Source organism: Zingiber officinale, chromosome 4B (genome assembly GCF_018446385.1).
Source record: "Zingiber officinale cultivar Zhangliang chromosome 4B, Zo_v1.1, whole genome shotgun sequence".
Lineage (NCBI taxonomy): Eukaryota > Viridiplantae > Streptophyta > Magnoliopsida > Zingiberales > Zingiberaceae > Zingiber > Zingiber officinale.
The window spans coordinates 2135104-2202428 of NC_055993.1; the positions used below are offsets into that span (position 1 = coordinate 2135104).

The 67325-nt window shown below is 42.8% G+C and overlaps 8 protein-coding genes across 11 annotated transcripts in view; 3 read left to right on the plus strand and 5 right to left on the minus strand.

The window, feature by feature from the left end:
• Positions 1–17472, minus strand: part of LOC121977240 — a 19497-nt gene extending 2025 nt beyond the window's left edge. The window contains exon 1 of the mRNA XM_042529829.1: positions 17392–17472. Coding sequence (XP_042385763.1) covers positions 17392–17472 — 81 coding nt within the window. The remainder of the gene's footprint in view (positions 1–17391) is intronic.
• Positions 17473–18819: 1347 nt separating this feature from the next.
• LOC121977241 lies at positions 18820–21556 on the plus strand. Its single transcript, XM_042529831.1, has 5 exons — positions 18820–20231; positions 20311–20588; positions 20671–20789; positions 20924–21227; positions 21339–21556. The coding sequence occupies exons 1-5, from the start codon at positions 18820–18822 to the stop codon at positions 21554–21556; spliced, it is 2331 nt and encodes a 776-aa protein (XP_042385765.1).
• Positions 21557–35633: 14077 nt separating this feature from the next.
• On the plus strand, positions 35634–37416 carry LOC121974379 (premnaspirodiene oxygenase-like). Its single transcript, XM_042525408.1, has 2 exons — positions 35634–36582; positions 36651–37416. Exons 1-2 carry the CDS (start codon positions 35686–35688, stop codon positions 37269–37271), a joined length of 1518 nt encoding a protein of 505 aa, XP_042381342.1. The 5' UTR covers positions 35634–35685; the 3' UTR covers positions 37272–37416.
• On the minus strand, positions 37408–41286 carry LOC121974380 (ribosome maturation protein SBDS-like). Its single transcript, XM_042525409.1, has 5 exons — positions 41110–41286; positions 40586–40715; positions 39026–39226; positions 38500–38667; positions 37408–38050 (listed from the first exon to the last, which is right to left on the minus strand). The coding sequence occupies exons 1-5, from the start codon at positions 41241–41243 to the stop codon at positions 37616–37618; spliced, it is 1068 nt and encodes a 355-aa protein (XP_042381343.1). The 5' UTR covers positions 41244–41286; the 3' UTR covers positions 37408–37615.
• Positions 41287–43118: 1832 nt separating this feature from the next.
• Positions 43119–44694, minus strand: LOC121974381 (U-box domain-containing protein 26-like). 2 transcript variants are annotated; one of them, XM_042525410.1, is made up of 2 exons: positions 44560–44694; positions 43119–44494 (listed from the first exon to the last, which is right to left on the minus strand). In XM_042525410.1, the coding sequence occupies exon 2, from the start codon at positions 44475–44477 to the stop codon at positions 43290–43292; it is 1188 nt and encodes a 395-aa protein (XP_042381344.1). In that variant the 5' UTR covers positions 44478–44494; positions 44560–44694; the 3' UTR covers positions 43119–43289. The 2 variants fall into 2 exon arrangements, with proteins under 2 accessions (XP_042381344.1, XP_042381345.1); XM_042525411.1 differs by having other exon boundaries at positions 43119–44488; positions 44560–44678.
• A 1382-nt stretch (positions 44695–46076) lies between these two features.
• Positions 46077–47570, plus strand: LOC121974382 (protein DMP3-like). The gene is made up of 2 exons (XM_042525412.1): positions 46077–46594; positions 46783–47570. Exons 1-2 carry the CDS (start codon positions 46359–46361, stop codon positions 47468–47470), a joined length of 924 nt encoding a protein of 307 aa, XP_042381346.1. The 5' UTR covers positions 46077–46358; the 3' UTR covers positions 47471–47570.
• LOC121974383 (MADS-box transcription factor 2-like) lies at positions 46714–49849 on the minus strand. 2 transcript variants are annotated; one of them, XR_006109996.1, is made up of 7 exons: positions 49473–49847; positions 49282–49348; positions 48981–49042; positions 48779–48878; positions 48517–48687; positions 47972–48128; positions 46714–47515 (listed from the first exon to the last, which is right to left on the minus strand). XR_006109996.1 is itself a non-coding variant. In XM_042525413.1 (7 exons), exons 1-7 carry the CDS (start codon positions 49658–49660, stop codon positions 47994–47996), a joined length of 627 nt encoding a protein of 208 aa, XP_042381347.1. In that variant the 5' UTR covers positions 49661–49849; the 3' UTR covers positions 47804–47993. The 2 variants fall into 2 exon arrangements, 1 of the variants encoding a protein (XP_042381347.1); XM_042525413.1 differs by lacking the exon at positions 46714–47515 and having other exon boundaries at positions 47804–48128; positions 48517–48561; positions 48658–48687; positions 49473–49849.
• Positions 49850–57115: 7266 nt separating this feature from the next.
• LOC121974384 (NAC domain-containing protein 48-like) lies at positions 57116–58528 on the minus strand. 2 transcript variants are annotated; one of them, XM_042525416.1, is made up of 3 exons: positions 58276–58528; positions 57920–58201; positions 57116–57833 (listed from the first exon to the last, which is right to left on the minus strand). In XM_042525416.1, the coding sequence occupies exons 1-3, from the start codon at positions 58436–58438 to the stop codon at positions 57436–57438; spliced, it is 843 nt and encodes a 280-aa protein (XP_042381350.1). In that variant the 5' UTR covers positions 58439–58528; the 3' UTR covers positions 57116–57435. The 2 variants fall into 2 exon arrangements, with proteins under 2 accessions (XP_042381350.1, XP_042381349.1); XM_042525415.1 differs by having other exon boundaries at positions 57927–58201; positions 58276–58526.
• Between the last annotated feature and the right edge of the window lie 8797 nt (positions 58529–67325).

The window sequence follows — 67325 nt, forward strand, 5'->3', positions numbered from 1 at the left end:
AACAGTCTTCAGAAGTAATGAAACAATGCAAAACTGAAGATAAGGGAGAAACTATACTCACCAGGACCTCCTATCAGGATAACAAGGTCATCAGATCGAAAATACATGTCCCTGTATGCATATCAATCATATGCATCCATCCAATATGCAGCAAACAAAGTGCAGCAAACACAAGCAATAAATGCATCATGCATATGATGTCAATGGCATGTCCTGTGTTGGGGCAATTTCCCTAGGTCAAATTTGACCAGTTTGACTAAGCTTGAGTTGAGTCAAGCTTGAGTCGAGATTTAAGTTTTGATGTTTGACAATATATGGAGATTGCTAGGGCAATCGTCCGTTTGACAATGTATGGGGATTGTTGGAGCAATCGTCCGATTGTGGAGATGGTCAAGGGATTGATTAGGTTAATGAAAAGACAAGTCAAGTAGGTCAAGATTGACAGGAGACTTGACTCGGAAAGTCTTAATTGGAGATTAGGCAAAGGTAAGTCCAACAGGAAGGTTGGCAAGGGTGAAAATCTAAGTAGATCAGTGTTGACCAGACTTGGTGGTGAAAGTCCTGATAAGTGAGATCAGACGATTGGAAAGTCATAGTATAGCTAGGCAAAGGGAAAGTCCTGGTGAGGAGCTAGGCAATTGGAAAGTCCAAGTGTGATCTTGGCAAAAGGAAAGTCCTGGTGAGGAGTTAGACAATTGGAAAGTCCAAGTGTAATCTTGGCAAAGGTTGTAAGTCCAAGCATGTGGTCTTGGCAAGGTAAGTCCTAGTGTGACTTGGCGAGGAGAACCCGACAACTAGGATGAGGCCGATGGAAGCTCCAGAAGGCAAGGCGTGAAGGATGGGGAGATATCCGAGGGATGCAAGGCTGATGGAGGAGGCTAGAAGGCTAGTTCGAGGTTGGTCGGGAGTAGCCAAATGCTAGGCGTGCAAACCTAATAGGTCACGGTTGACCGGAAGTTAGGTTTGGGAAGCTAGACTTGAGTTTGAGTCAAGTCCAGGGTGTTCAATCGATCGGGCGATCGATTGAATAGACTCCAATCGATCAACCGATCGATTGGAGTGTGCACGATTGTTGGAATAACCCAATCGATCAGCCAATCGATTGAGGTCAGGAAATCGCGAGCACAGAAGCTCTCCCAATCGATCGGGCGATCGATTGGGAGCTGCCAATTGATCGGTCGATTGATTGGGCAAGGGTGTTCTCGCGCGATCGCGAGAAGCACAGAATGCTTCCGGATCGATCCACCGATCGATCCAGATGTTCCCAATCGATCGGTCGATCGATTGGGATTCGACCGTTGCGCAGGATGCAGGTGATGGACAGCTAGGATTGTCCGGATGTGACATGGCAATTGATTGGGGATAAATTCAATCGATTGGAGCTACTGTATAAAGCCCAGGCAGAGCTTTTTCTCAGTAGATCTCTTGCGATGTTTTGCACCGGTCTTCAGCGATTCACAGCGAGCTTCTCCGATCTACTCATGCCAGTTCTTGAAGGCACTTGGGGAGTTTCTCCAAGGTTCAAGAGACGACGACAAGCACAAGTAAGCAAGAAGAAGGGTGTATTACATTGTATTTTTATTTCTTCTTCTTGTGTTCGTGTTTGTGTTTGTGTGTGAGTACTGTACGAGGCTTCTCCGCCTCCGGTTGCGATCGAGAAGGAGGTTTTCATTAGTGGAGTGAGTGTGTCATGTGGATCCTTGAATTAATTACCTCTTCTTGAGGTGGATATCAAGTAAATCCTTAGTGTTAGCATTGTGTGTGTCTTGTGTTTATTTCCGCTGCATATTATCAAGATGAAACAACCGACAAGCGCGACGAAATGCTATTCACCCCCCTCTAGCGGACATCAAGGTCCCAACAATTGGTATCAGAGCGAGGTCACTCTTCTACGGACTAACCGCCAAGAGAGCAAGAAGCTAGAGGAAGAAGATGGACTTGGGAGGTCCACTTGGATGGGACATCTGGATTCCTCCTCCATACGACAAGGAAGACTTCGCCTTTTGGAGGAATCAGTTGGAGACATGGTTCCAAATAGATTGGAACCAATGAGTTGTTTTGAGTGACCCATTTGAAGCTCCTACGGACAAGAAGGGTAAATGCCTCCGACCTCGGCATTGGACCGAAGAGCAACGAGAGCAATCGGAGGCGGACAAGGAGGTAACGAGAATTTTGCATAATTTACTACCTTCTAATATTTTGTTGAGTGTAGGTGAAACCACAAATGCAAGTGATCTTTGGAAAAAGATCATTACCTATCATGAAGACCCTACACAAGTCCAAGGAGTGGAAGAGCCCAAGGAGAAGGGCTCATTGGTCTAAAAAGAGAAGGACCAATCCAATGTTGACACGAGGTCAACATCCAAAGAAGAGGAGGAAGAAAAGATGCAATCCGATGTTGACAAGAAGTCAACATTCGAGGAAGAAAAGGAAGAGGAGAAAGAGAAGGAAGAGGTGGAAGAGGAGAGATCTTCCACATCCTTAAGAGATGAAGAAGTGGAAGAGTCCACATCCTCAAGTGAAGAGGAAGAAATAGAAGATGATGTCATCTCTACATTACAAGAAAAATCAAATGGAGGATCAAGCATCAACCCTATAAGCAAAGGTATAAAGATTTCAATTATTAAAGATAAAAATCATATCATTTGCTTTGAGTGTAGGGAGCATGGACACTACAAGAGTAAGTGTCCCAAATTGATCAAGAAGAATGGCCAAGTAGTACCCAAGGGCAAGGAGAAGCCCAAGGAGATTGGTCCCACGAAACGCAAGGGCAAGGAGCACATTGTGTGCTTCTCATGCAATCAAAATGGGCATTACCGGAGTCAATGCCCTAAAGGGAAGAAGCCAATCAAAGTTAAAGGAGGAAGCACAAATCAAGGGGGAGCTTCTAAAAGCAAACCCAAGGTAACCTTTAATAGTGCAATTCCTTTTAGTCATGATGAAATGCATGTTAGAAATAACACTCATCATTTTAATGCAAATTATCATGAAAGCATGATAGCTTTAAGGGAAAATACATACCTCCTCATGCTAGATCTACCACACCTAAGGTTAGGAAGGTAGATAACTACTTAGGCAACAATTCTAAGGATTTTAGATATAAGCCTAAGGCTAGCAATGCTCATAGGAGTCAAGAAGAATCCAAATCTATGGATTTAATGACGGAGAACCAAGTCTTGAGATCAAGACTTGATAACTTAGAAAGAATCCTAGCAAAAATGGAAAATATGCTTAAGGGTCAAAATGAGTGTAACCTAGGGAGAGGCAAGAGTCATCCAATGGCTATAGAAGTTTGGGATACAAACCTAAAGGCAAGAAGAATGTGACTTTCTTTCATAGGGTTCCATATAGTTATGGGACCAACCCTAGGATTAGAGGTCAAGTCAAGGATACTAGGGAAGAAATCCCTAAAAGTCCTTTTGGCAAGACCAATGTGACTAAGACTTCTAAAAAGTCTAACAAAGTCACAAAAAAGGTCACAAGGGAGGCCATCCCTAGAGTTAACCTAGTAAAGGTGACTAAGGCTCCAAAGAGACCAAACAAAGTCACAAATAAGGTTACAAGGGGAGTTAGCTCTAGGAGTGACACAGTAGAAGTGACCAAGGCTTCTAAGAAGCCTAGAAAGGTCCTTAAGAAGGTATCTAGGGAAGTTATCCCTAGTGAGTACCTAGAGCATCCAAGGAGCATCAATAGGTTTTAGGTTCCTAGAAGTATATTCTCTACACCCTAGATGGGTTTAGAGAGTGTCAACTCCAATTGAAAGGGTAGTTAACCCAACCTTGTTAAAGTTGACACTTGAGAGCATTTTCAAGGTTATTGTTAACCTTTGAAAATGAAAAGGATTGTAGGGTTACTCTTTGAAAGAGTAATATATGTGCCAAAATTTGAAGAGTTGAACTTAATCTAACTTGACACACTTAAGAAAAGTATAAAAAAAATCAAGTTAGAATTTTGATACTTTCTTAAGGAATTAAGAGAACACTCATGCTTTAATCAAATGTGATTAAAGCCTTGAAGAGCAAAAATGTGTCAAAATTTGAGGAGTTGAATCTAATTTAAATTGACACACCTGAGAGAAGCAAAAGAAATGTCAAATTGGGAATTCGACATTTTCTTATGGAATTAAGGGAAATGTAAACCTTAATCCAAATTGTTACCCTTGGAAAGAGTAACATGTGTCAAAACCTAAGAAAATTGGACTTAGCTTAACTTGGCACAATTGGGAAAATATAAGAAATACCAAATTGGAGTTTTGGTATTTTCTTAGGGTAATTAAAGGAAAATCTGATTGTGTTTACTCTTTGGAGGAGTAAAATGTGCCAAGTCTTGAGGAATTGGACTTAAATTTAAATTGACACAAATCCAAAAAGAAATACCAAGTTGGGAATTTAGTATTCTATTGAGGGGTTAAGGGAAAATTTAAACCTTAATCAAATTAATTACTCTTTGGAAGAGTAAGGTGTGCCAAACCTTGAGGAATCACATCAAAGGTAAGTTGGCACACTTGGAGGAAGGATAAGAAATGTCTAGTTGAGATATTAGTATGTTCTTAAAGGATTAAGAGCAAAATTAAGTCTCAATCTAAATGTTTGATCCTTAAAAAGAGTAATATGCGCCAAACAAATATTTGAGGATTGAATTCTTAATTTCAATTGGCACAAATAAAAAGGGGGTAAAAGAAATGCCAAGTTGGGTTTTGGCATTTCTTCAAGAGATAAGCAATCTAGGCTTAATTTTAAGGTTTTAGCTAAGGTTTAAGGATACTTAGATAGATTATCTAGGTATATTTTATTTATGCTAAAATTCCATGATTGATTGCGTATTATATGTCATGACATCATATTCATTTTTGCATTCATTTCTATTATGAAAAACACAAAACAAAAATACCATGTCATGTCATACATACATCATGTAGCTATAACATGCTTTTCTTTTGAAAATTGCTTATTTTGATGTATGCTATTGATCATCATGCATTATATTAATTTTTTTGTAATTAAGGACAAAAGACATTTATTAAGAATGGTAAATATCCCAACAAGTGGGATTATACCAAATGACATCCTAGGTGGATGATCATAAGTCTCTTAATGCCTAGATAGATATGCATGATCCCTTAGTTTAGGGCAAAACCAAATATACATCTCACAAAGAATCATAAGGTGACTTGTATGTGTTTTAGTACACATTAGATACAAGTGAGATGTTAGGATGGTAAACAAAACTCAAGATGTTGATTTAGTGCATCTTGTTGAGTTTTAGGTTCATCAAAACACATAGTTATGTGTCTTCCAATCATTGGGAAAGCTAATGTACAAGTCATGTGCATTGAGCCCAAAGGACATGGTTGAATATTAGTTTTGAAAATCTTTTAAAATACTTTTGGAAAACCTTGGTGAAGACTATCTTTTGATAGTGATCATCATTGAATAGTTAGACACAAACTTGAAGAAAACACTAAAGTTTTTACAAGTTTTCAAATTTGTATCAATCTTTGAAAATAAGAAGTATTTTCATAGAAAATTATTTTTCCTTGATAAAGTATACCCTAAATAATGTCTACATGAATTTTCATGATTTTTAGAATTTTATAGAATTTCTGGGGAGTTTCTGAATTTCATTGAAATTAAATTTCAGGAAATCAGAAACCCAATCGATCGATTGGGTGGGTTCGATCGATCAGCCGATCGATTGGGAAGCCATTTCCCGCGAACAGAAGGGTATTGAATCGATCAGCCGATCGATTGACCCAGGCTGGATCGATCAGTGGATCTATTCAGAGGGTATTTCTGCAAGCAGTAGCTTGCGGAATCGATCAATGGATCGATTGAAGTGATTTCAATCGATTGAGTCTCAACTTCAATCGATTGGGAAGTCTGATTTTGGCCTGAAAAGGCCTAATTTCAGTACTTCAAGTCACTTCGAGTCTCAATAACCATTCCAAATCCCTTGGAATACAATTGTAGACATTTAGAGGGAGTTTTCATGATGAAAACAAGTATGGATTGGTTAAAAGAAATCAAAGTGAAGTTTAGGATAAGGTTTAGTTTCAATTCTGAATTTTAGAACCTTAAAACTTCAAGCTTTGGTTTTCAAGGGTCATTAACCATTCCTAACCCTTTGGCATACACTTGTATCCATTTAGGGAGAGTTTTCATGTTGAAAGCAAGTATGAATTGGTTAAGGTAGACTTAGGCGAAGTTTAGGTTGAGGTTTAACTTCTTTATTGAATTTTGAACTTCAAAACTTCAAGTTTTGATTTTCCTAATTATTTAGGAACCCCAAGTCATTGTTGGTGCAATGATAGAAATTTGACCATGTTCTTAGGGGGAGTTACTCTTTGAAAACATAAAAATCTTTTCAAAGACCTTAGAAGGGGGTTAAACCTTCGTGATGAATTAATACTCAGGGTCGAGTATTGGGGAGCAATGGAAGATTGGTTATCTTCATTGCTAGGATGAAAAATGCTCTCGGATAAACATTGTGAAGAAGATTACTGCTCAAGGGGGAGCATTGGGTTAATGAAGGGGATCAGACCTTCATTGGTAAAGTGATGCATGCTCTAGGATGAGCATTGTGAAGTGAAGTAGAGCTCACGGGCGAGCTTTGGAGACAATGAAGAATATGAGATCTTCATTGTGGGGTTGTTAACAATATATGAGGTTATAAACAATGAAGAGTTAACTCTTATGGAGAAGAGTTTATTTTCTGATTTGATGTGTGACAATGGGGGAGAATAGAAGGTTAAGTTAGGCCTTCATCCCAAGCAGAGGGAGTTTACCCTCTAGGAAAGGGAAAGAATGAAGGAAGCCTTCATTCATGCTTTGTCATGAGAGGATTAAGGCTATGGAATTTAGCCTTAGTATAAAGAAGAGGTTAAGACTATGAGATTTAGCCTTGGTATAAAGAAGAGGTTAAGGCTATGGGATTTAGCCTTGTGGTATAAAGAAGAGGTTATGGGATTTAGCCTAACTTAGAGGAATTGTCAAACATCAAAAAGGGGGAGATTGTTGGGGTAATTTCCCTAAGTCAAGTTTGACCAGTTTGACTAAGCTTGAGTTGAGTCAAGCTTGAGTCGAGATTTAAGTTTTGATGTTTGACAATATATGGAGATTGCTAGGGCAATCGTCCGTTTGACAATGTATGGAGATTGTTAGAGCAATCATCCGATTGTGAAGATGGTCAAGGGATTGACCAGGTTGATGAAAAGACATGTCAAGTAGGTCAAAATTGACAAGAGACTTGACTGGGAAAGTCTTAATTGGAGATTAGGCAAAGGTAAGTCCAACAGGAAGGTTGGCAAGGGTGAAAATTCAAGTAGGTCAGTGTTGACCAGACTTGGTGGCGAAAGTCCTGATAAATGAGATCAGGTGATTGGAAAGTCCTAGTATAGCTAGGCAAAGGGAAAGTTCTGGTGAGGAGCTAGGCAATTGGAAAGTCCAAGTGTGATCTTGGCAAAAGGAAAGTCCTGGTGAGAAATCAGGCAATTGGAAAGTCCAAGTGTGATCTTGGCAAAGGTTGTAAGTCCAAGCATGTGGTCTTGGCAAGGTAAGTCCTAATGTGACTTGGCGAGAAGAACCCGACAACTAGGATGAGGCCGATGGAAACTCCAGAAGGTAAGGCGTGAAGGATGGAGAGATATCCAAGGGACGCAAGGCTGATGGAGGAGGCTAGAAGGCTAGTTCGAGGTTGGTCGAGAGTAGCCAAATACTAGGCGTGCAAACCTAATAGGTCACGGTTGACCGGGAGTTAGGTTTGGGAAGCTAGACTTGAGTTTGAGTCAAGTCCAGGGTGTTCAATCGATCGGGCGATCGATTGAACAGGCTCCAATCGATCAGCTGATCTATTGGAGTGTGTATGATTGTTGGAATAACCCAATCAATCAGCCAATCGATTGGGGTCAGGAAATCGTGAGCACAGAAGCTCTCCCAATCGATCGGTCGATCGATTGGGCAGGGGTGTTCTCGCGCGATCGCGAGAAGCACAGAATGCTTCCGGATCGATCCACCAATCGATCCAGATGTTCCCAATCGATCGGTCGATCGATTGGGATTCGACCGTTATACAGGATGCAGGTGATGGACGGCTAGGATTGTCCAGATGTGACATGGCGATCGATTGGGGATAAATTCAATCGATTGGAGCTACTGCATAAAGCCCAGTCGAAGTTTTTTCTCAGTAGATCTCTTGCAATCTTTTGCGCCGGTCTTCAGTGATTCACAGCGAGCTTCTCCGATCTACTCATGCTAGTTCTTGAAGGTACTTGGGGAGTTTCTCCAAGGTTCAAGAGGTGACGACAAGCACAAGTAAGCAAGAAGAAGGGTGTATTACATTGTATTTTTATTTCTTCTTCTTGTGTTCGTGTTTGTGTTTGTGTGTGAGTACTGTAGGAGGCTTTTCCACCTCCGGTTACGACCGAGAAGGAGGTTTTTGTTGGATCGTGATGTTTCGATAGAGGGGGGGTGAATATCGATTACGAAAATTCTTCGATAAGAGAGTTAAACGCAGCGGAAAAATTAAGCAATGCTAACACAGACCAATTTTACTTGGTTCGGAGCCTGTGTCGATTCCTACTCCAAGGTCCGCGATCGTTGACCGCTTTCGGTGGGCAATCACTATCAATTCGAATATTACAAAGTTTAAGTACAAGAATTGATAGAGAAAGAAAATACCGACAACAGAATGAAAACAAAACCAGCACTGAGTCGGAAAGCTTTTCGTGGCGTCGCGAGAGCATAGAGGAGCAGATCTTGGATTCTGAGTTGTTGTAGAAGCTCCACCCATGCCCCTTCTTTTATATGAGGCTCGGGGCACCCCGGATCCCTTCCGGGCACTGTGATGAGACGTGGCAGGTCCAACTAGCAAGCTCCACGTGACGACGACGCGTTCAGGATAAAAGTTGCCTCCCGGGCGCCCGGATCCCCTCCGGGCGCCCGGACCACCTTTCTCCAGAAAACTTCTTCTCCTGCAAGACAAGGTTAGTCTGAAGCAAATATATAAATTATAACCTGCAAAACAGAGTGTTAGTTCAGTTTATAGTTTAACAAAAAGGGTATGACTTAGATTCCGTCTTTCCGAGACTGGAATCTAGTCACGATCTCGACTTAGATATACGAAATGGATCTAAGCCGAATCGACGCCTAATGTTCCCTTCCCAGGAACGCGTCCTCATAGTCACTCTCTTCCAGTGACTTATCTTTACTCACCTGCCAGACGTCCGGTCAGCCCTTCGACCCATCTGGACTTCTCGCCAGCTATCCCATCAGCCCGTCGACTTAGCTGGACTTCTCGCCAAGCGTCCGGTCAGCCTGTCGACCCGCTTGGACTTCTCGCCAGCTATCCGGTCAGCCCGTCGACCTAGCTGGACTTCTCGCCAAGCGTCCGGTCAGCCCGTCGACCCGCTTGGACTTCGTGCCAGACATCCGGTCAGCCCGTCGACCTGTCTGGACTTCGCCTGCACACTCGGTCAGAGTGTTAGATCATGACAAACCTAACTTAACCTGATTTGTCATTCATCAAAACCTGAGTTAAACCGTTAGTGCTAACCGCACCAACAATCTCCCCCTTTTTGATGGAATGACAACCTGGTTAAGTTAGTGAAAAAGATATGCAAGTAAACAAACAAGCATGATTTTTAAGGTTTAAGTTAGTTTTTAACTTTGACATTTTGTTTCTCTAACTTAACCACCTATCCCTCCCCCTTTGGCATTCATCAAACAGGGACATAAGTCAAACACTCAAAAAATACAAAATACAGACAAAGTTAAAATGTAAGGAATGATGTCAAGTTCACTTGGGGGAGTTTAAACTTTTGAAGATTTGTTTAATACATTAGCTTTAGCTTTTAGAAAATAGCTAAGTTTTGAAAAAGTAGCAAGATAACTTAGTGATGAGTATATTTTGAATAATTTTTAAAGATAATTTTTGTAAAATTAATTTAATTTTCAGGAATGAATTTACAAACTCAAAGAGAATTTTCTAATCAGAAATTTGAAAAGTTAATTTTCACGTATAAGTGTATAAGTTTCAAATTTTAAGATCAAGTTTTAAATTTTCAAAATACGTTTAAATTTTGAAATATTTTTCAAACATAAGTTTTCAAAATCAAAGTTTCAAGATCAAGGTGTAGATTTTTCAAAATAAGTTTCAACTTTGAAACGTTTTTCAAACCTAAGTTTTCAAGATCAAAATTTCAAAATCAAGATTTAAATTTTCAAAATAAGTTTCAACTTTGAAACAATGAGTTTTCAAAACCAGAATTTCAAAATTAAGTTTAAAAAAAATCTACTTTTCAAAACTAATTAAGACTAATTTGCAAAAGATTCAATTTTTTTTTAAAAAAAAAACTTAGTTTATAAAATCCAATTTAAAAGCTTAGTTTTATAAAAGCTAGTTTTCAAAAATATATTCATCAATTAGATTTCCAAAGATCAGATTTTAAAAAAAAAAAATTAAGAAAAGACATTACTTTTAAAGCGGAGAAAATAATTTTGGTACTAAGTATGAAAATAAGTTGATTCAATCCTCCTCCTAAACCTAACATTATTAAAAATATTTGCTAAGAATATTTAATATAAGATTTTCAAAGTAACTTTTTTTAATAAATTGAGGTAGAATTTTCTAAAGAGATTTTTTTTATAAAAAAAACAACACTTAAGGAGATAAAAAAATAAACCTCCCCCTGAATTTGATACTCCTTTAATTTATTAATCCTCCTTTAATTTATTAATCCTCCTTATTTTATTACTCCCCCTTATATAATGCTAAGGTTTGAGTGTGTTAAATTTCAAAGCCTTAACACATTTTTCTACCTGAGTGTTCTAGGGGATATAGTAACACATATATTATCTACATAATTATCTCTCTATCCTTGATATAATTATTTATTTGAGTTTGATTAATCAATAATTAATTTTAGATTCAGGTGCTTAAACTTCAGTTTAAGGTTAAATAGGATTAAATTTTATTAATTCAGTAACAGTTAACCATTATCAAGTATTTATTGATTAATTTTTACTTGATTTAATACTTAGTAAAATAATTTAAATTTCGTATTAATTGATTGAGTTGCTCAATGAAAATATTTGTTAATTTTTTTTTTTATATTTACTTCCTTTTAAGTAGGACTAATTTAGTTTGAAGTTAGCATGAAGTTGAAATTATTAAACACAGTTAAGTCAGGTTTAATTCAAGTCAATTTTAGTTCTCAAATAAAGTTAGACTTAAACAATTAAGTTCTACTTATTAATTACATAATTAAGTATAAAGTTTAAGTTAATGGAATTTAAGTTTTTAAGTTAGGTGTCTAAGTTTTAAAATTTTATTATTATTATTATTATTATTTTAAAGGGATTTCTAAAACAGTGTTTAAAAGAATTTCAAAATGATTTTCATAATATGTTTAATGGCAATTAACATATGTTTAATTCAGTTTTGATTTTAGATTTAAATTAATATTAGTGGTTAATTTAAGTTTAACTTTAAGTTAAATTTTAAGTTTAGGTTAAGTTTTTTAAATATTAATTGTAATTTCAATATTAAGTTTTAATTTAGGTTTTAATTTTCAGTTAAGTTAAATTAAGTTTAAAAATAATTTTAAGGTTAAAATAATGTGTAAGGTTAAAAATAAGTTTAAAGTCTAAATAATAATTTTTGAAGTTAAAATAATCTATAAAAATAATTTATTTTTTTTTAAGTTAACAAAATTTTATTAAAGCGAAAAATAATATTTAAAAGAATTTTTTTAAAAAAATGACTTTTAAAAGAGTTTTTAAATAATTTTTTTAAAATAATTTTAAAAATGATTTTTAAAATAGTTTTTAAATAATTTTTGAAAGAGTTTTTTTTAATAATTTCTAAATAAATTTTACAATGATTTTTAATAGGGTTTTTAAATAATTTTTAAAAGAATATTAAAATAATTTTTAAAATGATTTTTAAAATGATTTTTAAATGTTTTGAAAATAATTTTTAAACAATTTTTTAAAATGAGTTAAAAAAGTTTTTAAAATAATTTTTAAAATAATTTAAAAATAAAATAAAATAATTTTTAAAGAATTTTTAAAGTGAGTTTTAAAAGTTTTTAAAATATTTTTTAAAAGAATTTTTAAAATGATTTTTAAATGTTTTAAAAATAATTTTGAACATGATTTTTAAAAGTTTTTAAAATAATTTTTTTAAAAAAAGTTTTTAGAATGATTTTTAAAAGAAATTTTAAAATGATTTTTAAAAGTTTTTATAAAAATAATTTTTAAAATTTTTTTTTTAAAGAATTTTTTAAATTATTTTTAAAAGTTTTTAAAATAATTTTTAAAGAATTTTTAAAAGTTTTTAAAAGAATTTTTAAAATAATTTTTAAAAGTTTTTTAAAATATTTTTTAAAGAATTTTTAAAATGATTTTTAAAATAAGTTTTAAAAGAATTTTTAAAATTATTTTTAAAAGTTTTTAAACTAATTTTTAAAGAATTTTTAAAATGATATTTAAAAGTTTTTAAAAGAATTTTTAAAAGGTTTTTAAAATAATTTTTAAAGAATTTTTAAAATGATTTTTAAAATAATTTTTAAAAGAATTTTTAAAATGATTTTAAAAATAATTTTTAAAGAATTTTTTAAATGATTTTTAAAAGTTTTTAAAATAATTTTTAAATGTTTTTAAAAGAATTTTTTAAAATGATTTTTAAATGTTTTCAAAAGAATTTTTAGAAGAATTTTTAAAATAATTTTTAAATGTTTTTAAAATAATTTTTACAGTTAATTTTAAAATAAATTTTTAAATTTTAGGATTTAATTTTAATTTAAAATTTAAATTTAAATTTAAATTTAAATTTAATTCAAAATTTAATTTTGATCCTTAATCATCTCACCCCATCTAAATTTTCAATCAGGAAATCCTATATTTTTGTGAAATGAATTTGATTTAATTATAGGGTTTGGTTTAACTTTGTGTTAGATTCAGGTTTAGCTTTTGGCTCAACAAATAAGTATTCTTTGGATAAACTTCTGGGCTATTGTGAGTCACCTGGACATCATTAGAGTAACCATGCCTTCGAGGTTTTCCAAATAGTCCTATCCACTGAACTTAATACAAAACCTTGGTCTAACTGGTTAGGATCCGTAAGGGGTAGCTTCGGCTAGTTCCACTTAGCCAAATGCACCAGGTCGAAGCCATATCTCCCTAGACATGCATAGACTAAGCTTCCCTAACGTACTATCATCCAAAACTTCACCAGTACCATTGGTCAAATTAAACCTTATCCTTTATTCTAATCCTAATTACCCTGCCGGGTAGGTTTATGTTTGGTTACCCTGTCGGGTAGGTTGGTTTTGGTTATCCTGCCAGGTAGATTATTGTTGGAGGTGTCAACTATTCTAGAGCCTCCCTCTAAATTATTGATTTTCCTTTTAAATTTTTTAGTTTTAGTTAAGATTTAATGTTTAATTTGTAATTTAGATTTAAGTTTTTAATTTTGAATTAATTAAATGGGTCAAATTATCCTTCTTTAAGAGAGTGTATTTATTATTTGAGTTTTCTTTCCATTTTAATTTTATTAAGTTAATTGAGTTGTCTTTTTTTTTTGTTAGATTATCGTTAATGATTGAATTTTTATTAATTTTTAAATTTGAATTAATTAAATTATATTTCTTTAAAGGTTTATATTTTAATCTTTTATTAACTGTTAATTTTAAATTTTCCAGATTATCTTTGTTTAATATGTTATCTTTAACATTTAATTTTAAATTTGTTAAGTTTATTTTTGATTTTATCAGAGTATTTGAGTTTATCCTTATATTTTCTTTATCTTTTAAGTTGATATAATTAGTGGAATTTATTAGATAAGTTTTATCTTTAATATTTAATTTTTTTTAATTCGATTATCTCGAGTTTAGATAAGACTTTCTAGATTAATATTGTCTAGATTAAATAATTTATTAATTTTATCTAGATCAATATTGACCTTGTCATCTTTTTTGTTTGAATTTTCAAATTTGTTTAGGTTTAAATTCGAATTTTTAGATTTATTAATTATTTTTAGGTTTTCTGTATTTTCTAAATTAATTATATTTGTTTTATCAGAAAATATCCTAGGGGTATTTTCTGTATTTTCTGAATTAGTTATGTTTGTTTTATCAGAAAATATCCTAGGGTATTTTTGCAAGTATTGTCATGTACACTATTTTCACATATACTTTCAGACATATCCAAATTAACATGCATATATTTTAAACTACTACTAGCAAGTGTGTTTTGGTAATTATTACTAACCTTGAGCGCAACCCCTAATTCAGCAGGCTTCTCCGTTGGATCTGACTCGAGTTCGGATTCGATTTTAACTTGATCGTCTGACTCCAACGGCTTCTCGTGAAGCTTGATCAACGGGGTCTAAAGCTCACACGCATTCTTGCACTTTTCTAGTCTGTATAAAACATTGTTAGGTAAAACACTACAAATAATTTTACTTACATTTTTGTTCAGTTCCGAGTCCTGAGAGGGTTTTCTCAATATTAGCACATAATCGAAATCTAAGCTTTCTAAGAAGCATTCCATTAATCGCTTCCAGTAGTTGAAATCTTGATCGTATGATGGTGGTTCGTGGGAGTTCCATCCTTCTAGAAGAGTCATTGAATGCTGAAGATGGAAAACTAAAAAGTGGTGTCAAGACTTGGTCTTGGATTAGCAGTGCGAGAAGAAAAAATATAGTATTGCACTAATTTCGAGAAAAATAATAAAATATTAATAAAAATATTATTTCAAAAGTTTGGAAATGTAATATTTTGTCAATATTAAACGATGGTGAAAAGATGATGATGTATTTTTCAAAAATAGTTTTGGAGGGAAAAAACGAAAGGGTGGTACATGCTTTGCCTGATTGGTGGTGAAAAAACGAAAGACAAATGATATCTAAATTTTTTTTAAAAAAACACCCCCTTTGCCTGATTGGTTGTTGCACCAAATCAGAGCGGTACATGCTCTGATACCACTTGTTGGATTGTGATGTTTCGATAGAGGGGGGTGAATATCGATTACGAAAATTCTTCGATAAGAGAGTTAAACGCAGCGGAAAAATTAAGCAATGCTAACACAGACCAATTTTACTTGGTTCGGAGCCTGTGTCGACTCCTACTCCAAGGCCCGCGGTCGTTGACCGCTTTCGGTGGGCAATCACTATCAATTCGAATATTACAAAGTTTAAGTACAAGAATTGATAGAGAAAGAAAATACCGACAACAGAATGAAAACAAAACCAGCACTGAGTCGGAAAGCTTTTCGTGGCGTCGCGAGAGCATAGAGGAGCAGATCTTGGATTCTGAGTTGTTGTAGAAGCTCCACCCCTGCCCCTTCTTTTATATGAGGCTCGGGGCACCCCGGATCCCTTCCGGGCGCCCTGGCGAGACGTGGCAGGTCCAACCAGCAAGCTCCACGTGGCGACGACGCGTTCAGGATAAAAGTTGCCTTCCGGGCGCCCGGACCACCTTTCTCCAGAAAACTTCTTCTCCTACAAGACAAGGTTAGTCCGAGGCAAATATATAAATTATAACCTGCAAAACAAAGTGTTAGTTCAGTTTATAGTTTAACAAAAAGAGTATGACCTAGATTCCGTCTTTCCGAGACCGGAATCTAGTCACGGTCTCGACATAGATATCCGAAATGGATCTAAGCCGGATCGACCCCTAATGTTCCCTTCCCGGGAACACGTCCTCACAGTCACCCCCTTCCAGTGACTTACCTTTACTCACCTGCCAGACGTCCGGTCAGCCCTTCGACCCATCTGGACTTCTCGCCAGCTATCCGGTCAGCCCGTCGACCTAGCTGGACTTCTCGCCAAGCATCCGGTCAACCCGTCGACCCGCTTGGACTTCGTGTCAGACATCCGGTTAGCCAGTCGACCTGTCTGGACTTCGCCTGCACACTCGGTCAGAGTCTTAGATCACGAAAAACCTAACTTAACCTGATTTGTCATTCATCAAAACCTGAGTTAGACCGTTAGTGCTAACCGCACCAACAGTTTTCATTAGTGGAGTGAGTGTGTCGTGTGGATCCTTGGATTAGTCACCTCTTCTAGAGGTGGATACCAAGTAAATCCTTAGTGTTAGTGTGTCTTGTGTTTATTTCCGCTGCATATTATCAAGACGAAGCAACCGACAAGTGCGACGAAATGCCATTCACCCCCCCCTCTAGCGGACATCAAGGTCCCAACATCCTGATCACCCCTGACGCCAGTCAACCATCTCACACACGATGGTGAAACCGAGTGGGTAGGGCTGTGATAACCGTGCACTCTGCCGTCACTGCTCCTGATGAGTGACCGAGTGGACGGGATGCTGTCGGAGTACACCTATCCTCCTACCCCAAATTATAAGTGGGGGAGCGCAATGCTCTCATCTCCCTGAGACAATCCAGAGGAGGGATCCCTGCCGACTACCACACTGCGTCACACTACCCATGAGCGGGCCAACGAAACCAAACAGAGCAACCTGCTGCAACACACCCTGCCTGAATAAAAACCACTAACCCATAAGTGGTTGTGTGTGCAGATCCATGTAACTGGCGATGTGCTCAACAATAATGGAGTCGACTATCGCACAGCATGCAATCATGTGAGATGCTGCATGACACTAAGCATACAAATCCTGACCATATCTACCTCCATAAAACATGTACCAAAAATAAATGGATCAAATAAACAGATCTAGGTACACAGGTCAGATATGGTAAATGACTAGTCCGGTATATCGCATGCCATGGTATGTCACTACCTCTATAACATAAATAATAAACAGGGGCATGAATGCTAAACAGGTAACCAACAAAACATGCTCGGAAACAAATAGTGACATACCAATGCAGATATAAACATAATTATTATTACTTGTTAAAATATACTAAGCATATCAACATGACATCATCTAAAAAATAAGTCAAGGTACTCACCTCCAATGTAGATTGAGTTAATCAACCTCTATGTCGAAGTGTTTGTCCCGAATCTGAATCCTGTAATAAATCGTACGGTTTAGCTAAGTTTTTATTATAAACAAAATAGCTAAACCAAAAAATCCTTATTTACTAGGAACCCTAATTCATTCATTAACCTCAGTTAGCTTCCTAAACGAGTCTAATCCGAGCTTAGTTTAAATTCATTATTTAATCCCTAATTAAATCTAACTCACAAGTTAATTACGGCTAGCTCCATTAACCCTAACCCTTCCAAATCAACTCCAATAAGAAATGAAATTATCTCTAAAAATCACCTAAATCCTCAGCTGTTGACTCACTGTCGGAAGTCGCAGCCGCTGGGAATACCAAAAAACACCACAGTTTGGGATTGAGCACATAAATACCCCACAAATTCCAGATCCACAAAACCCTACACTTGCTGGAAACCACTTACTCTGATCGGATCAAGAAGAATGATCAAGAAATCACAAGACAATCTATTAACAATTAAATTCCAGTTATAACCTGTTCCCATTACCTCTTCTTCGGTGATGGCAACAAGAAATCAGAAGTTGGTGGTTGGAAAACAATTGCTGCTGGAACCTCGTGGTTTCTGTGGCAGCGGCGCGGATGATCGCTAATGTCAGATCAGTAATCACCAAGAACTAGGGCACGATGGAAATCAAAAGAGGTAGATAGTTAAGGCTAGCTCACCCTTGGATCCCCGAACACCTTCTCACGGCGACGATCTAGGGCACGGGTGAGGTGGAAACTCGGCGTCGACGATCAAGCTCGCAGCTGTCAGCGTCGGAGCTCCATGGTCGACGATCTAGGGTAGAGGGGAGGCACTCGGTGATGAAGATAAAAGAGCTCAAGCCCCCAGTGGCCGACGATTGGCTGGCGCCATAGTTTGTAGAATCGCGATCCGGATCGTAGGATCGTACGATTCTACGATCCGGAACCTTAAAATCGATCCAGGGTCGTTCGAGATCGTTTTCCGTTGTAGAATCGCGGTGGGATCGGTGGGATCGTATAGGATCGGTAGAATCGTTACGATTCTACGTTTTTACGATTCTGTACTTGTTTTTAAAAATTAGCCCATGGTTTGACTTTTTTACAGTTTGGCCCATTTCTTGTTTTGGCTCTTTTTTGGCCCATAAACCCAGCCGGTCAACCCAATCAGAAATATTATTAAATATTTTTTTTTACTTAATAGATATTAGGTTTTTACTCTTTAAACACTTTAACTTCTGCCGTTTTCCTTCCCCTTCGCCACCCACGAGGCGACGAGCGACTACCACACCGAGGGTCGAGGCGACGAGCGACGACCACACCGACCAGCGACGACCACACCACCTCCATGCCTTGTCCTGTACTCCTGTGTCACTTTGTTCGCCGTGGCTGCTAGCTGCAAGCTCCACCGGAAGTATCACAGTCCCAAGTCCCAACTCCCAAGTTCCCAACAATCGTTATCTTCTCTTCCCTTAAACCCTTCAAAATCGGAAGGTTCAACATTGGCTGAACTGACCAAATGGAGATTCATCAACCATCATCATCAGCCGCCATCGTCAATTCGTCATTATAGACTGCTTTCTTACTGGTTAGATTTCTTATAAATGTTTTTTTTTTTCGTTTCAAAAAACATCTCGCCAGGTTGCTAAAACTGGTTGTTGACTTGTTGCAAAAAAAAAATACCTACTGCCTTTTTTTTGGTTTAGTACTTCATTGTGAGTTTGAAGTTTTGAACTTCTTTCCCTTTTTGATTTTTTTTTACTGCATAGATGTTTGTTTATTTGTATTCGAACTCTATTTTCTTTGTCTTTGTTTTTGTTGTTCCTGTATAGTGTTTTGATTTCAAAATTCTTAATTTTTTGCTTAGATAATGTCTTCGTCCGCTCCTCCTGTGAAGAAAACCAGAAAAAATGCTCCTGGTGCTCGTTTGGATCCAGCATGGAAACATGGCAAGGAAATCGATGCTGCAGCAAAGAAGGTTCAATGTAAGTATTGTAATGTCATTCGTGCTGGAGGGATTTATCGGTTAAAGCACCACTTGGCTTGCACACGTAAAGATGTTGAACCATGTCCTCAAGTCTCAGATGAGGTTAGGAAAGAAATGCTTGAGTTGATAAGATGTAAGAGTGAAGATTCTTCAAAAAGAACTAAAAGAAAGTTTAGTTCTTCATTGGAATCAATAGATGGAGATGAAGTTGAACAATTTGGTTCCATGGATGAATTTGTTACTAAAAAAATAGGGGGATCGAAGGGAAAACAAACAACTCTAAATGGGAAGTGGAAAAAACATGAGAGGAATGAAGTTTGTCAAACTATAGCTCGATGGTTTTATACCAGTGTTATTCCATTTAATGCAGTGAATAATCCTTTCTTTTCTAAAATGGTTGAACAAATAGGAGAATTTGGGAGAGGATTAAAACTACCTTCATATTATGAGATAAGAGACACCTTTTTGAAGAGAGAAGTGGTTGAAACCTTGAATGTTATTCAAAAATATAAGGAAGAATGGTCAAAAACTGGTTGCACTATTATGTCAGATGGCTGGACTGATCAAAGAAAGAGAACAATGTGTAATTTTCTTGTTAATAGTCCATCTGGAACTGTGTTCTTAAGTTCAGTAGAAACAACTGATATTTCAAAAACTGCTGATAAAATATTTGAAATGTTGGATGATGTTGTTGAAAAGGTAGGGGAGGAAAATGTTGTGCAAATTGTTTCAGATAATGCTGCTAATTATAAAGCAGCTGGGAAATTGTTAATGGAGAAAAGGAAAAATTTGTTTTGGACTCCTTGTGCTGCCCACTGCTTGGATTTGATGTTAGAGGATTTTAACAAGCATGATCCAATGCAAAAGGAAACAATAGCAAGAGCTAAATTGGTGGTCTCCTATATTTACTCTTGGGGTACAGTTGTTAATTGGATGAAAGAGTTCACAAAAGGCAAGGAGTTGGTTAGACCCGGTGTTACTCGTTTTGCCACGTCATATTTAACTATGAGACGCCTTCTTGAATTGAAAGGTGAGCTAATTGCTTTTTTTGCATCTGAAAAATGGAGAGGCAGCTCACATGCTAAGAAGAAAAAAGGACAAGAAATCTGCAACATCATTTTTGACACTCAAAATTTTTGGCCAAATGTTGAATTGTGCTTAAAGATTGCATCACCACTTATAAAGGTTCTGAGAATGGTTGATTCTGATGATAAGCCAGCTATGGGTTTTCTCTACAAAGCAATAGAACATGCAAAAGAGGAGATTAAGGCAAATTTAAGGAGTGCTAAAAAGAGGTAAAATATTATTGAATTTATTATGTATTTAATTCTGATATTGAATTATGTGGTTACTGAATTTCTCACTATTTTGTAGATATGAGCCCGTTTATGCTGTTATTGATAAGAGATGGGAAAGCATGCTTAGTCAGCCATTACATGCTGCAGGCTATTATTTGAATCCTCAATATCATTATAGTCAAACTTTTCAAATAGATGTGAATGTCAAGCGTGGACTTTATGAATGTATGGCCAGAATTGTTCCTAATGTTACTGATCGAGATAAAATTGACCAACAATTGGACAGATTCAGAATGGCAAAAGGATTATTTGGCATTGAAAATGCTATTCGATCAAGGAACACAAAATCACCAGGTTTATTATTATTTTTAAAAAGTTTACACTCAATTGAAAAATGTTTATGATTTATTTTTTTTATGTTTTGTTTTTACTCTAGCTGATTGGTGGCATTCTTTTGGGGATGATTGTCCGGAGTTGCAAAGATTTTCTATTAGAGTTTTAAGTTTGACATGCAGCTCTTCAGGATGTGAACGGAATTGGAGTACATTTGAAATGGTAATACTTTTTTTTTTGTATACTATTTAATTTTTCAAGTAGTTAAACAATCTAAACTATTGAAAAACTTTGTTTATAACAAATTCTGTGTGTGTTGATAACTTGATATTTAATACTTTTTCATTGAAAAATAGGTACATTCAAAAAGGAGGAACCGTTTAGCGCAAAAAAGGATGAATGATTTGGTTTTTGTGATGTATAACTTGAGATTAAGAGAAAGAGAGAGGGAAAGAGAAAAACAAAAGATGATGAATGTTGAAAAAGATCCATTTGAAAATTTTCCTTCTGATGATGAATGGATAACAGAGATAGAAGATCCTGTATTACCAAAAGACAATGAATGGTTGAGAATTTTAGATGAAAATCAAAATCATGACACTACAGATGAGGAGGAAAATGATGAGGTTGAAGTCATTGCATCACATATAATGAGGACTAGTAAGTTATTTTTATTTATCATTAATCATTAATTATGTAAAGTTTCATTGGGTTTTAACTTTTACATATTAGTGTTAAATTTATTACATTCATTTTTTGGTTTTCATGTAGTTGATGAAACACCTAGTGAATCTCGTGGAAAGAGAAAACAAGTCAATCAAATGCACAACTTTCACTTAGTTAATGAAGAAGAGAATGTAGATGGTTTAAATGTGATCAATGAAGATGTTGTTCAAATGCCAAAAGTGGATGAATCTGTTAAAATTGTTGGCCACAATGAAGATTATGGATTTGGAGATATTTGCTATGGATTTGAGAATGACTTCTAATTATACAAACTAATTGTATATATGTTTAGAATTGAGATGTAAAGTGTTAAGAGTACGCTAGGTTATTTTGGCTGCTAGCGTGTTAAGTTATTTTGGCTATAATATACGAGAGAGTTGATGTTGATCTTTTGATTGAATGTGTATTTATATGGATTATTTTTGCGTTGAATGGATAGCGTGGTTGCATTGTGATTTTTGTGCTATTTCTGTTGGGTTTCGGATGCTATGTTACCAGAGCTTAAAATATGATTTTCTGGATTGTGTGTTTTTGTTTTGTTTCTATGGCAGTTGGGGAATCATTGTCTAAGTGGCTGAGCATTGCAAATTGTGGAGCATTTTGATATGGGTTTTTTCTGGATTATGATCATATGATGTATGTTGGGACTTATTCTGCAGAAAATAGAGTTGAACTTGAAAGTGTGGATGTATTGGAGGTTTGACATGGTCTCGTTTTGCAGCTTTCTGAGGTGGTTTGCTGGTTTTGGGATTTCAGCAGTGTGTGTGGCTGTGTGCAGTGCAGAGATTGGTTTCAATGGGATGTTTGTGTGCTTTATTCATTTTAGTTGGTTCTAGTACTTATGATGCTTATTGAAGTTGGATTTTGGATTATGTAGAATATTCTGCAATCTCATTGGGTAGGGAGGATATGTGCAGATTCACATTTAACTCTACTCCAAAAGCTTTTGGCTTCAAGGACTTCAGAAAAATCCCAAACGGTATGAAACTATGAATACATGATGTCTATTTTTGTGTGTAACAAAGAGCACTGAATAGTATGATACTATGATGTTCTAGCTCAGAATTGGACATTCTAAATTCATGAATACATTATTACATTTAGTTATATTGACTTTTAAAAATTTCTATTTCCAAATAAATCATTCATACATAGATATATTTATAGTGATTTGGTATTGTTTCACATCATCCTTTTTTTTTATGTTTGTATTCACCCTTTCTAATTATTAAAGATTTTTTTATAGGATCGTACGTTTCTACGATCCGATCCTAACCGATCCGATCCTGACCCAAAATCGATCCTGCATAGGATCGCGATTCTACAAACTATGGCTGGCGCTGCTAGAGCCCGAGAGGAGGAGATAGAATCGGGAGGGGAGACAGCGTAGGCTAGGGTACGCGAGGAGAGGGATCGGCTTGGTTTTTATACGCTCAGGAAGGAGGAGCGTCATGTTGTCGTCGGTTGAGGAAGAGAAGGAAGCGGCGGAGAAGAGGAAAGGGTGCCGCGAGGCTAGGGCACGAGTACGCGGGTTCGGCAGGGGAGAAAAGAAAAAGAAAATAAAAAAGGAAAAGAAAAATCAAACTTTTCCTCGTTTAAATGGGGTAGCCTAAACAGGTTTTCCCTTGGCCCTAATATAATTGATCCTCGTAACCTACATCATACGACCTCCAAAAAATTTCCATAAAATTTCTAATATTTTTGAAAAATTCCCTTATGGTTATTCACCATTTTCCGATATTTTACATATATAGCTCTCAAAACTCCTAAAAATATCTAAACAGAAAATAACCAACTAGACTTATTCACTAAGATTTACGATAAATTAACTATCAAGACTCAGTTCCTAAGATTTAGGATAAAATTAAATATAAAAAATAAATTAAACTTAATTAACGGATAACTACTTAAAAAAACTTCAATTTTGGATTCTCTCCTGCATCAGTCGCCTGGAGTTGAAGAGAACTCGTCCTCGAGTTTAGGGTGGATGTATCAAGCTCCAGAGCACAATGACTTAGGTGTTTTACATTAAAAATATCAAAAAATTTTAAATGGCTAGGATGTCGCAACCTGTAGGCATTGCCATTAATCTTTTATAATATCTCGCAAGGTCCAATCTTTCGATCTTTGAGCTTGTTGTATTCACCAACAGGGAAACGGTCACGAGTTAATATAGCCCAAACCATATCACCAATGTCAAAAAGAACCTGACGTCAATATCGATCTACCCTGACTTGTATTCGGTGTTGCTTTCTTGAATAGCTTGCTTAACCTGCGCTTGAATAACTCGAAGATACTCGCCATCTCCTCAGCCTTGGGGTTAGTTTGTCCGGGACACGAAATAGGGACTAAATCCAGTACCCCAGATGAGTTTCATCCATAAACAACTTTAAAAGGACTCAAACCAGTGGTCTTGTTCTTTGATCTATTGTATGTGAATTCTGTTTGCGGTAAAACTAGATCTCATTGGTTCGGTTTGGTTCCTGTGAGACATCTCAAAAGATTTCCTAAGCTCCGATTCACTATCTCGGTCTGACCATATGTTTGAGAGTGATAGGCGCTGCTGAAGTTTAGCTTTGTCCCTAGCTTTTCCCATAAAGTCTTCCAAAATTGATTGACAAATTTAGTATCACGATCCGAAGTAATAGTTTGAAGAATACCGTGTAAGTGCATAATCTCTTTGAAGAAGAGGGTGGCAATCCGAACAACATCGATGGTTTTTTTGCTTGCCACAAAGTGAGTCATCTTGGAGAATCGGTCCACCACAACTAGAATAGAGTCTGCATTGGTAAAGGTTCCCTTAGATTACTGACAAATAAAGCAACACTCCATGAAATGAGCTACGTCACTAATTAGGTTGGTCCAATAGAAGTCGGAAGAGATGAGGGCTAATGTCTTATCTTGGTCAAAATATCCTTCGTTATGCAATTCACTGATAATGTGTTGTATATCTAAGAAAGATCCAAAGCCGACAACCTTAATGCTCATGGTAGTAAGTAGGGAAGAATAACAACTTAGAGCATCTGCAACATAATTAAGACTCCTGGATGGATGCTTCAGCGTGAATGTGAACTCTGGAAGTGCTAGAACGGGTGTTTCGATCATCTTTTCCTTCACCAGTTGAAAACTAGTTGTAGCCACTTCAGTCCACTTGAACCCGTACCCCTTAAGATACTCAGTGATAAGAGCAATTAAGGTGCTGAAATTCTGGATGAATCGACGATAGAAAGAGGTCAATCCATGAAAATTTTGGATGTCGTGAATGGTTTTTGGCTGCGGCCACTCTAAAATTGTATCTAACTTTGATGGATCTGCACGAACACTATCGGTAGACACTATAAATCCAAGAAATAAAACTGAGGTTGTGAAGAAAGAACACTTCCTGTTGTTGATGAACTAGTGTTCCGCCTTTAGCTTCTCAAAAATAGTGCGAAGGTGATCAAGGTGCAAACTCGTGTCGGGCTATAAATGAGGATGTCGTCCAAGTATACAAACACAAATCTTCCCATGAAAGGTCGTAAGACTTGATGCATGTCTTCGTGCTTCATCTTGTTCAAAAATCTAGACATAGAAAGTAGTGTAGAGTTATTAGTTACCAAATCTGAAGGGACTCCATCTCGTCCAGACTCTGAATAGAGTGCAACCACGTCAGAAGGCCACAAACTCATCATCTTCTTTGTAAGTGACCTCGATCGTCCCTCTTCTAGATTCAAAAGGAAAGTTGGTAGCTTTATTTCCTTTTTGTAACAACTCCAAAGGGAACATAGCCATGTTGGATGGTACGAGATGATTGTGTCACTAGATGCTCCTACATCAGATGCCCCAAGTTGAAAAGAACTTGTCCTGGAGTTCAAAATAATGTCTTCAACATCCATAGTCTCCCTTTTCTTCGCATTGTCTTTTGATACGACATAAACTGCATCCTCAAATAAGACCAAAATCTTATGGTCATCACCATAGAGTACCTCGTCAACTTCATCATCAAATATCAGTTCGCCTAGTGCTTCGATCTCGTCTTCGTCGTAAATTGGATCACCGAATAATTCGATCTTGTCGTCGTCTTCGCTGCCTCCTGCAATTGGATAATCGAGAGAGTAGGACTGGTCGTACTCGATGTTGTTGAGGTCTGCATCCTCAAGGTTGTCTCCGTCGCCGTGAGAGGAAGGGGGGACGTAGAGGCACTGGGGAGTTGGTGTTCTCTTGAAGTTGTAGGTGTTAGGTTTGTAAGGTTGCAAACATAGTCCCACATTGAAAACATATGGGAAAGATCATGGGTTATTAAGACAAAGATATCTCCATTTGACATGCGGCCTTTTGGGGAGAGTCCAAAAGCAAAACATGAAAGCTTAGGCCCAAAGTGGACAATATCATGCAATTATGGAGATATCTAATTCTTTTCGATCCTACAATTGGTATCAGAGCCCGAACTGCCAGAAGGTTTAACCGTCGATTGTGCACAAGAGCTATGATCTGATTGAGCCATGTGGGTACAATATTGACCTCGAACAAAGAAAGTGGGGGTTCCTATGTTCGGATTAAGAGGACCAGACACCAAGCAGGAAGTCCTAGTAGGTCGAGTGGACCGAAGGGTAGGAAGACTGGTGGGTCGAGGATCGGACGTAGAAAGTCTGTGGTCCTTTGTTTGAGGGGGGATTGTTAGGGTTGCAAGGTTACAAATATAGTCTCACATTGAAAACACATTGGAATGATCATGGGTTATTAAGACAAAAGATATCTCCATTTGACATAAGGCCTTTTGGGGAGAGCCTAAGAGTAAAACCATGAGGGCTTAGGCCCAAAGTGAACAATATCATGTAATTATAGAGATATCTAAATTCTTTTCGATCCTATAGTAGGTGGTGGGGTGGTTGAACCCGTATTTCTCAAAACCAAACTTGTGCTTGGACAACTCTTCTCAAATGGAAATTAAAGACTTTTCAAAAGGGGAATGAAGGAACTTACGATATTTACGTTCTCATGTCGCTAGACGTTGAGATAACTTTGTGACTTGTCTCTGTAGATACTGAATCTCGTCTTGGGTGCTACGACCACAATGTGTGGCTTCCTCAGCCGGAGCTTGCCTTTCACGATCATGATCACGCCCACGACGACCCTCTATTGGATCTCAATGAGCTTTGATACAAACTGACACTGAGCAGAATATAGATTATTCTAGGGCGTGAAGTTTTTGAGGGATTAAGAAGAAACAAGAGAGAAATAACAAAATAAGAAGTAGCTCAAGATAGATTTTTTTTTAAAAAAAAAACTTCTTAAGAAAATAAGAGCAGAAAATAAAGAACAAAAGAGATGTAGTCATAACGTGACTTAAACGAAACCAATTGATTCAATATCAAAATAACTTGTCCCCAAATATCATCTAAGCATAGTGATCCTGTCCGAACGCTGAATCAACGGACGATGGGCACGTGGCGCTCTCCGGGTTGCTGATGTAGATCTCCAGCTAGTCTCACGAAGCTCCGGCGAACCTGCACAGAAGTCGGGCCGGGAAGGGGTTCCCGGCGACGACCCTCCGACGCTCAAGTCAGGTAAGCAAGTGGTGGAAACAGTAGCTCCAAAGCTTGTATCTCGCGTACCTCCGGCGAAGTCTGCGGCTCTTTATATAGAGCGGTGAAAGAGCTTCTACATGCCCACCGAGGCGTGTACGTGTCCGCAGCCCATACCTCGGTATGGGTTTGTCAGAAAGCTTACCTGACGCCATACTTCAACAGTCCCATCGCGCCTTCGATGGGACAACAGGACACCCCGTTGTCAGTCTAGGAGTATGGGCTAGCCATATGACTTGACGGCTGTCAGCAGATGCTCCTGTCCCTATTTACCCACCGCCGGCCAGAACGTCCGTCCGACCGGCTAGACGAAGAGCGCCATCCGGACGGCCATAATTCCCTGCGCCGGCCGGGCGGCGCACCCATTATGTCCTGCCTTCTCTTAGGCCTTCCGCTTGGTCATTATTTACTGTTTCCTTGAGCGTCGGAACCCCGATCCCTGTCAGGGTACCTTTTACTATCAGATGTTTACTGGCAGACTGATTGGCCTGCCCTTTTCTCATAAGTCCGGTCGGCTCACCCTTCTTCGACAGACCACCTGGCCTTTTGACCTACACGTGGCGTTGACCCCTCGTTAGGGGATCCCGGGCTCTTACCACCGGATCACTTGCCTTCCCCTCGAGTCTAGTCGAAGGAGGCGAAGTCCGACTGACTGGACTGCCGATCTGACTGAGCAATGATCACTGTATGTCCGTTCGGCGGTATCTTGTCCGTGCCTTATGTTCTCTTGGAATCCATGTCCGATGCTCTCCCCTACTACCCATCACGTGCGCCGCGCACGGTAAGGGGAGCTCATTAAATGTGGCCAGTATCCTGCTGACACGTGGCGATCGCGCGTTTGTCAGCGTATGGCGTGGTGTCACTTCCGATGGGACAGCCGTCGTTTGAAATGGACGGCTAGATGACGACCTCGATATTGGCGACCTGGATCGGACGGCTGAAATTAATAGCGGCTGCCCTTATAAAGCGCCGACTTCCGCTTTCCGCCGTATTTCGGCCTCATCTCCTCCCAACGTTTCGCTGCTCTTTTCTTCTCCGGCGACCCTGCGTTCCGGCTCTCCGGCAACCCTGCAGCTTCTTCCGATCATCTCCCTTGCTCGTAAGACTTCCTCTTCCTTGCCGCCTCTCCTTTCTTCTCTCTTTTAGCTATTTCTTTCATCATCCCGCACTCTTTCCTAGTTTTATTTCTCCTTCCTTCCATCACACGTCCATCCCTGGCCTTATACCATGACCAATACCTCACAGCCGACCGGCGGTGCTCCGGGTCTTTGGTATCCGACCATGGAAAGCCGGTTCGACGAGGAGGACGCCTTGCGCCTCACTCGAACCTATGATCTGCCGACCGACCACCAAATAGTGTTAGCCACACCGGCCGATCGGCCTCATGAACCGCCGCCCGGCACCGTTCTTTTCTTCCGAGACCAATTTTTGGCCGGGCTACGTTTTCCACCCCACAAGTTCTTCTTACAAATCTGCAATTATTTTCGCATTCCACTCGGCCAGGTAGTCCCTAACTCCATCAGGCTGTTGAGCGGAGTGATAGTCCTTTTTAAGCTGAACAACATCCCCCTCGACCCTAAGATTTTTCACTACTTTTTCTATCCCAAGCAAGCCTAGTGGGGTACCTTTATTTTCCAATCTAGGATAGGTTTCGTCTTTTTTGATAATATGCCGAGCTCCAACAAACATTGGAAGGAGCACTTTTTCTACGTGCGTTTTCCCGAGCGGCCAACTTTTCGTACCGAGTGGCAGACGGCGATGCCGGCGCAACCAGAGCTCGGCAAATTTAGAGGTGATGCGGCCTACCTTCATGCAGCCGAGCGGTTGGTGGGTCAACGCTATCACATTGACAAGCTGCTCCTCCCAGGAGTAATGTATATATTCGGCCTGTCTTCCACCCCAGCCGATCTGCCCTGCAGCATGAGTAAGCGATTCTCATCCCTCCTTTTTCTTTTGTTCTAATTGATTTAATCTTTGCTTCTGCAGCTAAAGTTATGTGGCGTGCTAAGGCGACCGAGAAGCTCAAATTGAAAGCCGCTCAGATTGAGGCGGTGAAGAACAAGGAGGTCGCCGAGCGGGGCTTTGATCAAGCTGATCCGACCGGCGAATTAGGCGAAGGGACTCAGGATGCCCCTGAAGCCTTAGCAGCTACTATCTCTCCTGACGAGGCAGCGGGCGGCACAGAACCTTCTACCCAAGCCAAGGTAGAGGGCCGTTCGGGCGATGATGTTCCGCTAGTCACTCGGAAGCGCCGACGACCGGAATCTGCATCTGCCTCAACTCCACTTGATGAGCCACAGCCCGAGCGGAGCGTGGATGCTCCGGTGTTGTCCGGGACGGTTTCCCTAGAGAGTATCCCGACCCCACATGGCTCTCCGAGGGCAAGCTCTGAGGTGTCGCCGTCCAGCCCTTCAAGAACTCTGCGCCGTATCAGGCGTTTGGGCGAGCTTCCTTCCTCGTCCACCGGTGGGCCGTCCGGTAAGGCCGATGCTTCTCAGAGCGAGCCGAGCGGCTCAAATTTAATTAAAACCGTCCTGCGCCTCCCCTCAGAGGAATACATGGCTGCTGCTGATCTGGAGAAGGCCAAAAAATTACTGGAAGTCAAACGGAAATGAGCTTCCGATCTAGCGAGCAAGGTCGTTCGGCTCGAAGCGATGATCAAACAATGAGATAAGGAGATCAAGACGGTGACCACCCGAAAGCGCCAGGCCATTGATGACATGGACCGAATGAAGGTGGAGATCAGAGGGTTGGCGCAACGCATCAAAGATCTGGATGCTCTTTTGGCCACCGAGAAGGAGAGCCGCTCGGCCGATCTTCAAAGATTTGATGGAGATTTGAAGGATCTCCAAACTGCCAGCGACGCCGCCCACGCCGAGCTCAAAGAGTATCAAGAGGGGGAGTCGGCTCGCTCCGACGAGGCGAGGAAGGCATTCGTCCGCTCGGATGCCTTTGGGGAGAAATTTACTGACAAGATCTCCCTCACCTTTGAAGAGGCGATCAAAGCGGCTGTGGATCACTTAAAGGCCAAAGGACACCTGCCCGCCGAGCTGACCATCCCTCCCGAGGACCTCGCGACCGTGATGGGCGCCATCCCTGATGCTCTTTTTGATTTCGACGCATGAGGAGTGTTTCTTATGAACTTTTTTGTATCCCCGTCGTTCGGCCAAACTTATTTTTGCTGTAACTTTTTTGGTTAGCCCTGTGCTTAATAGATAATCTTTTCCTTTCCTTCAACTTTTGTTTTGGCAAGAAAATTTTCTTTCGTCACGTGTGAAGTGTTCTTTAAAACTCCTCCGCTCGGCTTCACGCTCTAACGTGGACCCAAGCCGCCTGCCTTCAATAACGTCTTTCGCCGCGCAATTAAGCAGCCGCTCGGCGCGCGAACGTCACTCGTTCACTTGCTCGCATTTTTAATTCTAATTAACCATCTTTTGCTTTGCGCCTTACCTCAAAGGGATTTTCCATAGATTTTGCTATGCGAGCCGCTCGGCTACTCAGGGGTCTTAAAGAACGAGCTTTGTCGTCGATCGGCTTCTTACCGCCGGAATATATTACATGGATGGCTCTCCCGCTCGGACGTTTATAGACGCCGGCTCGTCTCTCGATATTTAACGTCGGAGCTCGACGGTCTTCCGCTCGGACGTTTATAGACGCCGGTTCGTCTCTCGATATTTAACGTCGGAGCTCGACGGTCTTCCGCTCGGACGTTTATAGACGTCGGCTCGTCTCTCGATATTTAACGTCGGAGCTCGACGGTCTTCCGCTCGGACGTTTATAGACGCCGGCTCGTCTCTCGATATTTAACGTCGGAGCTCGACGGTCTTCCGCTCGGACGTTTATAGACGCCGGCTCGTCTCTCGATATTTAACGTCGGAACTCGACGGTCTTCTGCTCGGACGTTTATAGACACCGGCTCGTCTCTTGATATTTGACGTCGGAGCTCGACGGTCTTTACGGCTAACTTCAATACTGCCGATCGGCGGAACCCTTGGCCATCCTTTGAATTAATTTCGCTTCCTGCATTACAAGGACACAGGTGACTAGCATATACACAAAAATGAGTTACATTCGTGCACCTTTCATCCAGCTCAATAAGGCTGGAGATGATTTGCACTCCACGGTCGATCCAGCTGCCGCCCGTCCTCATCCTCTAAATAATATGCGCCCGAGCGGAGCTTTTCAATAACCTTGAAGGGGTCCGCCCACGGTGCCTCCAGTTTGCCGACGTCGCCGACCGGCTTGACTTTCTTCCAGACAAGATCGCCGACCTGGAATGATCTGGGGATTACACGGCGGTTGTAGTTTTGCTTCATCCGTTGCCGGTACGCCATCAGCCGAACGGACGCCTTGGCTCTTTCTTCTTCGACCAGGTCCAGCTCCATGTTCCTCCACTCGGCGTTGCCCTCATCATAGCTTTGGATCCGAGCGGATTCGACTCCGACTTCAACAGGAATGACCGCTTTACCGCCATACACCAGGTGGAAAGGCGTGACGCCCGTCCCTTCCTTTGGAGCCGTTCGGATGACCCATAAGATGCCCGACACTTCATCTACCCAACTCCCTCCCAAATGGTCGAGCCGAGTGCGTAGAATGCGAAGAATTTCCCGATTGGCTACTTCGGCTTGACCGTTGCTCTGGGGATAAGCCACGGACGTGAAGTGTTGCTCGATGTCGTAGCTTTTGCACCAATCCTCTAGCATCTTCCCTGTGAATTGCCGCCCATTGTCGGAAACCAATCGGCGAGGGATGCCGAACCGACAGATGATGTGTTGCCAGATAAATTTTTTGACCATCTGTTCGGTGATCTTGGCTAGCGGCTCGGCCTCCACCCACTTGGAAAAATAATCCACTGCCACTAGCAAAAATTTCCGCTGCCCGGTCGCCATCGAAAATGGACCGACAATATCCATTCCCCATTGATCGAACGGATATGACACTGTTGATGCCTTCATTTCCTCTGTCGGTCGGTGGTTGAAGTTATGGTACTTCTGGCATGAAAGGCACGTCGACACGGTCCGAGCGGCGTCTGCTTGTAAAGTCGGCCAAAAGTATCCAGCTAGCAGGATCTTCTTAGCTAGTGCTCGTCCGCCCGGATGTCCCCCGCACGACCCTTGATGTACTTCTTGGAGGATGTAAGGCAAGTGATCTGGGGCGCCTTCCGAGCAGAATTGGCTTCTGCTCGGACCATCTCGATGTAGCATCGCCGAGCTGCTAGCTGATCTCCCCATACTTCTCCCACTTTGTCCTCCACGGGGAACTTGATCTTCTGATGGAAGGTTGAGACGACCGCTCGGAATTCGCTAAGCGTTGGTCGTCCCAAAATGACGTTGTAGGACGAGGGAGAGTCGACCACCACAAAGTTTGTTGTCCTTGTCCTCCTGAGCGGCTCTTCTCCCAGCGAGGTAGCCAGCCGGATCTGTCCGACCGGCTGAACTTCATTACCCGTAAACCCGTAGAGCGGAGTTGTCATGGGTAACAGCTCGGCTCGATCAATTTGCAGCTGATCGAACGCCTTCTTGAATATGATGTTGACTGAGCTCCCTGTGTCAACAAATACGCGGTGAATAGTGTAATTGGCTATTACCGCTTTGATGAGCAGAGCATCGTCGTGGGGTACTTCAACTCCTTCCAAGTCCCCGGGCCCAAAACTAATTTCGGGTCCTTCCGCTCGTTCTTGGCTACAGCCGACTGCATGAATCTGGAGCTGCCGGACGCTCGCCTTTCTAGCTCAGTTGGAATCTCCTCCGGTCGGCCCGCCAGCAATAACGTTAATCTCGCCTCGAGAAGTATTGCTTCTATTTTCCTCTCCCCGAGCGGGCGGTCGGGACCGTTCTCTGGACGCTCGGCGATTCTCCTGCCTTGGAGAACGATGCCGATCAGGAGTCTGTTGCTGCTGTGGCCTATCAGCTCGTGTCCGATCGGCTTCATGAGTTCTCTGTCGCCTGTCGACTGAGGGAGACCGTCGTCCGGCATTCCGAGGCACAGGATGAGTCACGAAGGGAAGACTTCGACAATCCCTTGTGTTATGCGTATCCGTCCGGTGGAAGGAGCAGAACATCGGGGTCCATCTCTTCTTTGTCTTGGGCCGGGCGGCAGCTACCTCTTGCACATGGGACCTGGCGTGGGGGGGGGATCGGATTGCTTCGGCCCTTGGTCCTCTAGGCGGCTGATGAGCGGCGTATTGTTTCCGCTCGGCAGGGGGAGCCCGCTCGGTTGGAGTTTCTTTTTTCCTGGCCGCTTGCGCTTCTTCCACGTTGATGTATTCGTTCGCCCGGTGTAGCATGTGATCATAGTCTCGGGGCGGCTTTCGGATGAGTGATCGGAAGAAATCCCCATCCACTAGGCCTTGTGTGAAGGCATTCATCATGGTTTCCGAGGTGGCCGTTGGAATGTCCATCGCCACTTTGTTGAACCGATGGATGTAAGCTCGGAGCGATTCACGGGCTTCTTGCTTGATGGCGAACAGGCTCACGCTCGTTTTCTGGTAGCGTCGGCTGCTGGCAAAATGGTGGAGGAAGGCCGTTCGGAAGTCCTTGAAGCTTGTGATGGATCCGTCCGGCAACCTCCGAAACCACCGTTGAGCCGATCCCGAGAGAGTGGTAAGAAAAACTCGGCACTTTACTCCATCTGTGTATTGATGGAGAGTAGCTGTGTTATCGAACTTACCCAGATGATCATCTGGGTCGGTTGTCCCATTATACTCGTCGATCGTCGGAGGCACATAGTGCTTCGGCAGAGGATCTCGTAGAATAGCCTCTGAAAATTGGCGATTAATCCTCTCGGGTGATGCGTCCGCTCGGGGGGCTTTCCCCTTTCTGTCATCCCGTCTATGCATTTCATCCGAAGAAGATCCCCTATCTCTATGAGCTAGTACGGCTTCAGGGGTGTGGAATAGGGCTCGATGAAATGCGACGGTAGCCGGTGGTGCTTCCGCTCGACCACCAGACGCTGATGTTGCTTGCTGCTCCGGTCGCTCGGCCGTGGCTTTCTGTTTTTGCTCCACGAGTTTGGCGGCCCTTATCTCGATCAGAGCATCGAGTTCCTCGTTCGAAAGCGCCACCATGTGTTGTCGTCCAGCCTCGTCCATTGTTCCCGTTCGGATACAGGAGCGTTCCCACAGACGGCGCCAATTTGATCCTGTCCGAACGCTGAATCAACGGACGCTGGGCACGTGGCGCTCTCCGGGTTGCTGATGTAGATCTCCAGCTAGTCTCACGAATCTCCAGCGAACCTGCACAGAAGTCGGGCCGGGAAGGGGTTCCCGGCGGCGACCCTCCGACGCTCAAGTCAGGTTAGCAAGTGGTGGAAACAGTAGCTCCAAAGCTTGTATCTCGCATACCTCCGGCGAAGTCTGCGGCTCTTTATATAGAGCGGTGAAAGAGCTTCTACACGCCCACCGAGGCGCGTACGTGTCCGCAGCCCATACCTCGGTATGGGTTTGTCAGAAAGCTTACCTGACGCCATACTTCAACAGTCCCATCGCGCCTTCGATGGGACAACAGGACACCCCGTTGTCAGTCTAGGAGTATGGGCTAGCCATATGACTTGACGGCTGTCAGCAGATGTTCCTGTCCCTATTTACCCACCGCCGGCCAGAACGTCCGTCCGACCGGCTAGACGAAGAGCGTCGTCCGAACGGCCATAATTCCCTGCGCCGGCCGGGCGGCACACCCATTATGTCCTGCCTTCTCTTAGGCCTTCCGCTCGGTCATTATTTACTGTTTCCTTGAGCGTCGAAACCCCGATCCCTGTCAGGGTACCTTTTACTATCAGATGTTTACTGGCAGACCGATCGGCCTGCCCTTTTCTCATGAGTCCGGTCGACTCACCCTTCTTCGACGGACCACCTGGCCTTTTGACCTACACGTGGCGTTGACCCCTCGTTAGGGGATCCCGGGCTCTTACCACCGGATCACATAGGTTTATATAGCTCTCAAAATACTCAAAAAAAAATCTAAATAGAAAAATAACTAATTAGACTTATTCCTTAAGATTTAGGATAAATTAACTATCAAGATGATTCCTAAGGTTTAGGATAAAATTAAATATAAAAAATAAATTAAACTTGATTAACGGATAACTACTTAAAAAATCTTCAATTTTTTATTCTTTCCTACATCACTTACTCATTGTTTTTTATTTGAAATTATTCGGAATTCTATTCATTAGTTATGGAATATAATTTTCATAGATCTTAGAATAAGATTATAATAAATTTTATCAAACTTGTATCAGTTTAAAAATTATTATTTTTAATTTATTCTATAAATTTAAATTTATAGATATAAATATATTAAAGAGATTTACCAAAGTACATTGTTTTTTATTTTTATTTAAAGTAAAAATGATTTAAAATTTTCACGTTCATCACTTAATTTTTATGAAAAGAAAGTGACAGAAAGAGAAAAGGGCATTTCTCAAGTATAGATTTTGTAATTTGTGATTTGTGATTTGTGATTTGTGATATTATAAAAGTTAGTTAGGCAAAATGAGACATTTGCATGTGCGAATTAGTAAAATGCCTCCGTTGAAATTAAAGATTTTAGAGAAGGATTGTTCAGATGTAACTCACGATGATAAAAACTGATTATGTTTATCTCCAATGTCTCCGACAATTTATCCCAAGATTATTTAAAGTGATTTAGAATTTTCACGTTCATCACTTTTGAGACATTTGCATGTGCAAATTAGTAAAATGTCTCCGTATGAGAGTACGTCGTACACTGTCAACTTGAGACCATCCCGAGAGAACTTCCTAATTAACTCACGATTGTGAAATCCGGAGAGAAGATATCAATCTCCCAAGACAAGACTGACGGGCGGCCATGGAGATGGAGCTCCAACTTCTTCCCCCATCACTGTTATTAGCCTTCTTGTTCCTTCTCGCACTCAAATTCCTGCTCAAGAGTCGGCGGTCGGACTCCAAACTCAGACAAGTACTCTCGCCGGAGCCGCCTCTGCCTCCCGGCCCCTGGCGGCTGCCCCTCATCGGCCACCTCCACCACCTGGTCGGCAAGCCCACCCACCGCTTGCTGCGCGACCTCGCCGCCGTCCACGGCCCCGTCATGCTCCTCAAGATCGGCCAGGTCGACGTCGTCGTCGTCTCTTCCACCGCAGCAGCAGAGGCCGTCGTAAAAACCCACGACGTGAACTGCGCCAACCGCCCGGAGGTCGCCGCCGTCCGCATCGTCGCCTACGGCTGCACCGACATCGCTTTCTCCTCCTACGGCCCCTACTGGCGCCAGATGAAGAAGGTTTGCATCGTCGAGATGCTCAGCGCGCGCCGTGTCAAGTCCTTCGCCGCCGTAAGGGAGCGCAACATACTCGACTTGACGAGGAACATGTCCACCGGATCTCCAGTCAACGTCAGCGAAAAATTCATGACCTTGAGCAGCAACATCATCACCGAATCCTCCGTCGGTAAGATATACGACGGCTTTCTCCCGGTGGTGAGGGAGTTGATGGAAACGCTCACCGGATTCAGCATTGTCGACTCCTTCCCCTCCTGGAAATTCCTAGACGTCCTCACCGGAACAACCTCGCGGTTCTGGCAAATCCGACGACGGCTCGACAAAATCATGAATGAGATCATCCAGCAGCACCAGACGGAGAAGAAGAGCAATCAATCAGAGGAGGACTTGATCGACGTGCTTCTGAGGATTAAAGAACAGGGCGACCTGGAAATCCCCATCACATTCGACAACGTCAAAGCCTGTATAGTGGTCTGAATCGGCAATCAAATCTCATCCCCGTGCTGTATCTGAACTGTTTACTAATCTGTAGATTACAGGATATGTTCGTGGGAGGCACGGATACCACGGCGACGACTCTGGAATGGGCGATGTCGGAGTTGATGAGGAATCCCGAGGTGATGAACAGAGCACAGATCGAGGTGAGGGAGGCACTGAAAGGCAAGGCAGGAGTCGAAGACGGCGACGTGGAGAAGCTGAGCTACTTGAAGATGGTAATCAAGGAGACGCTGAGGCTGCACGTGCCGATCCCGCTACTGCTGCCGAGGATGGCAAAGCAGAGCTGCGAGGTGATGGGATTCAAGATTCCGGAAGAAAGCAGAGTGCTGATCAACGCGTGGGCCATGGGGAGGGACCCGGAGTACTGGGAGGACGCGGAGAGCTTCCGGCCGGAGAGGTTCGCCGGAAGTGGGACGGACTACAAGGGGACGTACCTTGAGTACGTGCCGTTCGGCAGCGGGAGGAGGTTATGCCCGGGGTACCAGTTCGCCATGGCCACCATGGAACTAGCGTTAGCGCAGATGCTCCTCTGCTTCGACTGGGAGCTGCCTGGCGGGATGAGGCCGGAGGAGCTGAACATGGAGGAAATGTCCGGGGCGACGGCGTCCAGGAAATCGGCCCTGTGGCTGATTGCTACCCCTCGATTTCCTCCGCCCGCTTGAGAACGTATCTTATCTTCTAAGCATGTTATTTATTTGTACTTTCCTGTAATTTGTATTAGTGCTAATTACTGTATCTTATCTTCGAAGCATGTTATTTGTACTTTCCTCTAATTTGTATTAGTGCTAATTACTGGTGTTTACTAAACCCCAACTGGTGGTTTAAGCTTAATACAGTGTTACAGAATCTAAACTCCAAGTTGTTCTGTAACAATAATATATATCATAGTACATTGGGACGCTCAGATCAACTCCAGAAAGGATTCTATATCATAATACAAGTTTGTTCTAAATCCTTTTGTAGATATTTTTATATGCTCACACCTCCATTTTGCCATGGCATTTCTTCAAAATGAATATTCCTTGAGATCGCCCTGTGAATCTCCCAGTTCCAAGTCTGCTAGACATTCTTCTGCAGTTAGGGGAGGAAGTTGCCTTGTCTTTCGCTTTAGGTTGTGCTTGTGCCAGTCAGATTTGAAGTGTTCTCTATATTGCCTAGCATCTCCCAGTGCAGCATCACAGGTGTTGCATCTGATCTGCTTGGCCTGTTCTTGTCCGCGACTATCCCCAGCAGAAATTTCTTGCTCGTGCAACCTCTCGCCGAGTTGAACAACTGCGTCTAGATCCTTTGATGAACTTGAAATAAATTCTTCAGTATCATACTGGCTGACATGAGCATCCCCTTCCGTGTGTACTGATACAGCAAGTATTTCCAACCTCCCTTGCAAGTTCCTCATCATGGCATCACAATCCCGAAAAAAGCCAGGTTCTAACTCGCAAACCTTCACAATTGAGGATTGGATTAGAGTCAGAATGAATAGCACTTGACTGGGGGAACCAAAACAAAATTTGATGTTTGAGTTTGATCGGTAGATCCTATACATCATCCTTTATTACCAATAAATTAGTTGTACAAGTGCATAAAATCTCACTATTAAGAAATTCAGTGTCAGCCCTTAGTATTTGATAAGATAGAAATGAACTTTCAAGCTTGCTTTGAACATTCCTTCAATATATCCATCAGCCTAAATAGCTTTTAAGTTGGCTATTTTATCCTAACACCTAGGTGCACTTACATTTCAATTTAACATCGTTTAAGGTCCAAAATGGTAATGGAACAGAAACGAAGAATGTCCGGTGAAATTCAAATAAAGGAGTTAAAAGCAAATGACACAGTGAAACATGTATAACAAAGGCTAATACGTATGTAGTTTCTAACCACATTACTTACAATAGATGGCTCATTTCCAGACTCATCCTTTGAAGTAATATTAGCATTCCAATCACTGAGTTTCTCCATAAGAGTAGAAAACCTTTTCTCTGGTACAACAAGACGCAATCTCATGGGGGATCTTTTGATAGGGAAATGGTTCTGAAGCTCCCTAATAACTTCCAATGCCTACCAAAGGAAACAAAAAACACAAAAAACAAAGTTATGATGCCATTGTTATTCTTCAAATTGATATTGAAGACGTGACAACTTCATGGACCAAATAATAATAATAATAATAATAACATTTTATTTCATTTTAGGGAGTCTGAAATATAATTCATCTACAGTTCTGTTCTAAATCATCGTAGATATAAATACATCTTACAAAAGTCTCATAGGCAACAATTTGATAGGATAAAATTCTTTGGCCAAAAAAAAATATGTTTGTGTTGGCAAAAAAAAAAAAAAATGATGCAGCAATAATACAAGATAAACATGAACTATGATGTTTGGAGTTTTAAAAAGTTTTAAATAAACCAGCTACCTGCTTTTTTGAGCTTTGATTTGGATCCACTGCAAAATGAATCTCATGCATAAGTCGCTCAATCATGCTAATTGTATAGGGATGATGAGTTTCAGGGTTGATCGTTTTCTGCATCACAATAGTTGCAATATCCCGGAACTGACTAGATAACTGAGATTCTCTCTCCTTCCCAGCAACTTGAAGCTCTCCTTTTTCCAAGATCTATCAATCATCCACATTTTAAAGATCTTCCAAATTTACAGAAACTCAAAAACTTTTTTTTCCTTTATTAAACATGAAGAATATATAAGGAACCAACATTTTAAAAATAAAATTTGCATCAATTGTTCAGAATAAGAGAATGTTAGTGATGTATTTATCATGTTAAATCAGAATTACAGATGGGTCAAAGCACAAGGAAAAATTCTTCCCAAATGACCAACATTAAGAAATAAAATTTGCAGATGTGATCAAACATTGGAGTGGAAAAATCATAGTAATATGATATTTCATGTTAAATCATAATTGTGGATTGGAACTGTCAGAGCACATAAAAAATTTCTAATTTAAATTATATTAATCAGAAGACTCTGTAACAAGAAGAGACCGGGTCCCTTTTACAAGAACTATGACTCAAATCAAACAAAAACACTCTATCCTCCCTCACTGCATCATGAGTTCTCCAAAAGGGTAAAGAAGACTTTCCATTTGCAAACTCCATGATGCCTCAGCTCAAAGAAGGAAGAACAATCAGATTTCAGGCATTGTGGACCATGGACCCTGATTTTCACTCAGTGATGGAGAATACTTGGAAGGAACCTATCTTTGCAAGCACAACATCTATCTTGAAGGACCAACTATTTTGGTAAAGCTTGTGATCAGCAAAAGAATGCACAAGGAGTGAAACCATAAAGGATATTATAACCATTTATTGACCCTGTAGCCTGATAGAGTGATAGGCTTGGGCTCACAGGTGCATGCAGTTTCAAACCATGAACTTCATATGCTGAGGTAGTCTCTCAAGCAAGTCTGCTCAGCGCCTACTTCCAGTCATTCATTTAATCCTTACAGGCCATAAGGAAGCTACCCCCCTTCAACCGTGGGTTTCACATTCCCTGTAAAACCCAAAGCTGATCTTTAGGAGAACACATTGGTCACCTTTCTACAGAGTTTAGTTTCTCACCCCTTGTATTATTCTCAAAGTATAGATGGTGATGCTTATATTAATGTATTCCATTGAATCACATTTGTTCCAGTCCCTTGCCATCTGAGATATTACTATGCTTACACTGGTTTCATATACTTTATTTTTCGTATTCCATGGGACATTATTTGTTCAGATCGTTATCATCTGAGCAATTACTTGCTTGCTCTAGTTTCAATTCACTACTAATAAATGAAAAAAATGTTGGCCTTTTTGTTCTCGAATTGACAATATATTGCTTATCGAATATATTTTTCTCATATAAAAATAGTTCCCAAATCATTACTAGGCACGCTAATCTGTAGGTTTTTTTTCTTTCTAAAACGTCAGAGAAAAATATAGCATCTCGAGCAAGACAAAAAGACTCCACATATTACCTCCAAACATATTTTTGACTGATCATCGGTACCAAATGCTGCAATCAGTTCTTTTGACTTCGCAAGAATTCCTTTTGAGACATTTGAATAAACTGTTTGTGATTGCAACACTTCATCCAAATCCTTCTCCCTGAATAATAATTGAAGAGAAAGTATGACACAAGTGATAATGAACCAACAAATAAAATAGATTTTATAAAGACCAAAACAAACACAAGGGAAACAACAAGTACAAGAGTCAGAATTGTCCGAGTAAATAAATATAGCAATTTTAGTGAAGGTCAGTTTCCTAAAGCTTCGAAATTTCCATTAATCTAACTATGATATACACAAAAACAATCTCTTTATCCTATTTACCAATGAAAACCTCCTCGCTTCCTTTCCAAGAACAATTTGACAAAACCCGTACCAATTCGGTAAACACGATAACCCCATATGAGAAGCTTTAGTTACATTTTCCAGTGGACGAACAGAAGTTAGATTTTAATCGACATAAGGAAAAAAGAAGGTATCGGGATTCTTACACTCCTGATCGCCACGAAAGGACCTTGTTCTTGTAGCAGGCGATCTCGAACCTTATTCCGTGCTTCTTGAGGCGGACGACCGCCACGTTCGTGAGGCGCTTCTGCCCGATGGGCTGCACCAAGGTCTTCGACATCTTCTCCCCTCGAACAAAATTCTCACCTTCCCAATTCGACCAATTCCTGCGGCTGTGGAGAAACGAGATATATGCGCTCCAAGATTCGTGCAAGTGGTTTCGGGCTGGGCTTCGAATTATTAACGGATCAAATTTAAAATTTAGTGTTGGGCTTACTAAGAACATATTTATTTATTTTAATATAAATAAAATTAACAGATCTAATATTTTATTAGCTGTTATTGTTTGGTTTTTTAATTTATTCCTCATCATTATTTGTAATGCTTATAAAGTTCTATTTTTTTATTACAATTTAACATCTCCTTAAAATTATGCTCTATTATCAAATAAGTTTTCTTATACTTGATTACAATAATTTTAATCCCTTAATTATTTGATTATATTATTGGAGAAAATTTAAAAATCAAGTTCCATCCACTATCTATCTATATAATCAGCATGCAATTTTTTCCACATATAATATTAATTATGTAGTAAAAACTTGAGTTACTTTTGAACTTTAATTTGGGTTATTTCTATTGAATGCTCTGCAAGTGCATTAAAGAATTATTTCCTTAAATTGGACTAAGGAGAAGACGAATAAAATCTAATTAAAAATATTAGATCGAAAAAGTTAATTTAGGAATAAATCTAAATATCATCACTAGTATAATTAATTTTCTTACCAAATTTTAAGAATTAAGACGTACTACCAACTAATTTTTTATTGTAAAAATCTTTAAGAGCCAAGTTATTATAATACGATATTTTTATTAACTGTGAATTCCTTCTTCAATTAAAATCAATATTTTTTTAGGATAATAAATTAAACAAAATATTATTTGGACATTGATTGCCCCCGCCTTTGGTCTTACAATCAGTACGGTACTGACTCATATCAAGTCACATCGACGACCACAATTTATTTCTCATTTAATGATAGAATCTAATTGTTAATTATTGAACACATGATTAACTCATTTTCATTTTTATTCTTGAATTGGAGGATCCCACCTTATTACTACGGTGGAAGTTAAAGAAGTGGCAGTTAAAGGTTAAAATTAAGACGATCGTCCGATCGGATGAAGTATTTTTTGATCGAGCGAAGCATTCCCAGATCGGGAGAAGAGATTTGATCTATCGTAGCTCTCGACACGGGGAGCGGTCAAAAATTTGACATTCAAGGGAGAACGACGTGCAGAAGTTGAGCCGAGTGGCTACCCTGCTCGGCCGAGCAACGGACTCAACATCAGCCGAGCACAAGGATAGTAAGCTTCCAGTCGATCGGCAATCCCGTTCGGCCTAGCGACAGATCACAACAGAGGATTTATGGTTTAGCGGCTTTCTCGTTCGGCCCGACAGCAAACAGTACACGGGCAGTGGACTTCTGGCTGAGTGGTCATCCCGCTCAGCCTGGCAATAAATAGCACGCGGACAAGGGAGTTCCGGCCGAACGACTATTCCGCCCTACCAAGCAACAGACGCGACATGATATTTTTCGACATCCTTTTGGGAGCTTGTACCGCTGACAGACGGCATGATCAGACGAAGGATCGTACGGCGGAAGCTTCTACTGTCACTTCAAAGATATGCTCGATCCGTTAAGATTAAGTGTCAGAGACACTTTACTAACAAGTATTTTCAGGGAAAGTTTTGAGATATGTGCTCGCCTTGAGAAGCATGCACACGCTATTCCGGAACTCTATAAAAAGAGGGATCCAAGCATCGACGGAGGTATACGTTACACGCGTTATTTACTATTACGCTACAGTTCTTACTTCTTGTTTCTTCTTGCTTCACTAAAGACAGACTTGAACGTTAGATAATCATCGCCGGGGACCCTTCTAGGATCAATTCTTTTTTAAAATCAATAACTCAATTCCAGCAACAGATGCATGGCAAAATATGCTACTGCACGATATGGATCAAAAACTAGATAGTAGTGAAGAACATGAGAGATTCTTCTTGGCATGATGATTTAAAAACAGAAAGAAAAGCAAAATGAAAAAAGAAAAGATACTTCGTTTTGAATTTTGATGGATCATGAACTCCAAGAGTGTTGGAACATCACAATCCTGCTTGATCCTTTGCCCACTTGGCTCTCAGCAACTTCAGCAGAGCTCTGGCCTTGGACTTGGCCCGCTCCCCGCTCTGGCTCTGCAGCAGCAGCAGCAGCTGCGTCAAGACCCCGGCATTAATGGCGTCTGTTCTTGCTTTCTCCGAGTCGCTGCACAGGAGCAGCAGTGCCCCGACCGCGTGCTCGCTGCCTCCCTGATCATCGCAGGGCACCCGGAACACCATCTTCACCAGCACCGCGATCCCGTTCTCCATCTCGCTCATCCGCCTCTTGCCGACTCCCGACGCCAGCAGTCGCTCGAGCGTGCCGACGGCGAGCCTCACGTTCCTGTTCCTCGAACGAGAGGCGTACAGTGCGCTCGACATGTACGCGACGAGGCCGTCCATGGCGCCTTCTCGAATCGCAGTGCTCCTGTTGGCTTCGAGCGAGCAGAGGCTGCAGATCGCTTTCAGGGTGGCCTCCCGGATGTCGGATTTGTCGAGTAGCAGAGAGACCAACACTTGGAGCAACCTCTCCCTTCTTCCTAAGATGAGGCACAGCTCGTGTGTCAAACTGCACGATGCGATCGCCTCCAACAAGTTACACAACCTGGCCTTGACCCTGGAACTCCCTTGTTCTAATAGAAACACTAGTCGAACCAAGTTCGATTCATTTCTTAACATGTTTAGCGACTCCCAACCTTTGGAAGAGCTTAGATTGAGGATTCCATCGAGGGCTAGTTCTATGACCTCGGCATTGTCTGCCACAGGGAACTGGAAGAGCACCTGCAGCAGCAGCTCGAACAAACCTTCTCGAATCAAACTAGCCTGCCTTGTGCTCGACTCCGAAGACAGAAGCTTGATGATTCTAAGCGTTTCCAGCTTTGTCATAGTAGTGGATTCTCTGAATTGGAGGTTGTGCTTGAGGGTGGAGAGTGTGAATTCCGTGCTTTCGAGTGGAACAGTAAACATTGAGCTGTGGCCGAGGACCCAATGCTGGATCAAGTGCCGGAGGGTGTGGTTGGGGACTAAGGATGTATCATGGAGCCTCTGCATTGTAACCGGGCATGTTAAGTTGCCACAGGCCAGCCATTTCTCAATGCTTGCCCTGTCATAAGTCTGGCCTGTGCTAAGCGTCACTGGATCACTGAACAAATCCAGGCTAATTGGGCACCTGAGCAACTCAGGAACACTCACCATTTGCAGTGTTCCTACAGCTGATATCTTACAGTAAGAACTGGTTTGCATAACTAAAAAAAGGAGAGTGGGGAGAAAGAAGTACCTGTGGTAATCAGCTCACAGATTTCACTGTGCTCTCAGATATGCACAGAAACTTGAAGAGCTACCCAAACAAATAGAAGGGCTTGGTGGGGAGGAATCAGAGATGCAACAACAAAAGATGGAGGTGGTAATTGCTTGTCCTTGTCTGGACAATGTCCTCATTCATAATTGAACAAAAAATCATCTGTCTTCGATCCCAAAAATCTGAATTAACTGGTCAAAGTTGGACCATTCCATGAGGTTTTCGATGATCTAATCAATACAATAATATAATTATGAGGTTTTGGATGCACCTGCTTTAAGAAGAAGAATCACAGTGGGTGGAAAATTAACAACACTGACAAACTATGTGACAAAAATCATACAATTGGACCATCCATCTACAACATGACAAGAACTTTAGAGCTATCGAATAAAATAACTCCAACCCGTGCACTATCATTTTGACAAATGAATGTTTAGCATCTGAGTCGTGAGCATTAAACAAATGAAATAAGATTATGATAATATGGTAGCTGCTGCGATAACACAAAGGACAAGCTTTCGTGTTGGGTGCCCAGGGTTTAGAAAGAAAAGCCAGCAAGTATCCAAGTAGATGCAAAAGACCTACTGTGCTACTAATTGATGTTGTCCTGCAGAAAAGGTCAAAGAGACAGGATTTTTTAGGATGTCATAGCTGAATAGCATAGGCAATGGAGTAGAAAAATACAGGGTTCTTCCAAAATTTGCTCATATCATTTACATATCTTATCAGAGGAAAGGTATTGACTCTGTCATGCTTGTACTTGAAAACTAAGGATGATTGTTGGTTGAGGAAGGTTATCTGCATCCTAACCATCGTGAATGCTTATTATATTGTGTGGCAGACAAGATAGTGTTCAAAAGTTCTGTAGAGTCATGTTTTTCTCAGGCCTCAGCCAACCAATCATACAGTTTGTAGTTGGAATTTTTAATCATGTCGACAAGGAAAGCAATTTTGTGGGCTGGAGCTGTGGGACTCAAATCTCTCCATTCCTAAGCCACCAATCTTGCTTGCAAGACAGGATATGCACAGACCTTGTCAATCAATCAAATCAGTATTTGGCACTGCAAATATTTGTTTGATGGTGTTTGTTCACGCACATTCAACAGTGGATAATTGGAGACATAATTCCTAATGCATGATGACAAAAACATGGTGAAAATTCAAAGTAAATGAAAAGTGAGTTCGAAATGCATTGCGGTTGAAGTGTCAATTCGCTGCTGATTTTTAGAGAAAATATAATCTCTCAAGGAATATCCCCAAGGAACTGCCTCAATCAATCAGTGTATACTATTGTAGGATCAAGGCACATAAGTAGGCATTATCTCCTAAACAATAATGTCTTTAAAAACATTAGAATCTACGACCATTTAGTATGCCCATTTCCAGCTTGACTGACCATTAATGCATGTGGATGATTTTTTTTCTCTCTCTTTGGCATTGATTGTTGGCAGGGAAAGTTGGTGTTTGAGAATCTCTTCCACAAATTTGTATGCTAACTGCCAAAAAGCAAACAAATATTTCTATACTCAGTCGATCCACTCCATCCTCTGTGCGATTTATTGCACCTGATGCATCTCAATTCTCAGCTGGACCACCGACCACCCTCATCGTTCACTGACTACCAAATGGTAGATTTTGGTAGAGTTAATCTGTTCCAGAAGAGGATGTGCCTTTTTTATGAGCTTTGTTTCCTATGTCTCATGTAATGGCTTAATTTGGGAGGATGAAGAAACGGTCCGAACAAGAAAGATTAATTGAATTCTTAGTACCTGAGGATGCCCTGTTTTCAGGACTCGATAAGGTTTCCTCTGAGCAATCTCACAGCGGCATTACATCGAACAGCTAAACAGCAATCGCTAGTCCTTTCTTGCGTGCACGACGACATCAAGCGGCGCAGCAGGCGACGGACACGCACCGGCCGGCAGCATGATCGGGATCGCCACCCTCTTCGTTTTCTTGGTGTTTGTTCAATAACGTGTCGTGTCAATGGAGCTCAAAATCGTATAATCACGTAAGTTTAATCACGTATTTGAACTTGTCAAGCAATGAAGCTTCGATGTGCGATTGTTTCCATAAATTAACAAGATCGATAGCTTCACCCTATGAACAACTACGTGCCAGCAAGCAACGTGCTGTGGAACAAGTATATTCCTCTATTTATTTCAATGTCTCATCAACAACATCATCCAAAATTTGAAGGAGGCAGATTGTAAGAGAGCTGGCCATGTCCCTTCAAACCAAGTTTAGGAAATCCAAAGAAAAGAAAGACGAAGACCAAATCCAGGAGCAACCACCACCGCTCCAGCCGCCGCCGGCGGTTGCTCCGCCATCTTCCTCGTCGTCCCAGCAAGCCATATCTCAAGCGCTAGCGACCACCGCCCACCTCGCCAACCTCCTGCCCACCGGCACTCTGCTCGCCTTCCAGCTCCTCGTGCCGGTCTTCACCAACAACGGCGCCTGCGATGCCGTCACCGTCCTCCTGACGCGCGGGCTGCTGCTGCTCCTCGCCGCCTCCTGCTTCCTCGCCAGCTTCACCGACAGCTTTCGGTCGACCGACGGCCAGCTCTACTATGGCTTCGCGACGCGCCGTGGTATGTGGCTCTTCAACTACGTGGACGAGGGCGGCGCGGGGACTCTGCCGGATCTGACCAAGTACAGGCGGCGGACCAGGGACTGGGTGCACGCGGCGCTGTCTGTGCTGGTGTTCGCGGCGGTGGCGCTGCGGGACCGGAACGTCGTCAGTTGCTTCTACCCGCGGCCGAGCAGGGAGGTTCAGGAGGCGTTGGACATAGTGCCGCTGGGCGTCGGCGTGCTTTGCAGCTTGCTCTTCGTGGTGTTTCCGACGAGTAGGCACGGCATCGGTTACCCTATCACCTCCGGCAACTGATTCCTTCCTCTTCTTAATTGTTGATGTTCTTAAATTGTTAGAAATCTTGTAATATGATAAAAATCGATCAAATTCCTCATAACTTTGGTTGATTGAGAAATTCTTTACTGAAGAACAAGTAAACCGTCAACATTCTCACATGCACTCAATTAAGCAAGTTTAATGTAAACAAATAAGGCGAATACTCTACTATAGATATAGTTGACAATAAACTTAGTTCATAAACATGTCCTGAGGATAGGAAACTCTATCAAGCAATCCATTTGGAGAATTGAAAAGCACAAACTAAGAACCATCGTTTTCATCACTACTACCTCAGCAAAAGGATGACTATGAATCAAGATTAGCTCCCACGCACAATTATTATACAAGTCTTAATTGGATTCACAATATAATATCCATAGGATGGTTCAGACCCAATAACAAGCTCTCCACGTTGAAATACAGAAGGTACCTATAGATAATAATCCTTCTATTGAAAATTCAGCATCTACGATATACCGTTGAAGATGAGATCTCATCATCATTTGCTTTCGTGCAAGTTAGGTTGGATCGGTTGAACGCGGAAGGCCATAGTCATTTGCGGCGCAAACTCCCTATCTTTGTATCCAAGCTCTAGCTCGCGAACGCTTCCATCCATTGTCAATTGATGATGGTGCTGAAGGTACAAAGGCCAAGTGTTACTAGAAAAATTACAAATAAAATTTTCTAATATACATCAATAAAGCAGAGAGACTAAATGGAAATGCTCTAGAATTATGCCCATTCTAGTTTCTAAAGTTCCATTAGGATAACTACAAGCGCAATTAGGGTACATGAGTTGGGTTCCTTTGATAGAAAATTTGCTAGAGGTGCTAAATATAGTTCTCTGAAATGTGTATTTCTATAAAATCTATGCATCTAGGAGAATTATAAAATAATGTGTTCCACAAGTGCTAAAACATTTGGACTTGGATAAAATGTTACCCATCAGTAATAAAATTGTGAACAATGAAACAGGTATAAACATCTGTAAGCTATGAAACATCAACTGATAAGAAGATTACCAGCATATAAGTCAGTTGCTTGTTCTCCTCCTCTAGAAATTTTTCCTATTCGAGAGATGAAAACCATTAAGAGCAGAAACAAAATTAAGAGAAAAAAAAAACATTCAACAAATTAAAACTCGAGGGAATATGTATGCCAACATTCTTCTTGTGCATCTTCCAGATCTCCATCTAGAATTGGCAAGAAATGAGAATCAATTCAACAGCACAAAGGTAATCTCAATTGAAATGACAAGCAAATATCATTAAACAAATTTCTCACTTGCTTTTCCCTTACGCTGGTGAGCCCAATCTGGAGTGCCTCCTCAATAGGAATCAATTCCTTTGGGTAAAGGGAGTTGAGATCCTCACCCTTAAGGTGCCTAATTCGCACAGAACAAAGCCATCATAAGAGAGCACAAACTTCACCAGATGAGTGATACATATAAACCATATGAATCAAACAATAGGTTAGCACCCCAAACCTTAGTTCAATCTGCATGTTGTCGTTTTCTTTCTTAACTCGCTCAATTTCAACACTCAGACTCTGCAAAAGACAGCAATTTGCTTCACGGAAAAATGGAAAGAAAAACGATTCATTTGGTGTAGAGATAAAAATTGATTTAAAAATGAGATGAATGGAATAAAAAAAAAAAATCTCCATGATTTTGCACAAGATATCAGAAATTTTCTTATTCACCATTTAGATTCATGGACGAAACTAGAGTCATCTAAAACAAAGGAAGAGAGAGAGAGAAAAGAGCATTTTTAATTTAGCAACGATACCTCATGCTTGGCATCCCAGAGCTTTTCGCCGGAGTTCGTCTGGTACCTCTCCAGAATCTTCGGCAACCTGACACAACGACACCGTCCAATCGGAAACGGCAAAATCGCAAAATCCACAGAGCGCACAAAAAGGTACCAAGATCTTTTTTCATCAGGAAAAAGAAAAAGCGACTCATCGCCGGCATACTCACGTGGTGGAGGGACTGCAGAACTCGGACATCTTCCCGGAGCTGGAGAATATGGCGACGGAGACCTGCGATTCGCAGAGGATGCTGATTTCTCTCGCCTTCTTAATGATCCCATTGCGGCGCTTGGAGAAGGTCACCTGCCGGTTGGTGGAATTCTCGATCCGCTTTATCTCGATCTTCCCGCGCCCCATTTCATCCACCACCAGCACCGTCGCCGCCGCCCTGGCTCCAGCTCGCAGAGGAATAAAAGGAGGAGATATTGAGCAGCCATGGAGAGAGGAAGTTTGAGTAAAAGAGAAAGGCTTTCCATCCTGAGCTTGGAGCGAAGGAAACTTTCGGGGACGGTACCATAACTAATCCCCAGTCGCTTTAAACCCTAGCGTCCTGTCCAGATCCGACGGGGAAACGAAGGGTTTAAGCAGGTGAAACGCGGAATCCGAATAAAGTTCCTCTCGATTTACCTACTATATGAGTGGCTAATAAGAAAAGGACCGATGCTCCAACTAATTGAGAGACTGGTGAAGTCTGGGGTACATCGAATGATGTATTTAAAACGTTGCTGAGTAATGATGTTGGAGTTGTCCCTGTCTCGCCCGCATAGCTTTTCGTCGCGATGGTGCGTTTGGTTCCTTATAATAAAAAAATCGATTTTATATTTAACTTAAAATTAAAAATTGTATAAAAAATTATAATTGCGTTTTTGAAATATCTATATTTAAACGATTTAAATTAAAGAGCTAACTTAACTTAAATTGATAGATAAAATAATAAAAATATCAAAATTAAGGTTTTACGAACTCTAAAGTGTGACACGACGAGACAGAACTTCGGGGCATGACAAAACGTTCGCATCAAAGTGTCGAAATTCTGTTTTTTAAAATAATAATAATAATAATACAGTTGATTTTATTATTTTTAATTTTTAAATAAAAAATATATTATTTGGTTGATAATTTTTATATTTTTTTAAATATTATTAAAAAAAATAGTTTAAAAGTTATTTTTTTAAGAAAAGTAAAAATATTTATAATATGATGAATAACATAGAGCTCCTAAAGTCAGAAATCCGGAGTCGAAGTCAAAAAAAAAAAAAAAAATCCAATTAGTATGACAGTCAAAATTAATGATGAGTTAACACTCAGGATTAGTATGATCATATATCTCAAGTAAATAGTCTAGCCAATCGGATCCGAATCCCTCATGATCAAGAAAATCTCGAGTCATATTACGTACTACCGTTCAGATATGAGTCATATGTCTCAACCGAGTGGCCTGTCTGATCTGACCATTGGTCCGATCAAACTTGATAAGCATACGATCCTACCAGACTTGTTGGCCAAGAGAAAAGGCAGAGCAAAAGTCGAGTTCTTAAAAGGGTCCTCATTCTTTGCTGACCCAACCTCAACCACGAGTGAAGATTATAGAGGGAACTCGATTTACCTACCAACAAAGCATATTAAGAGTCCTTCAATCCAACGATCTAATATTTCATTTTAACATTTTATATAACGGTTGTCAAAGAATCAAGAGAATATTTACTATACAATCTTTACGATGGAAGTTTCTACCCTGTAAAAACACAAAAATGATATATCTATTTTTAGAAAGGTATCATAATATCAGAATGGTCAATCATTTTTTTTAAATGCATCGATATTTGTGCACAGAAAAAAATTGACATTATATAAAGGATCTCCTCCGAAAGGCACTAGTACACAACATTACGCACTTAGAGTTCACTGTTCTTTTCTACTGTTCATTGCATTCCTTTTCCTCTTGACCACTTATTTGACTTGAGTGTCAGAGTGTCTATGTCGAGGACTCCTCCCTGACCAAGTTGCTGACATTTTCTTCTTTCTATTTCTCTTTCTTGATACGCAAAATCACTCGGAGCCCTCTGCTTCCTTCTCAAAGTATTCTCGTAATCAACGTCAAAGTCCTCTATCCAATATATCATCTTTCTCGATTTCAAACAAGATCAACATATTTAAAAAAAAAATGAAGAACATAAAATGAAACCAAATGCTTTGAGAATTTATAAATCTTGAAAAATCTATAGACTTTAATGCGTAAAAAAAAAGTTACTTATTAGTTTAATTGTGGATGATGATGAACTTTATTACAATAGAACAATAGGACATGGATGAATTTTGAATAGATATATTTAAAAAAAACAATCCTTCCACTATTAGTTATTTATTTGACAGTTAATTATAAAATTATAAAATGTTTTCATAATTTATCTTCTTTCATATTGTTCTTGTCGGGAAGTTGAGAAGATGAACCTGCCGGTATGACGTGTCTGGAGGGTTGACCGCATCCTCTTGACCCGGTGGTGATCTGTCCGCTGCGTTGACCAGATCGTCAGAAGTCCTCCTCCGGTCAACTGTACCTGTATCCAGCGACCTGGTTTCCCCGGTCTCTGGTACCTCGGTGTTCGAGGTGAATCCCACAGACATATAAGTAACCGCATAATAGTATAGCAATGAAATGAATAGATACCGAGTACGAGAACTTACCCTGGCCCAGGGGGGCGCCCTCGGATGGATGGATGAACTGATTGGGATACTGACCGAGTCGTAGCGGCCCAGAACAATACAGCGGCTCACAGGCCAGTACACGGCACGCAGGCCGGATAATACGAATGACTCACAAGCATCATAATGGTACGAAGAATGAAATACAACGGCACGATGGCCGGATCCACATCGGCTCACAAGCCGAACATAATCTTGGCGCGAAGGCCTGAATAAGCAAACCTGAGCCCGTCAGATGACGGCTGCTTGGAGGGTGATGACGGCTGCCCGGAGGTGTCGGTGGCTGCGGCGGTGGATACCAGAGATGACGGCGCGGGACGCCGGAGGTGCTAGCCGCCAAAGACGCGGGCTGCCAAAGGCGGCTATGGCGGTGGTATTCGCCGTGATCGCCGGCACCAGCCACGGGAAGTGCAGGCGGCAGTGGCGGAGGTGTCGGCGATTGCTGGATACGCCGGCGACGGCTGTGGCAGTCGTCGGAGGCGGCCGCGGCGACTGGAGACGCCGGCTGCTGTTGGAGGAGGCGACACCGGAGGAGGAGGCGGCGCTGGACGCCGTACGCGATGGTGGTTCTCGGTTTCTCCCTGGCAGCGGTGAAAACGCCCTCTCCTAGGCGGCGTCGATGGCGTGAGACCGGAGGAAAGGGGTGGAGGAGAGGAGGAGGAGAGCGGCCGGCCACCGACGTCGGCGCCGGTAGAACATGTAAGAGGAAGCAGCCCCTATCCTGGCGACGGCTCCCTGCACGAACCCCTCCCCTCCCTCCTGATGACGGAGCAGGAGTGAAGAGGTGATAAAGGAGAGGAGGAGGATAACTCCGGCGACTTCATCGGTCGCCGACAGAGGGCGTGAGAGGGGCAAACCCAAGCTTCTCCTTGGCTGGCGGCGGGTCCAGCCCCCCCCCCCTCCTTTGCACTGTGAACCGTGCTTAAAAGCACTCAAACCCCTAAATGCGCCCCAAAGACAGAAATGCCCTTATCCCTCTCCTTAATCCCTCCCTTGCCCCCACTATCTCCAATCACAAGCCTCCCCTTCAAGTCTAGTCGAAGGAGGCGTGAGTCCGACTGACTGGACAGTCTATTGCAAAGAATTGAACCGCTCTCGATGTCAAAGCCAAATCGCTGAACCAATAATATAATGTCGCTCGAGCGGTCGCTATAATAGTGGTGTCGTAGGAGATGGTAACGGTACCGAGCGGACCAAGTTTGTAATCGGACCAATGCCGAGTGCGCAGCCGCGAAGATACCGACCGGACGATCGAAGTGCTATCGATCGGATGGATAGATGTCAGGCGGACGCTGTCGTGCGAGCGATCGAAATGATGCCGATCGGATGGATAGATGTTAGACGGACGCTGTCGTGCGAGCGATCGAAATGATGTCGATCGAATGGATAGATGCTAGACGGACGCTGTCGTGCGAGCGATCGAAATGATGTCGATCGGATGGATATGAAAGTGCTGACTGCGCAGCCTCAAGAATAGTCCACGGGTGATCGTAAGGTGCCACCCAGGAATCGAGTGAACTAAATGGAACAATGCCGAGTGACCGCATCACTCGTGAGTCGATCGGAAGTGTAGCCCGTGAATCGAAGGCTCGTGGAGGCAAAAGTTACGAGCCGAACGGGCGCATAACCTATATTCTGGTTTGGAACTAGTAGAGATACTCTTTGTTCGCGACCATCGGAGATAGCTCGACCCCGATCGGGGGAGATAAGAAATACTATATGCTGATAAGCCGGCTCGAGGCCAGTGATAATCGCTTGACCCCGAACGGGGGAGATAGAATATCTGAAGCTGGTCCGAGACCAGTGGTGACCGCTCGACCCCGAACGGGGGAGATAGAATATCTGATAACTAGTCCATGCAACGGTCTTCAAGCCGGGGTTTTATAGTCGCCGGTTCGACTCTACGGTTTAACGTCTGGGCTAGACGGTCTTCAAGCCGGGGTTTTTATAGTCGCCGGTTCGACTCTACGGTTTAACGTCTGGGCTAGACGGTTTTCAAGCCGGGGTTTTTATAGTCGCCGGTTCGACTCTACGGTTTAACGTCTGAGCTAGACGGTCTTCAAGCCGGGGTTTTTATAGTCGCCGGTTCGACTCTACGGTTTAACGTCCGGGCTAGACGGTCTTCAAGCCGGTGTTTTATAGTCGCCAGTTTGACTCTACGGTTTAACGTCTGTGCTAGACGGTCTTCAAGCCGGGGTTTTTATAGTCATCGGTTCGACTCTACGGTTTAACGTCTGGGCTAGACGGTCTTCAAGCTGGAGTTTTTATAGTCGCCGGTTTGACTCTACGGTTTAACGTCTGGGCTAGACGGTCTTCAGGGCTAATTCAAACCCGGCCGATCGAATCGGGGGTCTTCGCCATCGAGCCCGTGGCAGCCACGGGCTCGTATATAATCCTCCCGGCCGATCGGCTCGGGGGTCTTCACCATCGAGCCCGTGGCAGCCACGGGCTCGTATATAATCCGCCCGGCCGATCGGCTCGGGGGTCTTCACCATCGAGCGTGTGGCTCGTATATAATCCGCCCGGCCGATCGGCTCGGGGGTCTTCGCCATCGAGCGTGTGGCTCGTATATAATCCGCCCGGCCGATCGGCTCGGGGGTCTTCGCCATCGAGCGTGTGCTCGTATATATTTCGCCCGGCCGATCGGCTCGGGGGTCTTCGCCATCGAGTGTGTGGCTCGTATATAATCCGCTCGGCCGATCGGCTCGAGGGTCTTCTCTCGAGGAACTAATGCAATTCATATAACTGACAGAATAAATAACGGGAAAACTGACCGGGGTCATGAGAATGGCAGAACTCTCCGGCATCGTCCATCTTCACGTTCCAGATCAGGCGCGTTCCCACAGACGGCGCCAATTTGTTCCTGTCGGGAAGCTGAGAAGACGAACCTGCCGGTATGACGTGTCTGGAGGGTTGACTGCATCCTCTTGACCCGGTGGTGATCTGTCCGCTGCGTTGACCAGATCGTCAAAAGTCCTCCTCCGGTCAACTGTACCTGTATCCAGTGACCGGGTTTCCCCGGTCTCTGGTACCTCGGTGTTCGAGGCGAATCCCACAGACATATAAGTAACCGCATAATAGTATAGCAATAAAATGAACAGATACCGAGTACGAGAACTTACCCTGGCCCAAGGGGGCGCCCTCGGATGGATGGATGAACTGATTAGGATACTGACCGAGTCGTAGCGGCCCGGAACAATACAGCGGCTCACAGGCCGGTACACGACACGCAGGCCAGATAATACGAATGACTCACAAGCATCATAATGGTACGAAGAATGAAATACAACGGCACGATGGCCGGATCCACATCGGCTCACAAGCCGAACATAATCTTGGCGCGAAGGCCTGAATAAGCAAACCTGAGCCCGTCAGATGACGGCTGCTTGGAGGGTGATGACGGCTGCCCGGAGGTGTCGGTGGTTGCGGCGGTGGATACCAGAGATGACGACGCGGGACGCCGGAGGTGCTAGCCGCCAAAGACGCGGGCTGCCAAAGGCGGCTATGGCGGTGGTCTGGAGGTGGTATTCGTCGTGATCGCCGGCACCAGCCACGGGAAGTGCAGGCGGCAGTGGCGGAGGTGTCGGCGGTTGCTGGATACGCCGACGACGGCTGTGGCAGTCGCCGGAGGCGGCCGCGGCGACTGGAGACGCCGGCTGCTGCTGGAGGAGGCGACACCGGAGGAGGAGGCGGCGCTGGACGCCGTACGCGACGACGGTGCTCGGTTTCTCCCTGGCAGCGGTGAAAATGCCCTCTCCTAGGCGGCATCGATGGCGTGAGACCGGAGGAAAGGGGTGGAGGAGAGGAGGAGGAGAGCGGCCGGCCACCGGCGTCGGCGCCGACAGAGCATGTAAGAGGAAGCAACCCCTATCCTGGCGACGGCTCCCTGCACGAACTCGTCCCCTCCCTCCTGTTGACGGAGCAGGAGTGAAGAGGTGATAAAGGAGAGGAGGAGGATAACTCCGACGACTTCGTCGGTCGCCGACAGAGGGCGTGAGAGGGGCAAACCCAAGCTTCTCCTTGCTGGCGGCGGGTCCAGCCCCCCCTCCTTTGCACTGTGAACCGTGCTTAAAAGCACTCAAACCCCTAAATGCGCCCTAAAGACAGAAATGCCCTTATCCCTCTCCTTAATCCCTCCCTTGCCCCCACTATCTCTGGATCACATATCATTTAAAGATATATCATGAGTAAACATAATCATTTTTTTTTATTACAATTTCATGGTGCTTTCTCAATTTCACGGCATTATGAATGTTTATCAATTACTCTGATGGTTGATGAAAAATTTTCATAGAGTTAATTTGATCATCTCCAGAATCAGTTGGATACCTAATCTCAAATAAAAAAATTTATATGCATCCCTCTTTATTATGTGTGGTAAGGTGATAATGCTCACTCACTATCAAGGTATGTGGAAAAATCACAGTATGAAAGAGTCGCCAGTTGTCCAAGTGACAGAAATTTATTTCTCAAGGGAATGAATCCCAAAATTTGAATGCTTCTGTATGATAATTCTATTACTTAACCTGACTATGTCCATGAGAACAATATAGTAGTCCCCTCGGATGGGTCTAGTGGCTAGCACATAAGGTGTTGCCACCAATGAGGTCTAGGGTTCGAATCTCGGCAAAGTCGAGGTAAATGTCTCCCTTATGTGCTAGTTACTATTCCAAAGACTAGTTGCCGTCCGTAATTTATCTCCACCGTATTGGCTCTGAGACAGATTGACGGGGACATTGAGGACAAACATATTCATTTTTTTGCCACCAATAAGAACAACATAATAAATCTGCAGGGTGGACTTCTCCAAGTAGTGGAGCAGAGGCATAGGATCGTGTCTTTAACACAGTTATGATAGTTATATCCATGTCTCCTAATTTAAATTCTCTTTCTTAACGATTCATTCTCTTTTAATTTCTCGACGGTAAAAATGATAGGAGTTTCTCAAATAATAACAGTTTGATTCTTACACAATGTAAAAAAACGCCGATGACGCTCAAATCAGCCATAATACTTTACCATCCCTCAAAACACATATGTGCTTCCCAAGTTTATGAAATGACTGATGAAAAATTTTCGTACCTTTAAATAAATAAAAAGTAAAAATACTTGGACACTTAATAATCTCTTGTAATTTTTTAAAAAATATATGATAAATTACATAGCAATGCCAATCATTTAGTAGTTTATATAAATATTCACATTTCCTTTGGGTTCCACGCGACCCGAGTCGGTTCACTCATGCCTCATCTCGACGACGGCGGCGGCGGCGGCATCTTCAGCAGCCGCCCGATCCCGTCTCTGTATTGAATCCAACGGCTTACGATGCACGCAGTTAGACGAGTCGACTCCGTTTATAGTAAGTTGGCAAGCGGTCGCATCTTCAAAAGGGTTTTCCTAGATAGACGAGGATATCCTGAAAGGGGTCACTAGACCCGGTCTGGGGAAATAGACCCGGTTCGACCTGGTTGAAGACCGAATTGGAGGCGGTCGAGAGGCCAAACGCCCGGTCCCATTCGCTGGGCCGCCACCGCGGCTGGCTCTGCACCTCCCGCTCGCACGCCAGCTGCTCCGGCGACAGCACGTGCTCCGAGCAACTCGAGTCCGCGTGGAGCCTCGGCATCGAGTCGGCCGACGGCGCGAAGCTGTACACCAGCTCCGCCGGCACGTGCGCCGGAGGAGCCATTAGGATGGGCTTCTGGTCCTCCGGACTGGACGATGGGCCGGGCCGGATCGTCCTCGAACCGGCCATCTTCGACCCCCTCTGGTCCGACGCGGCGCTGCCGCCTTTCTTGTTGTAGATTCGGCACAACACCCAATCGTCCAACTGCAAACAAAATTAAAATTAAAATTAAAATTTAAAATTACTTCCTTTAGAATTAAAATTGATAATCAAAATTATCCGGGCCATACAATATACCCTGAGTGAGTTCTTCTTGCGGGCGGTCCGGTCGACGTCGGCGAGCCGGTACTCGTGCATGATCCAGTTGGTCTTCTCGCCCTTGGGCGCCTTGCCGGAGTAGAACACCAGCGCCTTCTTGATGGCCACCGGCTTCGGCGATCCCACCGGCTTATCCGCCCCGGTCGCCTTCCAGTAACCCGACCCAGCCGCCCGGTTCGGCCTCGAGCCGTTCGGGTATTTCCGGTCCCTCGGCGAGAAAAAATACCACTCCTTTTCCCCGTATAACGCCATCTCTGCAATATCAATTAAATCATTCGACACATAATTATTAGTGGTGAATTAATTAATTAATAATCAATATATATACCAGGGAGCTGCCATGGGTTAAATTTGTAAAGGTCGAGCTCGGTGACGATGGGGACGGCGATGGGGAGGCCGTCGCACTTCCGGCAGAGGTAGTGCTTGACGAGCTCCTCGTCGGTGGGGTGGAAACGGAACCCGTGGGGCAACTGCAGATCCCCTCCGTTCATCCTCGCCCTCCTTGAAATCACAACCGCACGCGGTCTCTACGATCTCTATCCCACCGGGCAGATGAGAGAAGCTTTAAAACTCAGGAAAGCAAGCGGCGGGCGGCATAAATAGACGGCGGGGAGCGAATAAAGCCGCGTGGTGGAGGACCCCAGGGGCATGTTCGAGAAGGGCGGGCGGGCGGGTGGGTGGGCGGGCGGGCACGTGGTGAGTATCTACCCGTCGATGAGGCACTGGGCGCAGATTGCGGCGGGCGGATTCTGTCATTGCTTACGTCGCTCTTTTTGTCGCGGCGCGGTCCGCTTCCGCCCCACTGCCTGCTCGACACGTAGTGCTTCGGGAACGCGGCTCGGGGCGGAGGCAGAGGTTCGGCGTGCGGTTGGATAAGGATGAAAAGCCATTGGATATGCATAATAATTGTTTTATTTTTCGGAAAAAGAAAATAAAATTTAGCCGAGGATGGAGGTTGAACACGTGCACTGAGAAATAAGCACGCAGTAATTTCCATCGGCACGCGACTTTGGGGCTTAATTCACGCGTGTTCTTTCGGTCGGTGCAATGTTTTTTAAACGTGTCAAATACGTGGCAGCTGGTAAACAAAATAAAATATATAGAATCTATTTTTTTTTTTATCTTGGCGATTCATCGGTTACTACTTATCGATGTATTTAAATTATAGATGGTGTTTTAGAGATTTGTTCTTATCTTGATTAAATATTTATGTTGATGGCAGCAATTTGTACTTGGAAAATCTTCATTTAATTGATCGTCTATCGTTTGGCTACATGGTCAAATGGATAAGATCATGATGTGGATTTCCCATCCGTAGACACAAGAAATAAAATAATTTAATAAACAAAAAGTTTTTTAGCAAAAAAAAACACAATTTGACTTAAGGTAATCTGTCATGATTAAGAGGGAAAGAAAAATATAAGGTTGAATATCTAACGAGCAGTCACTAAATGAGTGTTAAATAATTCAAGTTGCATGAAAATTGCCTTCATTATTACCAATAATATTTTATATTTTCTCAAGTACGAGTCCTCAATATAATAGCCTCAAGTTGCTCATCTTCCTAACTATTGAGAAATAAAAAATTGTCTTAAAATTTATAAGTTTTTGAAATTGACTTCTAAAGCTCTAATAAATTAAATTATGAATGCATCTAATGAGATGAGCAAGGCATGAAATAAACAGCTTAATAAAAATAATTGTGAAAAAAATTAGCCATGTTAGTTTGGTGCAACAAGAAAATTGAATGGATGTGCTTCTCATTGATATCGACCACTGTTCATTCATTGAGTGGATGGATACCATTTTCACATGGTTTTAGACCTCTTGAGAAGATATTTGTTAGGTACCGATTCAATCGGCTCAATGCTCTCATTTACGCAAGACAAAGAAGAGACGGGCAGAAAGCGAGCTGTGCCCATGATCTTGGTCCCAAATTGTGAACCCCATTCAGTTACTAAGATTCCAAGCTGGTTATATAGCAATTAGAATGTATCTTCGAGCATCTAGTTTAGGTGTCATCAGTTGATTAAAGTATAGTGCTTACTCTTGTTCTAGGGGTTTTGGTAAGGAAATTCCTCTCTGGGCCGGGCCGTGCTGTAAGGTATAATGGGACATTTGGGCTAAGCTTGGCCCATAAAGTTACTAAAAAATATTACTGGCTGTAGTGCAGTGGTCATGCTAATGAACTAAAAAAAATATGGAACCGTCACATCAACGATTCAAATTATCTACTATCATTGAGAGAAAGGTAAAATAGAAAAATCCAAATGGTAAGTTTTTGAGCAGAGGGATCTACAGAGATGGTGAAACCCTTTACTAAGTTTTGACCATCTGATCATTACCATCTATTTCAAGCACTTGTTATTGAATCATGCCTTGAGGGCAATCATGTTAATGAATTAAAAAAAATGATAAACCAAATAACTCTTAACCTGGAGCGACCAATCCAGTTCTATGAAAGTCTCTTACCGATTGCATGTTAATGAAGTAAAAAAATAAAGAATCAGGTAGCACCGAACCTGAGTTGATCACCCGTCCATACAGAAGGTTTCCACCCATTGTTAGAATTAATTGGAAAGTGTTTGCGGCAAGCGACCTAGAAATCTAGCATCCCATAGTTGCTCACCCCATTTAGAGGAGAAATCTTTACAAATATACTATAGCTGAGGATCGAACCATAAATATCTGAATAACAACTTGATATCCTTCAGCTACACCATAGCTCGGAGGCAATGCATGTTAATAAAATAAGATTCTAAAAAAGATAAAATCTATTATTTTGACGGTCCAAAATGAGCAAAATCGTTTGTGAGCTACTTGCAAGCGCCTCGGTTAAAACTCGACTCAAGCTTAAAGTTGACCGAACTCGAGCCGGCTTGATTAGAAATCGAACTAAGCTCGAGCCTAATTATTACGGGCTCGATGGCTTTTCGAGCCAAACGAGCCCATAGTAATATATATTTTTATAATATATAATATATTTATTTATTTAATAATAATAATAATAATAAATCGAGCTCAAACTTGAGCTCGAGCCCGTATAAATTGAGTCGAGCCGAGTTCAAACCTATTTTGACTCAAATTAGACTCGGCAAAGCTCAGATCGATTTATTTATCGTCCTAATTATGGAATCCAAATTAGTAATTGAGAATAATTTATTGGTCTTTTAAAATATAAGAGGAATGCTATTGATTAAAAATGGATAGTTACCTAAGTCGTTGTGGTAACACCCGCTAAAAGGCGAAACATTCGCCCCCAGCGTCTCTGTTGTACCCGACCTAAGGTCATCATGAGGGAGATAAATCATAGCATTCAAGCGAGCATGTGACGGATAAAGTGTAATACAAGGATAGAAAATTTATTCCCCAACTATCCTAAAGATTGATCTTATTATGGCAACACCCACCAAAGTCATGCCTATGCTGCTGATGTTCTTGCTATTAAAACAATTAATAATTTATTGTTACCCAAGTCATTGCATGCTTATGTTCTTTCTGTTACATGTGAAATAATAGCTATATAATATACATAGTCAGAGGCCTGCTTGATGCTGTCTCTGTCCCTCTGTTGGGGATGGTGCATAGTGGCGCTGCGTGGACAAGGACAAATCAGACAGTCAGAGATGAAACCTCAAGCATAGCATGGCATGGCATGGGCATGTCTGTGTACCTCCAAAAAAACTCATCATCATGCATCTTCAGTGTTGGCCAATGCAGAGTCCCCTCCCTTCTACTTTTGCACTGCACAAGAGAGTGAAGGGGTAGATGGCCCTCCACTCGCGCACAGTCCTGGCTACCTCCGACATCTCAAGGCTGCTGCCACTGGCTCATGGATTCCCCCCTACTACACAGCCCTAGCAACGGACATGGGGTTTTGTAGGTTGTCCGTGTACTTTACTTGTTTCTATGTTCCCCCTCGAACCTACAATAAATCTATCATACTGTAGTGTGCTGATTGCATGTACATGGATACGCATTTGTAAAATATACTAGAATCCTACCCTCAAAATTCTTAGGTGATCGAGCACGTTCATTCGAGGTGAATGGTCAAGTTAACGTGTGGGTCAAAAGTCGAGAGGAATAGATAGATTTTGTCAGCTCAAGAACTTAAAATTTTGAGAAAGCGGAACATTCAGAAAGTGGAATTAGACCTCATCGTTAGTCATAAATTTGTAGCGTTACTTCTTAGTCGAAAGATGCTCCTTGAGTTTTTTTTTCATCTTTAATTTTGGACACTTCAAAACTAAATTTAATTAAAATTATTATATCAAAATTAGTTCAAAAAAATACCTTCATTTTTTATTTCCAAAATACAAAACTTTCCCTCGAACACTGGTGGGTAGATGCTCGATTCGATCATAGTCTTGTTGTTTTAGATAACTGATGCGGATATATGGGGATGACTCAGATGTAATTAGGAAGGGGAAAAAGTACAGTTTGGTCATTTGGCATAGGTAGGGTTTTGTTTTAAAGAGATCACTGTTCATCTTCTAAGGGGACCAGTTCGGGCTTGTGTTTGGAGGAGGACGGTCGCCAACAGGTATGGATGTAAATGAACCAAGCCGCTCGTGAATTATTCGAAGCTCGATTCGATAAAAGCTCGTTTGACCTCGTTTAATGAGGCTCGTTAAGATAAACAAACCAAGCTTAAGCTTCGCAATACTCTGCTCGTTAGCTCGTGAACACATTCGTTAAGCTCATGAATCAACTTTTAAATTTAAAAAATAATAGTTTTGATATTAAATTTATAGATTTTACACTATACTTATAAAAAATATAGACAAATATATTAAATTTATTTATTAAAATAAAATTATAAATTTTAATAAGAATATTATAATTTTTTATAAATATATAATTTAATTTTTTATGAATATTTAATTTGTAATTTATACTTATTAAGTTTGTTTAGGCTCGATAAAAGTTCGAATAACCTCGTGAGCCATGAATATATTCGTTAAATAAAGCTCGAGCTCGGCTCGACTATAAACGAGCCAAACTCAAACATTCAAGAGTTCGGCTTGGCTCGGCTCGATTACATCCCTACCCAACAGGAAGGAGACCTTGCTTCCTCCTCCTCGCGACGCCATCCATGGCCACTGCTCCTCCTCTTCTTCTCCTCGCAACGCTGGCTATAGCCCTCTGCCTCACTCTCCTCTTGCCTGTAGATGGCTCCAGCTGCCACTCGCTGGAACGGAGACGCCGCCACCTCTGCTCCTTCCTTCGCTGTCACCCTCGAGCGCCGGCTGCCGGCCAAAGCCTTTATTCTTCTTCTTCCCCTTCTCGACGCCGACCACCGGATAGTTCGCGGCTGCTGCTCTCCCTTTCTCTCTTCGCGCCCTCATCGACGAGGGGAGCATGCCGCAGCCCCTGGCCAGCGAGCCTTCGCCGCCAGTAGGCCTCCTACCGCCACCTCCACAATGTAGCCAACCGACACCTTCAGCAGGCGCTGCCAACTTCGCATCCAGCGGGCGCAACTGCCTTCGGTGAGCGCTGAGGTTTCCTCCAGCGACTATCGGCGCTTCCCGCCGCTACTGCCGTCTCCAGCGGCTGCAGATATTGCCACCGACACCTCCAGCAGCCGCCGGCATCACCCTCTAGTGAGCACCGCCTCCGGCGACAACCACGGACATCGCCCTCTAGTGAGCGCCGCCTCTGGCGATAGCCACCGTCACCCGCTGGGCAGCCGCCGTCCGAAGGCTCAGGTTTGTCTACTTTGGCCCTCGAGTCAAGATAGTGTTCGACCTGCGAGCTGATGTGATTCCAGCCATCGAGCCGCTATATTTTACTCTGTGCACCGCTATTATGATTGTGTGTGATTGGTCTTATCCGGCCTGAGTGCCGTGTTCCGCTCGCAAGCCGTTGTGGTATTCCGGCCTACGTGCTACCTTTTGGACTCGTGTCGCACCGGATTTCATGTTGTCGCGCTCAGATCCGGTTCCTCAGCTGGCTCGCACCCATCTACTCGTCCGGGCCGCGACGACTCGATCAGCACCGTGATCGGCTCAACGACCCATCCGAGGGCACCCCCTAGGGCCAGGGTACGTTCTCGTACTCGCTACTTATTTTATTGCTCTATTTTATACGGCTACTTATATATTCGTGGGACCCGCCTCGAGCATCGAGGTACCAGAGACCGGGGCAACCCGGTCGCTGGTTGCAGGTAGCGGTGACCAGAGGACTTCTGCCGACCTGGTCAACGCAAAGGACAGCTCACCACCGGGTCATGGGGATGCGGTCAACCTTCCAAATACGTCACACCGGCAGGTCCATCTTCTCAGCTTCTTGACAAGATCAAATTGGCATCGTATGTGGGAACACAACTGGTCTGGAACGTGGAGATGGGCGACGCCGAAACTTTCTGTCATCCTCAGGACCTCGGTAGATTCCGACGAATATATCATATTCTCCTCACTCCACGGGTATTCAGGAGTCGAGAAACTGAGTCAGATTCTCAGTTGGTCGGCAGTCAGTTTTTTCGTTATATTCTTTCAGTTATTTGATCTGCCAAAGTTCCTTGATCGCGGAGCCCCGAGCCGATCGGCCGGGCGTATATTATCCGAGTCATGGGCTCGATGGCGAAGATCTCGTGCCGATCGACCGGGCGTATATAATCCGAGCCATGGGCTCGATGGCGAAGACTCCGTGCCGATCGGTCGGGCGTATATTGTCCGAGCCAGGGGCTCGATGGCGAAGACCCCGTGCCGATCGGCTGTGCGTATATTGTCCAAACCAAGGGCTCGATGTCGAAGACCCCGTGCCGATCAGCCGGGCGTATATTAGCCGAGCCGGGGGCTCGATGTCGAAGACCCCGTGCCGATCGGCCGAGCGTATATTAGCCGAGCTAGGGGCTCGATGTCGAAGACCCCGTGCCGATCGACCGGACGTATATTAACCGAGCCAGGGGCTCGATTAGGGATGACAATTTCACCCGAACCTGATGGAGGCTCCGACATCCGACCTGAATGGAGGAGGGTATGGAGGGACTATCAATACCCGATACCCGACCCGAATACCCGATTAAATAATATATATACATATATTAAAGAAAATTTTCTTTTTCAAAATCAACTTACTATTTTTGTTGATATTAGGACAAGACTATATAGATGTTTAATCTATTTTTTTAATTATATATGATCCGGTAGTAAGAGCAGGGGGCCCCGCCATGGGAAGTCAACGCCACGTGGAAGCCATAGTGGTAGTCGTCCGTCCGGAGAGGGCAGGGTCCGACCGGACGTCCGACCGGCCGATGGAATCGAACGCCCGAAGAGGGATGGGTCCGATCGGCTTGCCGACCGGACGATATACAGCTGATGGTTAAAGGCGCCCTGTCGAAAGCAGAGTTCCGACGCTTAGGGGAAAAGGTCGTGGGCCGAGCGGACCACACGCTCGGCCAAAGCCATAAGGTAACACTGCTAATAGTCCCCATAAAGCATGTGATGGAGAATCTCCCCAAGTAAACCACCGCATATGTCCGGCCGGATGTTGAGGGAGTTGTCCGCCCGGACGCTAGATCTGGAGCAAAGGGGAAAAGGACAAGGGAGGTCTTTTTCTGACAGCAGGTATGTTTTACGTGTAGGTCATGCTCCAAATCTTGTGACAGGGGATTCTGCTGTCCCATCGAGGACATGCTTTGACTGTAGCGGTATGGGTCAGGTGAGCTTTCTGACAACTGCATACCGAGGAAAGGACAGAGGACACATATGCACCTCGGTATGCGTGCCCTAACCCTTCACAACTCTATATAAAGAGCCTCAGACTTCGCCGGAGGTACGCATTCTGAGACTTTGGGAGCCACCTTTTTCATCGTTGCTTACTTGACTTGAGCGTCGGAGGGTCGCCGCCGGGAACCCCCTTCCCGGCTCGACTTCTGTGCAGGTTCGCCGGAGCTTCGTTCTAGCAGTTGAAGAGCCACGTCAGTAGTCGAAGAGCGCTCCGTGCCCAGCGTTCATTGATTCAGCCTTCGGACAGGATCAAATTGGCGCCGTCTGTGGGAACGCTCCTGCATCCGACCAGAATCAATGGATGAGGCTGGACGACAACACACGGTGACGCTTTCGACGGAAGAACTCGACGCTCTGGTCGAGATAAGGGCCGCCAAACTTGTGGAGCAAAAACATCTGCGTCGGGTGGCCGAGCGGAAGCACCTCAAGCCACTCCTGCATTCCATCGGGCCTTATTTTGCACCCCTGAAGCCGTACCAGCTCGAAGAGATAGAGGATGTTCTTCAGATGAAATGCCTAAGCGAGATGACAGAAAGGGGAAAGCCCCCCGAGCGGACGCATCCCCCGAGCGGATCAATCGCCAATTTTCGGAGGTTATTCTACGAGACCCTCTGCCCAAGCACTACGTGCCTCCGACGATCGACGAGTACAATGGAACAACGGACCCGGATGATCATCTGGGTAAGTTTGATAACACAGTTACGCTCCATCAATACACAGATGGAGTAAAGTGCCGAGTCTTTCTTACCACTCTCTCGGGATCGGCTCAACGGTGGTTTCGGAGGCTGCCGGACGGATCCATCACAAGCTTCAAGGACTTCCGAACGGCCTTCCTCCACCACTTCGCTAGCAATCAGCGTTATCAGAAGACAAGTGTCAGCTTATTCGCCATCAAGCGTAAATATCCGCGCCGTCGAGCTCCGACGTTAAAGATCGAGAGACGAGCCGACGTCTATAAACGTCTGAGCGAAAGGCCGACGAGCCCCGTCGTTAAAGATCGAGAGCCGCGCCGACCGGCTATAAATATCCGCGCCGTCGAGCTCCGACGTTAAAGATCGAGAGACGAGCCGGCGTCTATAAACGTCCGAGCGAAAGGCCGACGAGCCCCGTCGTTAAAGATCGAGAGCCGCGCCGACCGGCTATAAATATCCGCGCCGTCGAGCTCCGACGTTAAAGATCGAGAGACGAGCCGACGTCTATAAACGTCCGAGTGGAAGATCGTCGAGCTCCGACGTTAAATATCGAGAGACGAGCCGACGTCTATAAACGCCCGATTGGAAGATCGTCGTGTGGGTGAGGCCAATAAGAAGGATGCAATTCCTCCGGAAACTCGCCTTCAATATCGATAAAACCGACTTCACGTCCTGCTCGGCTCAGAGCACAAAGGTACTTGTCGGCTTCTAGTGAGCGATCTCTGCTACCTAAGCAGAAGGTTATGCACTCGAAATAAATAGCCGAGCGGAAAGGTAACTCCAAGTACTTCGCTACACTCCCTTTCGAATGCCAGAAGAGTCATAATAGGCGAGTGGACGACACACATGCTAACTTAAAAGGACAGCGTGCAAAAGGAAAACACTGCATTCAAATTAAAACTTTAGGCCGGGCGGCCTAAGTACAAAAAGGATCATATCTAGCCGAGTGGCCGAAT

Coding starts and splice junctions, on each gene's coding strand:
- LOC121974382 (XM_042525412.1), top strand. CDS start 46,359: ATGCCCTGTTTTCAGGACTCGATAAGGTTTCCTCTGAGCAATCTCACA. Junction 46,595..46,782: donor GCTCAAAATCGTATAATCAC/GTAAGTTTAATC, acceptor CAAAATTTGAAG/GAGGCAGATTGTAAGAGAGC.
- LOC121974380 (XM_042525409.1), bottom strand. CDS start 41,243: ATGTCGAAGACCTTGGTGCAGCCCATCGGGCAGAAGCGCCTCACGAAC. Junction 40,716..41,109: donor CTTTCGTGGCGATCAGGAGT/GTAAGAATCCCG, acceptor ATTATTATTCAG/GGAGAAGGATTTGGATGAAG. Junction 39,227..40,585: donor AGTCAAAAATATGTTTGGAG/GTAATATGTGGA, acceptor GATGATTGATAG/ATCTTGGAAAAAGGAGAGCT.
- LOC121974384 (XM_042525415.1), bottom strand. CDS start 58,438: ATGAACGGAGGGGATCTGCAGTTGCCCCACGGGTTCCGTTTCCACCCC. Junction 58,202..58,275: donor TAACCCATGGCAGCTCCCTG/GTATATATATTG, acceptor TTGATATTGCAG/AGATGGCGTTATACGGGGAA. Junction 57,834..57,926: donor GCAAGAAGAACTCACTCAGG/GTATATTGTATG, acceptor TTTTGTTTGCAG/TTGGACGATTGGGTGTTGTG.
- LOC121974381 (XM_042525410.1), bottom strand. CDS start 44,477: ATGGTGAGTGTTCCTGAGTTGCTCAGGTGCCCAATTAGCCTGGATTTG.
- LOC121974379 (XM_042525408.1), top strand. CDS start 35,686: ATGGAGATGGAGCTCCAACTTCTTCCCCCATCACTGTTATTAGCCTTC. Junction 36,583..36,650: donor ACGTCAAAGCCTGTATAGTG/GTCTGAATCGGC, acceptor TGTAGATTACAG/GATATGTTCGTGGGAGGCAC.
- LOC121974383 (XM_042525413.1), bottom strand. CDS start 49,660: ATGGGGCGCGGGAAGATCGAGATAAAGCGGATCGAGAATTCCACCAAC. Junction 49,043..49,281: donor TCTGGGATGCCAAGCATGAG/GTATCGTTGCTA, acceptor TGTCTTTTGCAG/AGTCTGAGTGTTGAAATTGA. Junction 48,879..48,980: donor AACATGCAGATTGAACTAAG/GTTTGGGGTGCT, acceptor TGTGCGAATTAG/GCACCTTAAGGGTGAGGATC.
- LOC121977241 (XM_042529831.1), top strand. CDS start 18,820: ATGTCTTCGTCCGCTCCTCCTGTGAAGAAAACCAGAAAAAATGCTCCT. Junction 20,589..20,670: donor AAGGAACACAAAATCACCAG/GTTTATTATTAT, acceptor TTTTTACTCTAG/CTGATTGGTGGCATTCTTTT. Junction 21,228..21,338: donor ATCACATATAATGAGGACTA/GTAAGTTATTTT, acceptor GTTTTCATGTAG/TTGATGAAACACCTAGTGAA.